Consider the following 72,089-nt stretch of genomic DNA (forward strand, 5'->3'; position numbering starts at 1 on the left):
ACAGAAGAATTATATATTGAGAAATTATAGGAATAATTCTAAATACAAGGAACAGCATATGCAATATCTTGTTGATAGATATTTAAAGGATCCTATTTTTAGGCAAAGACAAATAGACCATTATACAAACCGATGCAAAAATGATCCTAAATTCTATGAAAAAAGGAAGAACATTTTTAAACAACGGTATCATTGTGATGCACATTTTAGGGCTCGTCAAAAAGAATATAACTTATTCAAATCTAAAAAAAATATATCTGCACTCAAGGTACTTCATACAGTACGCTGTGCACAAGACATACAGCACAAATACAAAAACATGAATCTGATGCGCCAGCAGAGAGACGCGTTACAAAATAACCAACCTGACGCAGTACAAGATCCTACTGTGTTAAAAGCCTTAAATGTTTTCAGAGCTGTTATAAAACAGGGGCCAACTTATGTCTGCACATGCTGTGCCAGAGCGCTCTTCTCAAATCAAGTCAAATCGTGTGATCGTGAGCGCTATCAGACGAATCCGACAGTTGCTTCAGTTTGCTTGACTGGAAACTATGTTCACGTGTGCTCCGACTGCCCTGATCAATGTCCCTTGGAGAACAGGAAAACCGAGTGGATCTGTCACTGCTGCCATAACACACTATTGAGAGGTCTGATGCCAGACATTGCTTTAGCCAATAATCTTCAGTTCGCTCCCATTCCTCCAGAACTCTGCGATTTGAATGTTCTTGAAAGACACGTTATTGCAAAGTACATTCCTTTTGCTAAGATTGTTACACTGCCGAAAGGCCAGCAAAGAGCTATAAAAGGTGCCGTGATTTCTGTTGCATCTGAAGTAGAAACAACAGTGAATTCTTTACCCAGACCAAGTAGTGAATCACAACTGCTTACAGTGAAACTGAAAAGACGTCTGTGCTACCAAGGTCACTATCAGTTTCAGACTTTGAACATGCAAAAGGTTTTGTCTGCTTTAAGAAAGCTAAAAGATATCCATTCAGAATATAAAGATATCGTCATTAATGCAGAACTCTCTGAAGAAGAAATGTTTAATGAGCATGAAGAGTGTGAAAATTACATCAATGCTTCTGAAGAAGAAATGTTTAATGAGCATGAAGAGTGTGCAAATGACATCAATACCCCTGATGAGGAAATGGATATTGAGAACACTGAGGAACAGAGCAATGAGAATGAACACACTGATGCAAATGATGACACTAATGCAGAAGAGGAATCGAGAGGCCTTGCCTTGGACACATGTCTTCAGCCCCCAGATCTCGGCCAGCAGCTGTTGTCTTATGATGATGGGATATTTTGCATTGCCCCAGCAGAGAGAAACACTCCTGTAAACACTTTCAAAATTCCTAAACTTGAGTCTATGGCGTTTCCAGTGCAGTTTCCAGATGGCACGAACACATTTGATGAGCCTGGTAGAGCAAAACATGTTTCCCCCAGCAGATACTTTAACTCTAGACTATTCTCTATTGACAATCGCTGTGCGAAGGATACCAACTATATCTTCTTTGCGCAGTTTGTATCTGAAATGAACATGGCGACATCTAGTATGTCTATCCAACTACGGAAAGGAAAACCCATGACCCGTGATGGACGCAGAATAAACTGCTCACTGCTGCAGGACAAACAGGAGTTAGAAAAGCTTATAATAAATAAGGAAGCTACACGATTCATGCAACCATTAAGAGGGACTCCAGCATACTGGGAGAAATCTCTCCGTGATCTGTTTGCCATGTTGAGACAGCTCGGCACTCCTACATTTTTCTGTACGTTTAGTGCTGCTGAGATGAGATGGCCTGATGTGATTACTGCTATTAAAGCACAACAAGGTGAAACTGTGAACTTTGCTGAATTAGACTGGTCCGAAAAATGTGAAATCCTCAGAAGTAACCCTGTGACAGTGATGAGAATTTTTGAGAAACGTGTTGAAGCCTTGATGAGAGATTTGATAAATTCACCTGCTCGACCTATCGGTGAGGTAATTGACTTTTTTTACAGAGTAGAGTTCCAGCTACGTGGCTCTCCACACATTCACTGCTTATTTTGGGTTAAAGATGCTCCAGAGTTTGAAAAAGATCAAGATCAGGATGTGTGTGATTTCGTTGATAAATACATCTCATGCAAATTACCAGACCCAGACAAAGACCCAGAACTACATAAAATTGTAAGTGAAGTACAGATGCACAGTCGTAACCACTCAAAATCCTGTAGAAAGAACAAGAAGCACTGCCGGTTTGGATTTCCTAAACCACCCATTAAAAGAACCATGATATCACGCCCCAGGCCTCCTCCTGCAGAGAATGATGATGAAGGGAATGAAGCAGAGGAAAGAAATTATGCCAGTTTCGCAAAAGAACAGCTACAGAAGGTGTGGGATCTACTGAATGACTCGACTCAGAGTTTTGATAGTGTTACACAGTTACTTCTTAAAGTAAACATGACCTATGAAGAGTACAAGAAACATATCGATACTATTTCTACATCAAGTTCAATATTCATGGAGAGACGACCACAGGACTGCTGGGTGAACGGCTATAATCCAATGTTGTTAAGAGCCTGGGATGCAAACATGGACATACAGTTCATTCTGAACCCCTACAGCTGCATCATGTATATTGTCTCGTACATTTCAAAAGCTGAACATGAGATGAGTGATTATCTTAAAAAAGTGATAAAAGACTCAAGCCATGATAACCTGTCTGAACGTGAGTGCATGAAGCAGGTCATGAATGCATATTCAAAGAACAGAGAAGTCAGTGCTCAGGAGGCAGTCGCTCGCACATGCAGTCTGAAATTAAAATCATCATCACGTGCTGTCATATTCATACCTACTGATGACAACGCTGTAAAGATGAGTTTACCAATGAGGTGCTTGGAGAGCATGGATGACGACATAGAGAATGTGTGGATGACAGGATTGCCAGAAAAGTACAAAGCCAGACCTAACAGACCTGAATTTGAGAACATGTGCATGGCTGAATTTGCAAGTGAATACCGCATTGTTTATGCAGGAAAGACAAAAGGTAAAAATGTTTTGCAACTTCAAAAAAACTTGGGACACATACAGAAAAGAACGAGGGGAAAACCTGCTGTCATCAGATTTGCCCGTTTTTCACAGCAGAAAAACCCAGAAAAATTCTATGGAACTTTTCTAAAGCTTTACTTGCCATATCGTTCAGATGAGCAGCTGAAGTCCACAAGATTTCCGACATATGAATCATTTTTTGCATTTGCTTCTGTAAAACTACCAGGAACTGATGAGCTGCAGCGTGTGCACAATATTGTGAACGAAAACCGTGAGAAATATGAAAAACATAACGAGGCTATAGAAAAGGCTATTGAGGATTTTGAACAGAATGGTCCCGTTGAAGATGCATGGACTACATTGGCTCCAGCAAATGAACTGATCCGTTTGGAGAGCATATCGGAACGTGAACCCACTGATCCTAATGACGTGAACGAGCAGGACGATATTCCTGAATACACAGCATCTACCTCTGTCAGTAACACAGCTATGCCACTCGTGGAAGCTACCCAACAAAATCATGCACAGATTCGCAAAATGTACCAGAGCTTGAATCAAACACAAGCTTCCATATTTTATGCAGTCCGAGACTGGTGCAAAAGATGTGTCTCTGGTGAAAACCCACAACAGTTTCTGTATTTTTTGAATGGAGGAGCAGGAGTTGGTAAATCACACGTTATCAAATCTATTTATGCAGAAGCAACCAAGATTTTGCGCAGGCTTCCATGCATACGAGAGCATACTGACATTTCCAAGCCAACCGTTCTTTTAACAGCATTCACAGGAACCGCAGCCTTTAACATCTCAGGTAAAACACTGCACTGTCTTCTGAAACTCCCGAGAAGCTTGAAGCCTCCATACCAAGGCCTAGGAAACAGCTTGGATGAAATCAGGGCAGACCTTTCTAATGCACACATTTTAATTATTGACGAAATATCAATGGTGTCAAAACAGTTGTTTGCCTATGTGAACTGGAGACTGCAACAGATTAAAGGAAATCAAAAACCTTTTGGTGGCTTATCTGTAGTAGCTGTTGGAGATTATTATCAATTACCACCTGTGGGAAGAGCAAAACCACTCTGTGTGTATGAGGACCATGTGCTGGACTTCTGGGCAGATCATTTTAAAATGATAACTATGACACAGATCATGAGACAGAGAGATGATCTTGCATATGCTGAGCTGCTCAACAGACTGAGAGTAAAAAAGAAGCACGAGAAGCTGACTGATGCAGACAGGTGCATGTTAGAAACTGTCATAAGATCCTCCCCTGAAGAGTGTCCCACTGATGCATTGCACATCTATGCAACCAATAAAGAGGTAGACAATCACAACAGTGAAGCTATATCCTCCCGCTTTTCAAATGTCATTACCATAAATGCACATGATTACAAAAAAGATCCCCGAACAGGAGAAATGAAAAGACAAGCGGCACCATTTAAAGGAGACAATCGTGACCTTATTGACACACTGCAGATTGCTATTGGTGCACGAGTGATGCTAACCAGAAATATTGATGTGGAAGATGGACTGGTAAATGGCACTTTTGGCAAGGTGGCAAAAATAACAACTCAGACCCGAGATGGATTGGTTCAATTAATTGGTCTTCATTTAGATAATGTGACTGCTGGACGAAAATATTGCAACAAAGCACCTGGTGGAGATGACAACATTGTCTATATTGAGAGGTCAGAGGAACCACTGAAAAGAAAAGGAACAATGCGAAGACAATTTCCCATGAAGCTTGCTTTCGCATGCACCATCCATAAAGTGCAAGGAATGACAACTGATTGCGCTGTTGTATCTCTGAAGCACATATTCGAATCAGGCATGGCATACGTTGCACTCAGCAGAACAACATCACTCAGTGGATTGCACATTACTGACTTTGATGAAAAGAAAGTCTTCTGTAATCCAGAAATAAGTGCCTCCTTGGAGAACATGCCAAGAGCGGATTTTCACAGTATCCAGCCCATCCTACATATTGTAGAGAACTCCAACCTGAATTCAGCTCTTAAAATCATCCATCATAACACAGAGGGACTGGAGAGTCATATGGAGGATTTAAAATGCCACCATGAGCTTCTCTTGGCTGATGTTTTGTGCCTCACTGAAACACACCTGTCAGGCTCAGCTGTTCCTGCACATCTACATCTGGATGGATACACCATGTACAAACGCAACAGGCATGCATCCTACACAAACTATGCACATTTGGCAAACAAGAATGGTGGTGGAGTGGCCATTTATGTGAAGAACAACTTTCAAGTTTCTCCTCTGATGTACATACAGAATGTTACTGACTTGGAATATTTGGTTTTGAAGATAGAAGCCCCCAAACAAGCACTTCTCGCTGTAATCTACAGACCACCAAGTTATAATTTGGCAGAGTTTTTGGCACACCTGAACGCCCTCTTGACATCTCTGGAGATATTCTATTTGAGGCCTCTAATCGTCTGTGGCGACTTCAATGAAGATCAGCTTTCTCGTTGCAACAAACCTATTCTGAATTTGTTTGAAGATAAAGGATACACACAGTTAATCAGCACCGGGACAACAGAAAAAAACACTCTTCTAGATCCTGTCTTCATAAGCGGCGCACACTCAAACGTCAGAGCAGGAGTTCTACAGACGTATTACAGTTATCATGATCCGGTCTATTGTGTTTTAGAGTAGAAACATCAAATATATCATCACTAATCTGCATCACACATTCAACCCTGCTGTAAGATAACATCTTTATTTCAAGAAAAAAATGCTAATACAAATAAATGTATACTACAAAACTGTTCACATTGTCTACTTCTTGTGTGCATGTGTGTGTGAATGTGTTACATATAGACTGTGTGTTTGTTTGTTTGTTTGTTTGTTAGATAAGGAATGGATGGAGAGTGAATGTCCTTTCCAAGGATCGCCACCTTGACGTGGTGGAAAGGCTTGAGTGTTCCAGTGATCCCAAGAGTGAGTAATTCTGTTCAGTTTGACTTGCTTAAGGGTGAGGTTCCAGACTAAGTGCGATCCAAATTGGCATTAACTAAATAAAATCATTTTTGAAGCATAATTACTTGATTCTGTCTTTCTTGATCCACACACACATTCAGACACACTCACTCACTTACACACACACACAAACACACACACACACACACACACACAAACACACACACACACACACACACACACACACACACACACACACAGACACACACACACACACACACACACACACACACACAGATACACTCACTAACACACACACACAAGTTTAAATGAAGTAGTAATTAGTATTAGTGTTGCTAGGCAGTTGCTAAGGTATTTTGGGTGGTTGCTAGGCAGTTGCTAGGGTGTTCTGGGTGGATGCTATGGTGTTGCTAGGTGGTTGCTAGGGTGTTCTGGGTGGTTGCTATGGTGTTGCTTGGCGGTTGCTAGGGTATTCTGGGTGGTTGCTAGGGTGTTCTGGGTGGTTGCTTTGGTGTTGCTAGGTGGTTGCTAAGGTATTCTGGGTGGTTGCTAGGCGGTTGCTAAGGTATTCAGGGCGGATGATATGGTGTTACTAGGTGGTTGGTAGTTGTCACAGATGGTTACTATGGAGTTTTTATAGAGTTCTTAGAATGATTTAACACTTAACTAATCGCTATTAGCATGTAGCTATTCACTGCTAGCATGTGTAGCATGTTGGAAGTGCTGTTTGCTAGCATGAGTCAAAAGAGCCAAACCTCATCTCTATACGATGTTCTGATACAGAGATATAGGTCTTGCAAAACGGTTGCTAGGGTACTCAAGTTTGGTTGCTATGGAGTTGCTCGGGAGCTGGGAGCTTTAAACGTAAGAAGTTTAAAGTGGTTTGAAGTTTAAAGTAGTTTACAGTAGTTTGAAGTTTATGACAGATAGATAGATAAGTTAATAGATAGATAAACACACACGCACACACACACTAACTCGCTCACACACTCACTCAGACACTCACACGTACACTCAAGAGTTTATGAGTTTAGAGTTTATAAGTGTATAAATTGATGAGTTTATAAGTGTATGAGTTTTTGAGTTTATAAGTTTAAATGAGTTTAGAGTTTAAGAGTTCAGAGTTTATTAATTTATGAGTTTAAGAGTTCATAAGTCTATGAATTCATGAGTTTATAAGTTAATTAGTTGATAAGTGTATGAGTTTAGAGTTTATTAGTTTAAATGAGTCTCAGTGACTCATAGTATATAGAACGGCAGTTTGGTTTAGTCTTCAAGGTGTTTAGATTTAAATTTTCGACATACACACACACACACACAAGCACAGACTCTCACTCTCTCTCACACACACACTATCTCTCTCACACACAGACTCACTAACACACACACACACACACACACACACACAGACACACACACACACACTCAAGAGTTTATGAGTTTAGAGTTTATAAGTGTATCAATTGATGAGTTTATAAGTGTATGAGTTTTTGAGTTTATAAGTTTAAATGAGTTTAGAGTTTATAAGTTTATGAGTTTAAGAGTTCATAAGTCTATGAATTCATGAGTTTATAAGTTAATTAGTTTATAAGTGTATGAGTTTAGAGTTCATTAGTTTAAATGAGTCTCAATGGCTAATATAGTATATAGAACGGCAGTTTGGTTTAGTCTTCAAGGTATTTAGATTTGAATTTTGGGTGGTTGATAGGTGGTTGCTAGGGTATTTTAGGTGGTTGCTAGGGTCTTTTGGGTGGTTGCTAGGCGGTTGCTAGGGTATTTTGGGTGGTTGCTAGGGTGTTCTGGGTGGTTGCTATGGTGTTCTAAGGTATGTTGGGTGGTTGATAGGGTGTTCTGAGTGGTTGCTATGGTGTTGCTAGGGTGTTCTAAGGTATTTTGGGTGGTTGCTAGGGTGTTCTGGGTGGTTGTTAGGCAGTTGCTAGGGTGTTCTGGGTGGTTGCTATGGTGTTGCTAGGCGGTTGCTAAGGTATTCTGGGTGGTTGCTAGGCAGTTGCTAGGTGTTCTGGGGGGTTGCTAGGCAGTTGCTAGGGTGTTCTGGGTGGTTGCTAGGGTATATTTGGTGGTTACTAGAGCGTTTCTAGATGTTGCTAGGGTGTTCAAGATGGTTGCTAAGGTATTTTTGGTAGTTGCTATGGTGTTACTAGGTGGTTGGTAGTTGTCAAAGATGGTTTATATTGAGTTAATAACGAGTGCCTTCAGTACGGCACTCGGCCTGCGGCCTCGTGCCTATGGCCGAATAGGCACAAGCATGGAGCAATATCGCAAGGCCACGAATGTAATATTGCTTTAAAAAATAAAAAAAAAATAAAAAAAGTTTTTTGGGGGGTTTAGGGTGGTTGCTAGGGAGCTCTTAGTGGTTGCTAGGGTGCTGTAACTGGTTGCTAGGGTGTGGCTATGAAGATTTTAGGCCATTACTTATTGGTTGCTTGATAATATAAATCCTCTGAGGGAGAGAGAGAGGGAGAGACGCAGGGGTGTCAGGCCCTTTGGAGTCTGTGTGTGTGAAAATGGCAGTTTGGATTCAAATATTTTTAGAACTCCCCAATGTAAGTCAATGGGAGTTTTTCCGAGTTTTGATCGTCATTTTTAGGAAAACCGTAAGTCCGATCAGTCTAAAAAGATATAGCAACGCGAGTCAGATCAGTTTGAGTGTCTGAGCCGAGTTTGGAGTATGTAGAGTTAAAGCTCTAGGAGGAGTTTCATATAGAAATTTTAGTCTCGGAATAATAATAATAATAAGTTTAAATAGGATTTCAATATGTTGGCTCTCTCAAGCCAACTTAATAATAATAAGTTTAAATAGGATTTCAATATGTTGGCTCTCTCAAGCCAACTTAATAACTAGATGCTAAAGTTCGTCGAGACAAACTTTAAGTTGGCTTGAGAAAGTTTGGACCAGAAAGTTTTTTGCTAGGCGGTTGCTAGGGTGTTCTGGGTGGTTGCTATGATGTTGCTAGGCGGTTGCTAAGGTATTTTGGGTGGTTGCTAGGCGGTTGCTAGGGTGTTCTGGGTGGTTGCTATGCTGTTGCTAGGTGGTTGCTAGGGTATTTGGGTTGGTTGCTAGGGTGTTCTGGGTGGTTGCTAGGCGGTTGCTAGGGTGTTTTGGGTATTCTGGGTGGTTGCTAGGGTGTTGCTAGGCGGTTGCTAGGGTGTTGCTAGGTGGTTGCTAGGGTGTTGCTAGGCAGTTGCTAAGGTATTTTGGGTGGTTGCTAGGGTGTTGCTAGGCGGTTGCTAGGGTGTTCTGGGTGGTTGCTAGGGTGTTGCTAGGTGGTTGCTAGGGTGTTCTGGGTGGTTGCTAGGGTGTTGCTAGGTGGTTGCTAGGGTGTTCTGGGTGGTTGCTAGGCGGTTGCTAGGGTGTTTTGGGTGGTTGCTAGGCAGTTGCTAGGGTGTTCTGGGTGGTTGCTATGGTGTTGCTAGGTGGTTGCTAGAGTATTCTAGGTGGTTGCTAGGCGGTTGCTAGGGTGTTCTGGGTGGTTGCTATGGTGTTGCTAGGCAGTTGCTAAGGTATTCTGGGTGGTTGCTAGGCGGTTGCTAGGGTGTCCTGGGTGGTTGCTATGGTGTTGCTAAGGTATTCTGGGTGGTTGCTATGATGTTACTACGTGGTTGGTAGTTGTCACAGATGGTTACTATGGAGTCTTTATAGAGTTCTTAGCATGATCTTGGCATGATATAGCACTTAACTCATTACTATTAGCATGTAGCTATTCACTGCTAGCATGTGTAGCATGTTGGAAGTGCTGTTTGCTAGCATGAGTCAAAAGAGCCAAACCTCATCTCTATACGATGTTCTGATACAGAGATATAGGTCTTGCAAAATGGTTGCTAGGGTACTCAAGTTTGGTTGCTATGGAGTTGCTTGGGAGCTGGGAGCTTTAAACGTAAGAAGTTTAAAGTGGTTTGAAGTTTAAAGTAGTTTACAGTAGTTTGAAGTTCATGACAGATAGATAGATAAATAAGTTAGATACACACACACACACACGCGCACACACACACACACACACACACACACACACACACACACACTAACTCGCTCACACACTCACTCAGACACACACGCACACTCAAGAGTTTATGAGTTTAGAGTTTATAAGTGTATCAATTGATGAGTTTATAAGTGTATGAGTTTTTGAGTTTATAAATTTAAATGAGTTTAGAGTTTATAAGTTTAAATGAGTTTAAGAGTTCAGAGTTTATTAATTTATGAGTTTAAGAGTTCATAAGTCTATGAATTCATGAGTTTATAAGTTAATTAGTTTATAAGTGTATGAGTTTAGAGTTCATTAGTTTAAATGAGTCTCATTGGCTAATATAGTATATAGAACGGCAGTTTGGTTTAGTCTTCAAGGTATTTTGATTTGAATTTTCGTCGGTTGGTGAGTTTGAATCTAAATTTGAATTTTTTAGAACTCCCCAATGCAAGTCAATGGGAGTTTTTCCGAGTTTTGATCGTCATTTTTAGGAAAACCGTAAGTCCGATCAGTCTGAAAAGATATAGCAACGCGAGTCAGATCAGTTTGAGTGTCTGAGCCGAGTTTGGAGTATGTAGAGTTAAAGCTCTAGGAGGAGTTTCATATAGAAATTTTAGTCTCGGAATAATAATAATAACTAGATTAAAAAGTTCGTCGAGACAAACTTTAAGTTGGCTTGAGAAAGCCGGACCAGAAAGTTTGAAGAAGTTTGAAGTTTAAATAAGTTTAAAGTTTAAAGTAGTTTGAAGTTTAAAATAGTTTGAAGTTTAAAGTAGTTTAAAGTTTAAATTAGTTTAAAGTTTAAAGTAGTTTGAAGTTTAATTTAGTTTAAAGTTTAAAGTAGTTTGAAGTTTCATTTAGTTTAAATTAATTAGGGTGTTCTGGGTGGTTGCTATGCTGTTGCTAGGTGGTTGCTAGGGTATTCTGGTTGGTTGCTAGGCGGTTGCTAGGGTATTGCTAAGTGGTTGCTAGGGTATTTTGGGTGGTTGCTATGGTGTTGCTAGGCGGTTGCTAAGGTATTTTGGCTGGTTGCTAGGGTGTTCGGGGTGGTTGCTATGGTGTTGCTAGGTGGTTGCTAAGGTATTTTGGGTGGTTGCTAGGGTGTTGCTAGGCGGTTGCTAGGGTGTTCTGGGTGGTTGCTATGGTGTTGCTAGGGTATTCTGGTTGGTTGCTAGGCGGTTGCTAGGGTGTTCTGGGTGGTTGCTATGGTGTTGCTAGGTGGTTGCTAAGGTATTTTGGGTGGTTGCTATGGTGTTGCTAGGCGGTTGCTAGGGTGTTTTGGGTGGTTGCTAGGCGGTTGCTAGGGTGTTCTGGGTGGTTGCTATTGTGTTGCTAGGCGGTTGCTAAGGTATTCTGGGTGGTTGCTAGGCGGTTGCTAGGGTGTTCTGGGTGGTTGCTATGGTGTTGCTAGGCGGTTGCTAGGGTGTTCGGGGTGGTTGCTAGGCGGTTGCTAGGGTGTTCTGGGTGGTTGCTATGGTGTTGCTAGGCAGTTGTTAGGGTGTTCTGGGTTGTTGCTAGGCAGTTGCTAGGTGTTCTGGGTGGTTGCTAGGCAGTTGCTAGGGTGTTCTGGCTGGTTGCTAGGTGTTCTGGGTGGTTGCTAGGCAGTTGCTAGGTGTTTTGGGGGGTTACTAGGCAGTTGCTAGGGTGTTCTGGGTGGTTGCTAGGGTATATTTGATGGTTACTAGAGAGTTTCTAGATGTTGCTAAGGTGTTCAAGATGGTTGCTAAGGTATTTTTGGTAGTTGCTATGGTGTTACTAGGTGGTTGGTAGTTGTCAAAGATGGTTTATATGGAGTTAATAACGAGTGCCTTCAGTACGGCACTCGGCCACAAGCATGGAGCAATATTGCAAGGCCACGAGTGTAATATTGCTTTAAAAAATAAAAAAAAATATAAAAAAAGTTTTTTTTTTGGTTTAGGGTGGTTGCTAGGGAGCTCTTAGTGGTTGCTAGGGTGCTGTAACTGGTTGCTAGGGTGTGGCTATGAAGATTTTAGGCCATTACTTATTGGTTGCTTGATAATATAAATCCTCTGAGGGAGAGAGAAAGGGAGAGACGCAGGGGTGTCAGGCCCTTTGGAGTCTGTGTGTGTGAAAACGGCAGTTTGGATTCAAATGTTTTTAGAACTCCCCAATGCAAGTCAATGGGAGTTTTTCCGAGTTTTGATCGTCATTTTTAGGAAAACCGTAAGTCCGATCAGTCTGAAAAGATATAGCAACGCGAGTCAGATCAGTTTGAGTGTCTGAGCCGAGTTTGGAGTATGTAGAGTTAAAGCTCTAGGAGGAGTTTCATATAGAAATTTTAGTCTCGGAATAATAATAATAATAATAATAATAATAAGTTTAAATAGGATTTCAGTAAGTTGGCTCTCTCAAGCCAACTTAACTAGATGCAAAAGTTCGTCGAGACAAACTTTAAGTTGGCTTGAGAAAGTTTGGACCAGAACGTTTTTTGCTAGGTGGTTGCTAGGGTGTTCTGGGTGGTTGCTATGGTGTTGCTAGGCAGTTGCTAAGGTATTTTGGGTGGTTGCTAGGCGGTTGCTAGGGTGTTCTGGGTGGTTGCTAGGGTGTTGCTGGGCGGTTGCTAGGGTGTTCTGGGTGGTTGCTATGCTGTTGCTAGGTGGTTGCTAGGGTATGCTGGTTGGTTGCTAGGGTTTTCTGGGTGGTTGCTAGGCAGTTGCTAGGGTGTTCTGGGTGGTTGCTATGGTATTGCTAGGTGGTTGCTAGGGTATTCTGGGTGGTTGCTAGGCTGTTGCTAGGGTGTTCTGGGTGGTTGCTATGGTGTTGCTAGGCGGTTGCTAGGGTATTCTGGGTGGTTGCTAGGCGGTTGCTAGGGTGTTCTGGGTGGTTGCTATGCTGTTGCTAGGCAGTTGCTAGGGTATTCTGGGTGGTTGCTAGGCAGTTGCTAGGGTGTTTTGGGTGGTTGCTAGGCGGTTGCTAAGGTGTTCTGGGTGGTTGCTATGGTGTTGCTAGGCGGTTGCTAGGTTGTTCTGGGTGGTTGCTAGGCGGTTGCTAGGGTGTTCTGGGTGGTTGCTATGGTGTTGCTAGGCGGTTGCTAAGGTATTCTGGGTGGTTTCTAGGCGGTTGCTATGGTGTTCTGGGTGGTTGCTATGGTGTTGCTAGGCGGTTGCTAGGGTATTCTGGGTGGTTGCTAGGCGGTTGCTAGGGTGTTCTGGGTGGTTGCTAGGTGGTTGCTAGGGTGTTCTGGGTAGTTGCTATGGTGTTGCTAGGCGGTTGCTAAGGTATTTTGGGTGGTTGCTAGGCGGTTGCTATGGTGTTCTGGGTGGTTGCTATGGTGTTGCTAGGCGGTTGCTAGGGTATTCTGGGTGGTTGCTAGGCGGTTGCTAGGGTGTTCTGGGTGGTTGCTATGCTGTTGCTAGGCGGTTGCTAGGGTATTCTGGGTGGTTGCTAGGCGGTTGCTAGGGTGTTTTGGGTGGTTGCTATGCTGTTGCTAGGGTGTTCTGGGTGGTTGCTATGCTGTTGCTAGGCGGTTGCTAGGGTGTTTTGGTGGTTGCTATGCTGTTGCTAGGTGGTTGCTATGGTATTTTGGTGGTTGCTATGCTGTTGCTAGGGTATTATGGGGGGTTGCTAGGGTGTTGCTAGGCGGTTGCCAGGGTGTTCTAGGTGGTTGCTATGATGTTGCTAGGCGGTTGCTAGGGTGTTTTGGTGGTTGCTATGGTGTTGCTAGGCAGTTGCTAGGGTATTCTGGTTGGTTGCTAGGGTGTTGCTAGGTGTTGCTATGCTGTTGCTAGGCGGTTGCTAGGGTGTTCTAGGTGGTTGCTATGATGTTGCTAGGCGGTTGCTAGGGTGTTCTGGGTGGTTGCTATGGTGTTGCTTGGCAGTTGCTAGGGTATGCTGGGTGGTTGCTAGGGTGTTGCTAGGTGGTTGCTAGGGTATTCTAGGTGGTTGCTAGGGTGTTGCTAGGCGGTTGCTAGGGTGTTTTGGTGGTTGCTATGGTGTTGCTAGGCGGTTACTAAGGTATTCTGGGTGGTTGCTAGGTGGTTTCTAGGGTGTTCTGGGTGGTTGCTATGGTGTTGCAAGGCGGTTGCTAAGGTATTCTGGGTGGTTGCTAGGCGGTTGCTAGGGTGTTCTGGGCTGTTGCTATGGTGTTACTAGGTGGTTGGTAGTTGTCACAGATGGTTACTATGGAGTTTTTATAGAGTTCTTAGCATGATCTTGGCATGATTTAACACTTAACTAATCGCTATTAGCATGTAGCTATTCACTGCTAGCATGTGTAGCATGTTGGAAGTGCTGTTTGCTAGCATGAGTCAAAAGAGCCAAACCTCATCTCTATACGATGTTCTGATGCAGAGATATAGGTCTTGCAAAACGGTTGCTAGGGTACTCAAGTTTGGTTGCTATGGAGTTGCTTGGGAGCTGGGAGCTTTAAACGTAAGAAGTTTAAAGTGGTTTGAAGTTTAAAGTAGTTTACAGTAGTTTGAAGTTCATGACAGATAGATAGATAAATAAGTATAAATACACACACACACGCGCGCACACACACACACACACACACTAACTCGCTCACACACTCACTCAGACACACACGCACACTCAAGAGTTTATGAGTTTAGAGTTTATAAGTGTATCAATTGATGAGTTTATAAGTGTATGAGTTTTTGAGTTTATAAATTTAAATGAGTTTAGAGTTTATAAGTTTAAATGAGTTTAAGAGTTCAGAGTTTATTAATTTATGAGTTTAAGAGTTCATAAGTCTATGAATTCATGAGTTTATAAGTTAATTAGTTTATAAGTGTATGAGTTTAGAGTTCATTAGTTTAAATGAGTCTCATTGGCTGATATAGTATATAGAACGGCAGTTTGGTTTAGTCTTCAAGGTATTTTGATTTGAATTTTCGTCGGTTGGTGAGTTTGAATCTAAATTTGAATTTTTTAGAACTCCCCAATGCAAGTCAATGGGAGTTTTTCCGAGTTTTGATCGTCATTTTTAGGAAAACCGTAAGTCCGATCAGTCTGAAAAGATATAGCAACGCGAGTCAGATCAGTTTGAGTGTCTGAGCCGAGTTTGGAGTATGTAGAGTTAAAGCTCTAGGAGGAGTTTCATATAGAAATTTTAGTCTCGGAATAATAATAATAATAATAATAATAATAATAAGTTTAAATAGGATTTCAATATGTTGGCTCTCTCAAGCCAACTTAATAATAATAAGTTTAAATAGGATTTCAATATGTTGGCTCTCTCAAGCCAACTTAATAATAAGTTTAAATAGGATTTCAATATGTTGGCTCTCTCAAGCCAACTTAATAATAAGTTTAAATAGGATTTCAATATGTTGGCTCTCTCAAGCCAACTTAATAATAAGTTTAAATAGGATTTCAGTAAGTTGGCTCTCTCAAGCCAACTTAATAATAATAAGTTTAAATAGGATTTCAGTAAGTTGGCTTTCTCAAGCCAACTTAATAATAATAAGTTTAAATAGGATTTCAATATGTTGGCTCTCTCAAGCCAACTTAATAATAAGTTTAAGTACAATATCAGTAAGTTGGCTCTCTCAAGCCAACTTAATAATAATAAGTTTAAATAGGATTTCAATATGTTGGCTCTCTCAAGCCAACTTAATAATAAGTTTAAATAGGATTTCAATATGTTGGCTCTCTCAAGCCAACTTAATAATTAAAGCTGCAAGCAGCGATGAAAAGGGCCCTCGCACCCCTGCCACCGCCACCCGGCGCCTTTAGGAAATGCCTTAAGATTACACTCACCAAATTTGAAGAGGATCAGATCAAAACTGTAGGAGGAGTTCGTTAAAGTACAACATCAGGAAATTACGAAAAATGTCCAAAATCTAGGAGGAAGTTCAAAATAGATCACTTCCTGTTGTGTTTAGGGCTATGCTCCAAGAGACTTTTCTGTAGGTACTGGGTCAATACATGCATGTACCAAATTTCATACCTGTACGTGAAACCAGGAGCCGGGGCAAAATGTGGGGGCAATAATTTACCGAATTTGCCCCCCCCCAATTCTGAAAACCATATCACACGTAAATTTTCACCACTTCTGAGGCGTGTGCAAAGTTTCATGATTTTTCGAGCATGTTTTGTATTTGCCACACTTCCTGCTACCAGCAGGTGGCGCTATTGCTATAACCAAATATGAGCATGGTCATGTGTTCAGGACAGGACTCTTATCAAACATGTGAAGTTTGGGACAGATTGGAAATTGTATGGCTGAGTTACTGCAGGCTGTCTGTGGTTGCCTAGCAACATCGGAACTGCATTCAACATTAATATTGAACTTATCTGATCATGCATATATCACCAGAAGGCCGAAATTGGGTGAACGTTTGTCAGGCCGCCGAGGGCACACCCTTCGACGAAAACTCTAGATCTTCGCAATTTAACGTCACAAAGGCCTCAAGATTACACTCACCAAATTTGAAGAGGATCAGATCAAATATGTAGGAGGAGTTCGTTAAAGTACAACATCAGGAAATTACGAAAAATGCCCAAAATCTAGGAGGAAGTTCAAAATAGCTCACTTCCTGTTGTGTTTAGGGCTATGCTCCAAGAGACTTTTCTGTAGGTATTGGGTCATTACATGTATGTACCAAATTTCATACCTGTACGTGAAACCAGGAGCCGGGGCAAAATGTGGGGGCAATAATTTACCGAATTTGCCCCCCCCCAATTCTGAAAACCATATCACACGTAAATTTTCACCACTTCTGAAGCGTGTGCAAAGTTTCATGAGTTTTCGAGCATGTTTAGGCCCTCTAAAAAGCGATTCACTTTGGAGAAGAAGAAGAATAAATATAGCTGCGAGCAGCGATTACGGGCCCAAGCCGGTGGCACCGCAACCCCGGTGCCTTTAGTTACCTAAAGGCACCGGGGTGGTGGTGCCGCCGGCTTGGGCCCGTAATCGCTGCTCGCAGCTATATTTATATATATATATATTTAATGTATTTTTATCATGTTGAAAAAGTTTGGTGTGAATAAAATAAACCACTTAGGAGGAGTAGCTAAAAACTCAGAGTCTGACATATCCAAAAAATCCACATTCAAACCAAAATATCTGACTTCCTGTTGCTCGGAGCTAATGACTGTAAATTAGAAAGTTGTCCGGCTCGATGAGACCAATATGCGTACTGATTTTTGTAACTGTGGGTAAAAGGAACCCCCCCACTTTTGTCAAAAGCATTTTGAAAGTGATACACTTCCTGCTACCAGTTGGTGGCGCTATAACTTTGACTCACAATAGTTACATCCATCTGATCGGCCTCTTACCACGAACACACTGCTGAAGTTTCATCAAGATCAGTTAATGTATGCAGAAGTTATTCCACTTCGTGTTTCTCTTTTCTCGCCATAAATTCGATTCCTCGCCACGGCCAAACCGTTCGAGAAATCAAAAATCCGTCCGCAATTTAGAATCCTCAATGTCTTGACTTCATGCACACCGAGTTTGGTGACAATTTAATTAATTTTCTAGGAGGAGTGTTTCAAATTCCACAGCAAGCGTTCTCCAAACAACCCATAATAGCTGACTTCCTGTTGGGCTGGCGTGAAACTTGACAGAGGGAAAGTTGTTCGGCCCGATGAGATCTATATGTGTACCGAGTTTCATATTAATTCATGCAAGCGTGTTTGATATATGGACCATGTTTTCAGACCCCATTCAAGGGGGTGCTGTTGAGCCCCCCTGCCACGCCCGTTTCTGAAACTTTTCACATGTCTACTGGCTAATAAGTGTTATGTGTCTGTCGAGTTTTATCCAATTTCAAGCATGCTAAGAGTCTCAAACGCATCCGAAAAGAATATTAAAGTTTGATGCGTTGCCACGGCAACAGTATCTAAGATATCAATAATCCTTTCACAGGTCTACATCTGCCGTGTTTCTACATTATACACATAAAGTTTGAAGCAAATCGGGTAAAAATAAGAGAGTGATTTCAAAGCATTTTGAAAGTGACACACTTCCTGCTGCCAGTTGGTGGCGCTATAACTTTGACTCACAATAGTCACATCCTTGTGTTCGGCCTCTTACAACGAATACACTGCTGAAGTTTCATCAAGATCAGATAATGTATGCTGAAGTTATAATACACTTCCTGTATTATTATTCCCTTATTCGCCATAAATTTGTTTCCTCGCCACGGCCAAACCGTTTGAGATATCAAAAATCCGTCCGCAATTTAGCATCCTCAATGTCTTGACTTCATGCTGACCGAGTTTGGTTGCGATTGGACGAATTTTCTAGGAGGAGTATTTCAAATTCCACAGCATGCGTTTCCAAACAACCCATAATAGCCGACTTCCTGTTGGGCTAACGTAAAACTTAGAGGACGAAAGTTGTTCGGCCCGATGAGATCTATATGTGTACTGAGTTTCATATTATTATATGCAAGCATGTTTGATTTATGGACCAAGTTTTCAGACACCATTCCAGGGGGCGCTGTCAAGCACCCCTGCCACGCCCGGGTACCAGCTTCAGTCCGGCCCTGATGGCCGCGGGTTCTAACCCGTGTGCAAAGTTTCAAGAGTTTTCGAGCATGTTAAGGGCCCCAAAAGTGCCCGAAAGTTTGACAAAATAATAATAAATATAGCTGCGAGCAGCGATTACGGGCCCAAGCCGGTGGCACCGCAACCCCGATGCCTTTAGTTACCTAAAGGCACCGGGGTGGCGGTGCCGCCGGCTTTGGCCCTTCATCACTGCTCGCAGCTATATTTATATATATATATATATATATATATATATATATATATATATATATATATATCTTTAATGTATTTTTATCATGTTGAAAAAGTTTGGTGTGAATAAAATAAAACACTTAGGAGGAGTAGCTAAAAACTCAGAGTCTGACATATCCAAAAAATCCACATTCAAACCAAAATATCTGACTTCCTGTTGCTCGGAGCTAATGACTGTAAATTAGAAAGTTGTCCGGCTCGATGAGACCAATATGCGTACTGATTTTTGTAACTGTGGGTAAAAGGAACCCCCCCACTTTTGTCAAAAGCATTTTGAAAGTGATACACTTCCTGCTACCAGTTGGTGGCGCTATAACTTTGACTCACAATAGTTACATCCATCTGATCGGCCTCTTACCACGAACACACTGCTGAAGTTTCATCAAGATCAGTTAATGTATGCAGAAGTTATTCCACTTCGTGTTTCTCTTTTCTCGCCATAAATTCGATTCCTCGCCACGGCCAAACCGTTCGAGAAATCAAAAATCCGTCCGCAATTTAGAATCCTCAATGTCTTGACTTCATGCACACCGAGTTTGGTGACAATTTAATTAATTTTCTAGGAGGAGTGTTTCAAATTCCACAGCAAGCGTTCTCCAAACAACCCATAATAGCTGACTTCCTGTTGGGCTGGCGTGAAACTTGACAGAGGGAAAGTTGTTCGGCCCGATGAGATCTATATGTGTACCGAGTTTCATATTAATTCATGCAAGCGTGTTTGATATATGGACCATGTTTTCAGACCCCATTCAAGGGGGTGCTGTTGAGCCCCCCTGCCACGCCCGTTTCTGAAACTTTTCACATGTCTACTGGCTAATAAGTGTTATGTGTCTGTCGAGTTTTATCCAATTTCAAGCATGCTAAGAGTCTCAAACGCATCCGAAAAGAATATTAAAGTTTGATGCGTTGCCACGGCAACAGTATCTAAGATATCAATAATCCTTTCACAGGTCTACATCTGCCGTGTTTCTACATTATACACATAAAGTTTGAAGCAAATCGGGTAAAAATAAGAGAGTGATTTCAAAGCATTTTGAAAGTGACACACTTCCTGCTGCCAGTTGGTGGCGCTATAACTTTGACTCACAATAGTCACATCCTTGTGTTCGGCCTCTTACAACGAATACACTGCTGAAGTTTCATCAAGATCAGATAATGTATGCTGAAGTTATAATACACTTCCTGTATTATTATTCCCTTATTCGCCATAAATTTGTTTCCTCGCCACGGCCAAACCGTTTGAGATATCAAAAATCCGTCCGCAATTTAGCATCCTCAATGTCTTGACTTCATGCTGACCGAGTTTGGTTGCGATTGGACGAATTTTCTAGGAGGAGTATTTCAAATTCCACAGCATGCGTTTCCAAACAACCCATAATAGCCGACTTCCTGTTGGGCTAACGTAAAACTTAGAGGACGAAAGTTGTTCGGCCCGATGAGATCTATATGTGTACTGAGTTTCATATTATTATATGCAAGCATGTTTGATTTATGGACCAAGTTTTCAGACACCATTCCAGGGGGCGCTGTCAAGCACCCCTGCCACGCCCGGGTACCAGCTTCAGTCCGGCCCTGATGGCCGCGGGTTCTAACCCGTGTGCAAAGTTTCAAGAGTTTTCGAGCATGTTAAGGGCCCCAAAAGTGCCCGAAAGTTTGACAAAATAATAATAAATATAGCTGCGAGCAGCGATTACGGGCCCAAGCCGGTGGCACCGCAACCCCGATGCCTTTAGTTACCTAAAGGCACCGGGGTGGCGGTGCCGCCGGCTTTGGCCCTTCATCACTGCTCGCAGCTATATTATATATATATATATATATATATATATATATATATATATATATATATATATATATATATATCTTTAATGTATTTTTATCATGTTGAAAAAGTTTGGTGTGAATAAAATAAAACACTTAGGAGGAGTAACTAAAAACTCAGAGTCTGACATATCCAAAAAATCCACATTCAAACCAAAATATCAGACTTCCTGTTGCTTGGAGCTAATGACTGTAAATTAGAAAGTTGTCCGGCTCGATGAGACCAATATGCGTACTGATTTTTGTAACTGTGGGTAAAAGTAACCCCCCCACTTTTGTCAAAAGTATTTTGAAAGTGACACACTTCCTGCTACCAATTGGTGGCGCTATAACTTTGACTCACAATAGTTACATCCATCTGACCGGCCTCTTACCATGAACACACTGCTGAAGTTTCATCAAGATCAGTTAATGTATGCAGAAGTTATAACACTTCGTGTTTCTCTTTTCTCGCCATAAATTTGTTTCCTCGCCACGGCCAAACCGTTCGAGATATCAAAAATCCATCCGCAATTTAGAATCCTCAATGTCTTGACTTCATGCTGACCGAGTTTGGAGGCGAGTGGATGAATTCTCTAGGAGGAGTACATCAAATTCCACAGCATGCGTTTTTCAAACAACCCATAATAGCAGACTTCCTGTTGGGCGGAGCTAATAATTTAGAGTGCGGAAGTTGTTCGGCCCGATGAGATCTATATGTGTACCGAGTTTCATATTAATTCATGCAAGAGTTTTTGATATATGGACCAAGTTTTCAGACCGTGTTCAAGGGGGTGCTGTTGAGCCCCCCTGCCACGCCCGGGTACCAGCTTCAGCCCGGCTCTGATGACCGTGGGCTCTGACCTGTGTGCAAAGTTTCAAGAGTTTTTGAGCATGTTAAGGGCCCCAAAAGCCCCTGAAACCTTGAAAAACAAAGATTAAATGGAATAGACAAATCCCCCCCACCCCCTCCACACACACACACACACACAGAGAGACAGAGAGAGAAAATTCTCCAGAAAATCCACATTCAAACTAAAATATCTGACTTTCTGATGGTCTGAGCTAATAACTGTAAATTAGAAAGTTGTCCGGTTTGATGAGAACAATATACATACCAAGTTTTGTGATTCTAGGAAAAACTAAGCCCCCATTTTTGACTAAAGGTGGCGCTACTGAGCCATTCCACCACGCCCGTTTCTGAAACTTTGCACATGTCTACTGGATAATAAATGTGATGTGTCTGTCGAGTTTCATGCATTTTCAAGCATGTGAAGAGTCTCAAAAGCATCTGAAAATAATATTAAAGTTTGATGCGTTGCCACGACAACAGTATCTAAGATATCAATAATCCTTTCACAGGTCTACATCTGCCGTGTGTCTACATTATACACATAAAGTTTGAAGCAAATCGGGTAAATATAAGAGGGGGATTTCAAAGCATTTTGAAAGTGACACACTTCCTGCTGCCAGTTGGTGGCGCTATAACTTTGACTCACAATTGTCACATCCATGTGATCGGCCTTTTACCATGAACACACTGCTGAAGTTTTATCAAGATCAGTCAATGTATGCAGAAGTTATAACACCCTTCCTGTTTCTCTTTTCTCGCCATAAATTCGTTTCCTCGCCACGGCCAAACCGTTTGAGATATCAAAAATCCGTCCGCAATTTAGCATCCTCAATGTCTTGTCTTCATGCACACCGAGTTTGGTTGCGATTGGACGAATTTTCTAGGAGGAGTATTTCAAATTCCAGAGGATGCGTTTTTCAAACAACCCATAATAGTTGACTTCCTGTTGGGCTTTTGTAAAACTTAGAGCATGAAAGTTGTTCGGCCCGATGAGATATATATGTGTACCGAGTTTCATATTATTATATGCAAGCGTGTTTGATTTATGGACCAAGTTTTCGGACACCATTCCAGGGGGCGCTGTCGAGCCCCCCTGCCACGCCCGGGTACCAGCTTCAGTCCGGCCCTGATGGCCGCGGGTTCTGACGTGTGTGCAAAATTTCAAGAGTTTTCGAGCATGTTAAGGACCCCAAAAGTGCCCGAAAGGTTGACAAAATAATAATAAATATAGCTGCGAGCAGCGATTACGGGCCCAAGCCGGTGGCACCGCAACCCCGGTGCCTTTAGTTACCTAAAGGCACCGGGGTGGCGGTACCGCCGGCTTTGGCCCTCCATCGCTGCTCGCAGCTATATTTATATATATATATATATATATATATATATATATATATATATATATATATTATACAAACATATATATATATATATATATATATATATATATATATATATATATATATATATATATATATGTATATGTATATGTATTTATATATGTGTGTATATATATATATATATATATATATATATATATACCGTTCAAAAGTTTGGGGTCAGGAAGATTTTTAATGTTTTTAGGAGAAGTCTCTTCTGCTCACCAAGGCTGCATTTATTTGATTAAAAATACAAACAAAAACAGTAATATTGTGAAATATTATTCCAATTTAAAACAGCTGTTTTCTATTTTAAAATATTTTACACTGTAATTAATTTATGTGATCAAAGCTGAGTTTTCAGCATCATTACTCCCATCTTCAGTGTCACATGATCCTTCAGAAATCATTCTAATATGATGATTGATGGTCAATAAATATTAATTATTATTTTCAATGTTGAAAACAGTTGTGTACAGATTTTTTTTCAAAATGCGTTGATGAATGTTAAGTTCAAAAGAACAGCATTTATTTCAAATATAATTTTTTTTTACATTTTAAATGTCTGTACTGTAACTTTGGATCAGTTTAACTCATTCTCGATTAATAAAAGTATTGATTTATTTTATTTCTTTCCCCCAAAAATAAAATTAAAATTATTACTGACCCCAAACTTCTGAACGGTAGTGTTTAATGTTACAAAAGCTTTAGATTTCAGATAAATGCTGTTCTTTTGAACTTTCTATTCATCAAAGACTGTACACAACTGTTTTCGACATTTAAAATAATAATGAATGTTTCTTGAGCATCAATCATCATATTAGAATAATTTCTGAAGGATCATGTGACGGTGACGACTGGAGTAATGATGCTGAAAACTCAGCTTTGATCACAGGAATAAATAACAGTTTAAAATATATTAAAATAGAAAGCAGCTGTTTTAAATTGGAATACTATTTTACAATATTACTGTTTTTGTTTGTATTTTTAATCAAATAAATGCAGCCTTGGTGAGCAGAAGAAACCTCGCTTAAAAATCTTACTGACCCCAAATTTTTGAACAGTAGTGTATATATATTATATAAAAATGTAATGGATAAGACACAGATAGTTTTACTTGCCTGACCTGATTAGAACAATGAAAAAACTTAAATGAAAAAATAACTTGGGAATCTCTAAAACGAGGGCGCGATTAAACAGTGGACACATAAAAACATACTCTGTCATTTTGTTCAGAACATCATTCAAACTGCAAAGTTTTAACTTATATTTTTGTACAGTAGCAATAAAACACAACATTGTGCTTTTTTTAAATACATTCAAGCAATCCTCCCCGAAAATGAAACTAAAATGCTCACGGCTACACAGGCATTCATAATGGTGCGCGTCCTCAGCGAGGAACGAGCAGAACAGAGTCAACGTTTTTTAGGTCATTCCTCCTTCCATAGGAATTTATTGAAAATGCTCGCTCTGCTCCGCACCATTATCAATGTCCGTGCGGACGAACATATTTTACTTTCGTTTTTAAGTTAGCGATTAAAAAGCCCCCAGCGGTGTCACACGTCAGTTAACCGGTGGTAAAATATTCTTACCGTCACATACCTAGTATATTTTTATATAGATATAATAGGCCTACCTGATTTTGAACACAAGAGGGCAGTATAGCACTATGTTTGACTTTATTTATTTATTGTTTAGACTAAACAACCATTCTGGCAGTTTTTAAACTTAAACTTCATTCTTAAATTGAAAAAAAAAAGAATAAAATGAGTTAAGTTCTGATATTTGTATACTTTTATATAGTAATAAATGGTTTATAATAAAATTTTTAGAATATATGAACCTTTTAGTGTTTCCTTTTTAGACAATACTTTAATCCCTCGCCATAGCAAAACCGTTTGAGATATTTATTATCCGTTCACAATTTAGCATCATTAATATATTTTTATCATGTTGAAAAAGTTTGGTGGGAATAAAATAAACCAATTAGATAAAGGTGGCTAAAAATTCAGAGGCTGATTTTGCAAAAAAATCCACATTCAGACCAAAATATCTGACTTCCTGATGGTCAGAGCTAATGACTTTAAATTAGAAAGTTGTCCGGGTCGATGAGATCAATATATGAACTGAGTTTCCCTTTCGTGGTCACTCCGAGTTACGTCGGATGACGACGATTGGGGTTTCGCTTAGAAGCCTATCACCTTCGAGTATATAAAACGAGCCAATGGCAATGAAATGCCATGGGTCTGCGGAATTTGCATAGCGTAACTCCGCCCGCCGCAGGGGGTATATAAGGAAGTACGCTGCACAAATGCAGATATGTTTTCGCTTCGGAGCCGAGAACTTCTCCACTCCACGTAAGCCGAAATTCTGAGTTATTTCTTCTCATTCCTTCGAGACGAGCGAGCTCTCCGGTGTTGGTGTGACGGCGATTTCAGCGAGTGCACACTTCCCTGCTGATCTTGTCAGTGATCTGACAGTTAGTGTGATTTCTCCCTGTACGCTTCAACATCCGCGGAGTTTTCCTCTCACAAAAAGAGCATTGCATGTGGCACGTCTTTTTAAAGATGTCTCGCCCGTGCACTTCTGGTTGTGGTCGCGATGTATTTTCTCCTGATGGGCACAATCTCTGCTTAGCGTGTTTGGGCGTTGATCACGCTGAAGCAGCGTTTGTGGATGATTCATGTTCTCATTGCGGGAACATGACCATCTCCATGCTGCGGTCGAGACTCAATGAGCTCATCAGAGCGAGAGTCCCCTCATCCACACCCCGATCTACGGTCTCCCCGAGAGGCTGTACTTCGGCTGGTGGCCAGGGTGACCTGAGGGTATCTGTGTGGGACAAACCGCCGACACGTCCACGGTCCACACACCCCTCTTCAGCATTGGTACCCGCGAGCGTGCAAACCGAAACCGCTGGTCCCTCTACGGAGGCCCCGCGCGTTTCGTTTGGCGTTCCACAGGAGGATGCAATGTCGATCACTGCATCACAAGGTGGGCATGAGTCCTCGGGAAGTGAGGATTCGGCTGTGTTGCCGCCCTCGGGCGTGCCGGCATTGCCCGAGTCTGATCCCGAGCTGACTGCCATGCTTTCCCGGGCAGCCGCGGCCATTGGGCTCGAGTGGTCCCCGCCGCCCGATCCGGTGCGCTCGCGGCTGGATGATTGGTTTTTGGGAGCGGCCGCTGACATTCGTCGCCGCCCAACCCCAATACCATTCTTCCCGGAAGTGCATGAGGAAGTCACGCGGTCCTGGAAGGCTCCCATGTCTTCCCGCGATCGTTCGTCGGCTTTCTCCGCCTTTCCTCCCCTCGATAGAGCTGATGCTTGTGGGTACACTGGGATTCCCACGGTTGAGCGTTCTGTCGCGATGCAGCTGTGTCCGGCAGGCGCTTCATCACGTGGTGATCCTAAGCACCCGTCCAAAGCCTGTGGATTCTCGTCCACTCTCGTGGCGAAGTCTTACAGTGCGGCGGGACAGGCAGCTGCCTCTTTGCATGCCATGGCCATCCTGCAGGTCTACCAGGCCCAGATGCTTCGTGACATGCACGAGGGCAGGACAGACCCCGGGCTCATTGATGAGCTGCGCGCCGCCACCGACCTCGCTCTCCGAGCGACGAAGGTGACCGCGCGCTCCCTGGGTTTGGTGATGTCCACAGCTGTGGTCCAGGAGAGACATCTCTGGCTGAACCTGGCTGATATGTGTGAGCCCGAGCGGACTCGTCTGCTTGACGCTCCCATATCCCAGGCCGGCCTTTTCGGCGGTGCGGTCGAGGATTTTGCCCAACAGTCCAACGACGAGCAGTACTCTGATGTGGTTGAAGACAGAATTGAATTCCCCAATCCTGAGCCGACAGAGTCCGAGGGCCGCAGTGTGCGCCACCCTCGGGTCCCGCCACTGCCGCCCTCCTCTGTCCCAGAGGTGCGGGATGACAGCACGCGCCGCCCACGGGCCACGCTCCTCTCATCCCCCTCTGTCGCCAGACCCCTGCCAGAGCACGCCCCCGTGGGACGCGCGCCCTCCCCTGGCCTCCTCTGGCAGGACGCGGTTAATGACCGTGCCCCCGCACAGGGCCGCTATGCCACCCTCGCCGGTGCCGGTCATTCCGCCTCGCTGCCCCACCGACGGTACGTCTGTGGTTCGTATGACCCCGCTGGTGCACTTTCTGGAGGCCTGGCTAGAGCTTCCCAGACTGTCCCGCTGGGTCGCGAGAACCATCAGGCTCGGCTACGCGATTCAGTTCGCGAGATCTCCTCCCCGCTTCAGGGGAGTCCGCTTCACTATGGTCGGTGGCAATGCCCCTGTCATGAGAGCGGAGGTCGCCACCCTACTGGCGAAGGGTGCGATCGAGATTGTCCCTCCAGCCGAGATGAAGTCCGGCTTCTACAGCCCTTACTTCATTGTACCCAAGAAGTCCGGTGGGTTACGGCCAATCCTCGACCTGCGCGTCTTGAACCGCTCCCTTCACAGGCTGCCGTTCAAGATGCTAACGGCCAAACACATCCTCCAGTGTGTGCGGCCGCAGGATTGGTTTGCAGCGATCGACCTGAAGGACGCCTACTTCCATGTCTCCATTTTACCTCGATACAGACCGTTTCTACGGTTTGCTTTCGAGGGGCAGGCATACCAGTACGCGGTTCTCCCTTTCGGGCTAGCCCTGTCTCCTCGCGTCTTCACGAAGGTTGTCGAGGCAGCCCTTGTTCCCCTCCGGGAACACGGGGTTCGCATCCTGAACTATCTCGACGACTGGCTAATCCTAGCTCACTCTCGAGACCAGGTTTGCGAACACAGGGACCTAGTGCTTCAGCACCTAGTTCGTCTGGGCCTTCGGGTCAACTGGGAGAAGAGCAAACTCTGCCCCGTGCAGAGGATCTCTTTTCTCGGTATGGAGATCGACTCGGTCGCCATGTGCGCGCAGCTTACGAGCGAGCGCGCGCAGTCACTGCTGACTTGTCTTCGCCAATTCGAGGGCAAGAGTGCGGTTCCACTGAAACTATTTCAGAGGCTCCTGGGGCATATGGCATCCGCAGCCGCAGTAACGCCGCTGGGATTGCTTCATATGAGACCGCTTCAGCTTTGGCTTCGCGATCGAGTCCCGAGGTGGGCATGGCAACACGGCACGCTCCGAGTCCCAGTGACTCCAGCCTGCCGTCAGACCTTCACCCCGTGGGCGAACCTCAATTTTCTACGGGCCGGAGTGCCCTTAGAACGAGTTTCCCGGCATGTTGTTGTATCAACAGATACAACACGGGCTGGGGCGCCATGTGCAATGGTCATGCTGCCGCGGGCTCCTGGACAGGACCCCAGCGCCTTTGGCATGTCAATTGCCTCGAGTTGCTGGCTGTACGTCTCGCCCTGCACCGCTTCCATGCGCTGCTCAGGGGCCAGCACGTACTAGTCCGATCAGACAATACCGCAACAGTAGCGTACATCAACCACCAGGGTGGTCTACGCTCCCGCCGTATGTCGCAACTCGCTCGCCACCTCCTCATATGGAGTCAGAAGCATCTGAGGTCGCTTCGAGCCATTTATATCCCGGGACACCTGAACCAGGCGGCCGACGAGCTGTCTCGAGTTCGGCCTCTCTTTGGAGAATGGCGACTCCATCCCCAGACGGTCCAGCTGATTTGGGATCAGTTCGGCGACGCACAGGTAGACCTGTTTGCCTCCCACGACTCGTCCCATTGCGACCTGTTTTATTCCCTGACCGAGGGCACGCTCGGCACGGATGCACTGGCGCACAGCTGGCCGCAGGGCCTACGCAAGTATGCGTTTCCCCCAGTGAGCCTTCTTGCGCAGACCTTGCGCAAGATCAGGGAGGACGAGGAGCAGGTCATTTTGGTTGCCCCGTATTGGCCCAACCGGACCTGGTTCTCCGAACTAGTACTCCTCGCGACAGCACCTCCCTGGCCAATTCCTCTGAGGAAGGACCTCCTTTCTCAGGGACGGGGCACCTTATGGCACCCTCGTCCCGATCTTTGGAACCTCCACGTGTGGCTCCTGGACGGGACGAGGCAGGTTTGAGTACCCTACCACCTGCGGTGGTGGCTACCATCACTTCCGCTAGAGCATCGTCCACGAGACATGCCTATGCGTTGAAGTGGAACCTCTTCGTCAACTGGTGTTCTTCCAAACATCAAGAACCCACGAAATGCCCGATCAGTGTCGTGCTTTCCTTCCTGCAAGAAGGGTTGGAGCGAAGGCTGTCTCCCTCCACCCTGAAAGTGTATGTTGCCGCCATTGCCGCACATCACGAAGCAGTTGATGGTAAGTCTCTGGGAAAGCACGACCTGATCGTCAGGTTCCTGAGGGGAGCGAGGAGACTAAATCCTCCTCGTCCTCCCCTCGTACCCTCTTGGGACCTCTCAGTGGTTCTAACTGCCCTGCAGAGTGCTCCATTTGAGCCTTTACAGTCAGTGGAGCTTAAGTTCCTGTCAATGAAGACAGCGCTCCTGGTTGCATTGGCCTCCATCAAGAGGGTAGGGGACCTGCAGGCATTTTCGGTTGACGAAGCGTGCCTGGAATTCGGGCCGGCTAACTCTCACGTGATCCTGAGACCCCGGCTTGGATACGTGCCCAAGGTTCCTACCACACCCTTTCGAGACCAGGTAGTGAACCTGCAAGCGCTGCCCTTGGAGGAGGCAGACCCAGCCTTGGCACTGCTCTGTCCAGTACGCGCCCTCCGTGCTTACGTAGACAGAACGCGGTGTTTCAGGACCTCAGACCAGCTCTTTGTCTGTCATGGTGGGAAGCTGAAGGGAAAGGCTCTCTCAAAGCAAAGGTTATCTCACTGGATAGTGGATACCATTGCTTTGGCGTACCAGCAGCAAGGTCGTCCGTGCCCCCTTGGTGTGAAAGCCCACTCCACACGTAGTGTGGCTTCCTCTTGGGCTCTAGCGCATGGCGCCTCGCTAACAGACATTTGTAGAGCTGCAGGCTGGGCGACACCCAACACATTCGCGAGATTCTATAATCTCCGAGTAGAGCCAGTTTCTTCTCATGTACTCGCTTCAACCAGCCGGTGCTAGATTCTGCTCAGGTGTCTTCGCTTGCTCGCCATTCCTCTCCACGGACGGGATACGTGCGATATTTCTCTCAGGTGAGTCTGATAAGCTCTGAGTTCCTCCAGCACTGGTTACGTCAACGCCTGAGTTATGCCAATTTCCATAACACAGCTTTTGTGCTTGACTAGGTGCCTCCATGTGCATGGTTCCCCCTCTGGGCGACCCCCACATGTGTATTCCACTGTAAGTCTCCTTGTGAGCGTGTGTCTTTCCCTTGGCAAGCCACCTTGCCACCCCTGGGGTTTAAAATTCCACCTGCGGCTGGACACCCCAGTGATTTTCCATATGCAACCCTCTGGGTCATATGTGTATTCTAAGTCCCCCCCATCAATGGCTGGGCATAATTGCATATTTCTCTCTGGAGATATGCTTCCCAGTGTACTTTGGTATCCCTGTGTTAAGTAGGACTCCTTTGTTCGTGCTAGTCTCACAACAGGGAGCTCAGACTTACGCAGGGCACTGGAAGACAGCCGAGGTGGCGTGATTAGACTGGAACCCCAATCGTCGTCATCCGACGTAACTCGGAGTGACCACGAAAGGGAACGTCTCGGTTACGGATGTAACCCTCGTTCCCTGAGTGGGAACGGAGACGTTACGTCTTCCTGCCACTTCCGCTGTACCGCTGAAAAACGCCTGGGGCCAGTCTCGGCTCCTCAGCGAAGACATATCTGCATTTGTGCAGCGTACTTCCTTATATACCCCCTGCGGCGGGCGGAGTTACGCTATGCAAATTCCGCAGACCCATGGCATTTCATTGCCATTGGCTCGTTTTATATACTCGAAGGTGATAGGCTTCTAAGCGAAACCCCAATCGTCGTCATCCGACGTAACGTCTCCGTTCCCACTCAGGGAACGAGGGTTACATCCGTAACCGAGACGTTTTTTTACTGTAGTTAAAACTAACCCCCCCACTTTTGTCAAAAGCATGTTGAAAGTGACACACTTCCTGCTGCCAGTTAGTGGCGCTATAACTTTGAATCACAATAGCTACATACATCTGATCGGCCTCTTACCACGAACACACTGCTGAAGTTTCATCAAGATCAGTTAATGTATGCAGAAGTTATTCCACTTCGTGTTTCTCTTTTCTCGCCATAAATTCGATTCCTCGCCACGGCCAAACCATTCGAGATATCAAAAATCCGTCCGCAATTTAGCATCCTCAAAGTAAAATAATAATAATAATAATTATAAAATATAGCTGCGAGCAGCGATTACGGGCCCAAGCCGGTGGCACCGCAATCCTGGTGCCAGGGTGGCGGTGCCGGCGGCTTTGGCCCTCCATCGCTGCTCGCAGCTATATTTATATTTATATATATATATATATATATATACACACACACACACATACATTGCCTGACCTAATTAGAACAAAGAAAAAAATAAAATAAAATAATAAGTAGGGGATCACTAAATCGAGAGAATTATTCTGATTTTATGATACACTCAAAATATTCCACAACAAATCCTTTAAATGTAATGATATTCAGAACGGAACAAGAATAAAAAATAAAAAATAAACTATAAACAAAGCCAAAACGAAAAAATAAATATAATAAAAAAAATTAATTTCAAGCAGTCCATGGCATGATTTATTTATTTTTTGGACTAAAACATTCTGGCTTTTTTTAAACTCAAACATAATTCTTAAATTGAATAATAATAATAATAAAAGAATAAAATGGGTTTAGTTCTGATTTCGTTGAAATCGCTCGCTCTCCGTACCTAACTTTTCCTGAATACAATCACTATTGAAACTGTGACATTGATTTCATACAACAGGTTATTAACAGTTAAAATGAAGTCATTTACATTTTAGATGCAATATTGACTGTTTTTGTTCTGTTTCAGCAGCGGAAATAGTTAAACAAAGATCACAGAAGAACGCATCTCACAGGAACGTGTTTTCTCATAACTGAATGATTCAGCATTTTGAACGAATTGGTTGACTCAAAGATTGAATGATCAATCCATAAACATCTGTTTATGTTTATGGATTGGATGTTTATGGATCCATGTTTATGGATCTGTATGTTATGGATTACGAATCATTTGAACGAATGAATCAATGACTCGCTCATTAAGACGGTCACTTGGCGACATCTAATTTAGTTTAGTGTTGTTTAAAAGCATAATTCTTTCCAACGTGTGTGTGATTTGTGTGTGCACCATTATAAATGTCCGTGCGGACGTCCGTATTTTTCTTTCACTTTTATATTAGCGATACAAAAGCACCCGCTCGTGTCACACACGTCGATTAACCGGTGGGGAAATATCCTCAGACACATACCTAATAAATTTATATTTAAATACATTATTGGCCTAGCTGGTAAAAAGTTTTATATATTATTTTGATGTCCTTTTGGACACAAGAGGGCAGTATAGCCCTATGTATGACTTGAATTTTTTTTTTACTTTACTGTTTTAAAATTTTGAATAAAATTAGAATAAAATTCTTTTTAAAAACAGAATAAAATGGGTTTAGTTGTGATATTTGTATACTTTTATATAGAAATAAATGGTATAAAATGACATTTTTAGAAGATTTGAGGCTTTTAGTGCCTTTTGGAGGCTGATTTTGCAAAAAATCCACATTCAAACCAAAATATCTGACTTCCTGATGGTCGGAGCTAATGACTTTAAATTAGAAAGTTGTCCGGGTCGATGAGATCAACATACGTACTGAGTTGTGCTACTGTAGGTAAAACAACCCCCCCAACTTTTGTCAAAAGCATTTTGAAAGTGACACATTTCCTGCTGCCAGTTGGTGGCGCTATAACTTTGACACACAATAGTTACATCCATCTGATCGGCCTCTTACCATGAACAAACTGCTGAAGTTTCATCAAGATCAGTTAATGTATGCATTAGTTATAACACTTCGTTTTTCTCTTTTCTCGCCATTAATTCGTTTCCTCGCCACAGCCAAACCGTTCGAGATATCAAAAATCCGTCCGCAATTTAGCATCATCAATGTCTTGACTTCACGCTGACCGACTTTGGAGGCGAATCGATGTATTTCCTAGGAGGAGTACATTAAATTCCACAGCAAGCGTTTCCAAACAACCCCAAATAGCCGACTTCCTGTTGGGCTGGCGTAAAACTTAGAGCACGAAAGTTGTTCGGCCCGATGAGATCTATATGTGTACCGAGTTTCAAATTAATTCATGCAAGCGTGTTTGATATATGGACCAAGTTTTAGAACCCCGTTCAAGGGGGCGCTGTTGAGCCCCCCTGCCACGCCCGGCTACCAGATTCAGCCCCGCCCTGATGGCCGCGGGTTCTGACCTGTGTGCAAAGTTTCAAGAGTTTTCGAGCACGTTTAGGGACCCAAAAGCCCCAGAAACCTTGAAAAACAAATGAAAAAGTAAATCTCACTCAACTGACAAATCACCCCCACCCCTCACACACTCAGAGACAGAGAGAGAGAGAAATTTCTCCCAAAAAATCACATTCAAACCAAAATATCTGACTTTCTGTTGCTTTGAGCTAATAAGTGTAAATTAGAAAGTTGTCCGGCTCGATAAGAACAATATACATACCAAGTTTTGTGATTCTAGGTAAAACTAAGCCCCCATTTTTGACTAAAGGTGGCGCTACTGAGCCCCTCACCACGCCCGTTTCTGAAACTTTGCCCATGTCTACTGGATAATAAGTGTGATGTGTCTGTCGAGTTTCATGCAATTTCAAGTATGTTAAGAGTCTCAAAAGCATCAAAAAAGAATATTAAAGTTTGATGCGTTGCCATGGCAACAGTATCTAAGATATCAATAATCCTTTCACAGGTCTACATCTGCCGTGTGTCTACATCATACACATAAAGTTTGAAGCAAATCAGGTAAAAATAAGAGAGTGATTTCAAAGCATTTTGAAAGTGACACACTTCCTGCTGCCAGTTGGTGGCGCTATAACTTTGACTCACAATAATCACATCCTTGTGTTCGGCCTCTGAAAACGAACACACTGCTGAAGTTTCATCAAGATCAGATAATGTATGCTGAAGTTATAACACACTTCCTGTGTCCCTTATTCGCCATAAATTTGTTTCCTTGCCACGGCCAAACCGTTCGAGATATCAAAAATCCGTCCGCAATTTAGCATCCTCAATGTCTTGACTTCATGCTGACCGAGTTTGGAGGCGATTGGATGAATTCTCTAGGAGGAGTACATTAAATTCCACAGCATGCGTTTCAAAACAACCCATAATAGCCGACTTCCTGTTGGGCTGGCGTAAAAAGTAAAAGTACGAAAGTTGTTCGGCCCGATGAGATCTATATGTGTACCGAGTTTCATATTATTACATGCAAGCGTGTCTGATTTATGGACCAAGTTTTCGGACCCCGTTCAAGGGGGCGCTGTCGAGCCACCCTGCCACGCCCGGGTACCAGCTTCAGCCCAGCCCTGATGGCCACGGGTTCTGACCCGTGTGCAAAGTTTCAAGAGTTTTCGAGCACGTTAAGGGTCTCAAAAGTGCCCGAAAGGTTGACAGAAAAATAATAATAATAATAAATATAGCTGCGAGCAGCGATTACGGGCCCAAGCCGGTGGCACCGCAACCCTAAAGGCACCGGGGTGGCGGTACCGCCGGCTTGGGCCCTCCATCGCTGCTCGCAGCTATATTTATTTATATATATATATATATATATATATATATATATATATATATATATATATATATATATACATACATACATACATACACACACATACATATATATGTATATATATATATATATATATATATATATATATATATATATATATATATATATTATTGTTCAAAAGTTTGGGGTCAGTAAGATTTTTAATGTTTTTAGGAGAAGTCTCTTCTGCTCACCAAGGCTGCATTTATTGATTAAAAATACAAACAAAAACAGTAATATTGTGAAATATTATTCCAATTTAAAACAGCTGTTTTCAATTTTTAAATATTTTACATAGTAATTCATTTCTGTGATCAAAGTTGAGTTTTCAGCATCATTACTCCAGTCTTCAGTGTCACATGATCCTTCAGAAATCATACTAATATGATGATTGATGCTCAATAAATATTCATTATTATTTTCAATGTTGAAAACAGTTGTGTACAGATTTTTTTTTTTTTCAAAATGCTTGGATGAATGTAAAGTTCAAAAGAACAGCATATATTTCAAATATATATATTTTTAACATTATAAATGTCTTTACTGTAACTGTTGATCAGTTTAACTCATCCTTCATAAATAAAAGTACTGATTTATTTTATTTATTTCCCCAAAAAATAAAATTTTAATTATTACTAACCCAAAACTTTTGAGCGGTAGTGTTTAACGTTACAAAAGCTTTAGATTTCAGATAAATGCTGTTCTTTTGAACTTTCTATTCATCAAAGACTGTACACAACTGTTTTCGACATTTAAAATAATAATGAATGTTTCTTGAGTATAAATCATCATATTAGAATAATTTCTGAAGGATCATGTGACAGTGATGACTGGAGTAATGATGCTGAAAACTCAGCTTTGATCACAGGAATAAATAACAGTTTAAAATATATTAAAATAGAAAGCAGCTGTTTTAAATTGGAATAATATTTTACAATATTACTGTTTTTGTTTGTATTTTTAATCAAATAAATGCAGCCTTGGTGAGCAGAAGAAACTTCTCTGTTATGTGGGCGCCACAGACTGCACGCACGTCCGCTTAGAGTTCCGCCTTTTGCCTTCCGTCAATATTACGTTATTAGAAAAATATTTTTTTAGAGAATCGATTTTTTGACATTTGTGAATCGATTCAGAATCGTCCACGTCCGCATCGCGATGCATCTAAGAATAAATTTTTTCTCCCACCCCTAGATTTCATACAACAGGTTAATAAACAGTTACAATTAAGTCACTTACATTTTAGATGCAATGTTGACTGTTTTTGTTCTGTTTCAGCAGCGAAAATAGTTAAACAAAGATCACGGCAGAACCATCACGCATCACGTGTTTTCTCATAACTGAACGATTCAGCATTTTTAACGAATCGGTTGACTCAAAGATTGAATGATCAATCCATAAACATCTGTCTTAATCATGATCGACTCATTCGAACGAATCGTTTGAACGAATGAATCAATGACTCGCTTATTAAGATGGATGCCTGGCGACAACTAATGGCGGTTTAGTGTTGTTTAAAAGCATCATTCTTTCCCACATGTGTGTGATTTGTGTGTGCAACATTATCATTATTTTTCTTTCACTATTATATTAGCGATTTAAAAGCACCCACTCGTGTCACACGTCGATTAACCGGTGGGAAAATATCCTCAGACACATACCTAATAAATGTATATTTAAATACAATATTGGCCTACCTGGTAAAAAGTTTTATATACTATTTTGATGTCCTTTTGGACACTAGAGGGCAGTATAGCCCTATGTTTGCTTTTTTGTTGAACCAAATAGCACTAAATAGCCTGTTTTAACTTTTTCATTCTTCTTGAATTGCAAAAACAGAATAAAATGGGTTTAGTTGTGATATTTGTATTCTTTTATATAGAAATAAATGGTATATAATTACATTTTTAGAAGATTTTTAGTGTTTCCTTTTTGGACATTACTTTAATCCCTCGCCATAGCAAAACCGTTTGAGATATTTATTATCCATTCACAATTTAGCATATTTAATGTAGTTTCATCATGTTGGAAAAGTTTGGTACAAATAAAATAAATAGTTTAAGAGGAGTGGCTAAAAATTCAGAGGCTGATTTTGCAAAAAAAATCACATTCAGACCAAAATATCTGACTTCCTGATGGCCAGAGCTATTGAATGTAAATTAGAAAGTTGTCCGGCTTGATGAGAACAATATACAAACTGTTTTTTCTTTACTGTAGTTAAAACTAACCCCCCCACTTTTGTCAAAAGCATGTTGAAAGTGACACACTTCCTGCTGCCAGTTGGTGGCGCTATAACTTTGACTCACAATAGCTACATCCATCTGATCGGCCTCTTACCACGAACACACTGCTGAAGTTTCATCAAGATCAGTTAATGTATGCAGAAGTTATTCCACTTCCGTGTTTCTCTTTTCTCGCCATAAATTCGATTCCTCGCCACAGCCAAACCGTTCGAGATATCAAAAATCCGTCCGCAATTTAGCATCCTCAAAGTCTTGACTACATGCACACCGAGTTTGAAGGGGACACGGTTAATTTTCTAGGAGGAGTATTTCACATTCCACAGCAAGCGTTTTCCAAACAACCCATAATAGCCGACTTCCTGTTGGGCTGGCGTAAAACTTGACCGGGGTAAAGTTGTTCGGCCCGATGAGATCTATATGTGTACCGAGTTTCATATTAATTCATGCGAGCGTGTTTGATATATGGATCAAGTTTTAGAACCCCGTTCAAGGGGGCGCTGTTGAGCCCCCCAGCCACGCCCGGGTACCAGCTTCAGCCCGGCCCTGATGGCCGTGGGTTCTGACCTGTGTGCAAAGTTTCAAGAGTTTTTGAGCACGTTAAGGACCCCAAAAGCCCCTGAAACCTTGATTAACAATATAAATGCAATAGTCAAATCCCCCCCTCCCCTCACACACACACAGACACAGAGAGAGGGAGAGAAAATTCTTCAGAAAATCCACATTCAAACCAAAATATCTCTCTTCCTGTTGGTCGGAGATGGTTCATGTAAATTAGAAAGTTGTCCGTCTTGATGAGAACAATACACATACCAAGTTTTGTGATTCTAGGAAAAACTAAGCCCCCATTTTTGACTAAAGGTGGCGCTACTGAGCCATTCCACCACGCCCGTTTCTGAAACTTTGCCCATGTCTACTGGATAATAAGTGTGATGTGTCTGTCGAGTTTCATGCAATTTCAAGTATGTTAAGAGTCTCAAAAGCATCAAAAAAGAATATTAAAGTTTGATGCGTTGCCATGGCAACAGTATCTAAGATATCAATAATCCTTTCACAGGTCTACATCTGCCGTGTGTCTACATTATACACATAAAGTTTGAAGCAAATCGGGTAAAAATAAGAGAGTGATTTCAAAGCATTTTGAAAGTAACACACTTCCTGCTGCCAGTTGGTGGCGCTATAACTTTGACTCACAATAGTCACATCCTTGTGTTCGGCCTCTTACAACGAATACACTGCTGAAGTTTCATCAAGATCAGATAATGTATGCAGAAGTTATAACACACTTCCTGTGTCCCTTATTCGCCATAAATTCGTTTCCTTGCCACGGCCAAACCGTTCGAGATATCAAAAATCCGTCCGCAATTTAGCATCCTCAATGTCTTGACTTCATGCTGACCGAGTTTGGAGGCGATTGGATGAATTCTCTAGGAGGAGTACATTAAATTCCACAGCATGCGTTTCAAAACAACCCATAATAGCCGACTTCCTGTTGGGCTGGCGTAAAAAGTAAAAGTACGAAAGTTGTTCGGCCCGATGAGATCTATATGTGTACCGAGTTTCATATTATTACATGCAAGCGTGTCTGATTTATGGACCAAGTTTTCGGACCCCGTTCAAGGGGGCGCTGTCGAGCCCCCCTGCCACGCCTGGGTACCAGCTTCAGCCCGGCCCTGATGGCCACGGGTTCTGACCCGTGTGCAAAGTTTCAAGAGTTTTCGAGCACGTTAAGGGTCTCAAAAGTGCCCGAAAGGTTGACAGAAAAATAAGAATAATAATAAATATAGCTGCGAGCAGCGATTACGGGCCCAAGCCGGTGGCACCGCAACCCCGGCTTTTAGTTACCGTATTTAGTTACCTAAAGGCACCGGGGTGGCGGTACCGCCGGCTTTGGCCCTCCATCGCTGCTCGCAGCTATATTTATATATATATATATATATATTATACAAACATATATATATATATATATATATATATATATATATATATATATATATATATATATATATATACCGTTCAAAAGTTTGGGGTAAGGAAGATTTTTTATGTTTTTAGGAGAAGTCTCTTCTGCTCACTAAGGCTGCATTTATTTGATTAAAAATACAAACAAAAACAGTAATATTATGAAATATTATTCCAATTTAAAACAGCTGTTTTCTATTTTAAAATATTTTACACTGTAATTAATTTATGTGATCAAACCTGAGTTTTCAGCATCATTACTCCCGTCTTCAGTGTCACATGATCCTTCAGAAACCATTCTAATATGATGATTGATGGTCAATAAATATTAATTATTATTTTCAATGTTGAAAACAGTTGTGTACAGATTTTTTTTCAAAATGCGTTGATGAATGTAAAGTTCAAAAGAACAGCATTTATTTCAAATATATATTTTTCAAATATATTAACTCAGCTTTGATCACAGGAATAAATAACAGTTTAAAATATATTAAAATAGAAAGTAGCTGTTTTAAATTGGAATACTATTTTACAATATTACTGTTTTTGTTTATCAAATAAATGCAGCCTTGGTGAGCAGAAGAAACTTAGCTTAAAAATCTTACTGACGCCAAATTTTTGAACAGTAGTGTATTATATATTTATATAATTATATAAAAATGTAAGGGATAAGACACAGATAATTTCACTTGCCTGACCTGATTAGAACAATGAAAAAAACTTAAATGAAAAAATAACTTGGGAATCACTAAAACGAGGGCGCGATTGAACAGTGGACACATAAAAACATACTCTGTCATTTTGTTCAGAACATCATTCAAACTGCAAAGTGTTAACTTATATTTTTGTACAGTAGCAATAAAACACAACATTGTGCTTTTTTTAAATACATTCAAGCAATCCGCCCCGAAAATGAAACTAAAATGCTCACGGCTGCACAGGCATTCATAATGGTGCGCGTCCTCAGCGAGGAACGAGCAGAACAGAGTCAACGTTTCTTAGGTCATTCCTCCTTCCATAGGAATTTATTGAAAACGCTCGCTCTGCTCCGCACCATTATCAATGTCCGTGCGGACGAACATATTTTACTTGCGTTTTGAAGTTAGCGATTAAAAAGCCCCCAGCAGTGTCACACGTCAGTTAACCGGTGGTAAAATATTCTCACCGTCACATACCTAGTATATTTTTATATAGATATAATAGGCCTACCTGATTTTGAACACAAGAGGGCAGTATAGCACTATGTTTGACTTTATTTATTTATTGTTTAGACTAAACAACCATTCTGGCAGTTTTTAAACTTAAACTTCATTCTTAAATTGAAAAAAAAAGAATAAAATGAGTTAAGTTCTGATATTTGTATACTTTCATATAGTAATAAATGGTGTATAATTACATTTTTAGAATATATGAGCCTTTTAGTGGTTCCTTTTTTGACATTACTTTAATCCCTCGCCATAGCAAGACCGTTTGAGATATTTATTATCCGTTCACAATTTAGCATCATTAATATATTTTTATCATGTTGAAAAAGTTTGGTGGGAATAAAATAACCACTTAGATAAAGGTGGCTAAAAATTCAGAGGCTGATTTTGCAAAAAAATCCACATTCAGACCAAAATATCTGACTTCCTGATGGTCAGAGCTAATGACTTTAAATTAGAAAGTTGTCCGGGTCGATGAGATCAATATTTGAACTGAGTTTTTTTTACTGTATTTAAAACTAACCCCCCCACTTTTGTCAAAAGCATGTTGAAAGTGATACACTTCCTGCTGCCAGTTGGTGGCGCTATAACTTTGAATCACAATAGTTACATCCATCTGATCGGCCTCTTACCACGAACACACTGCTGAAGTTTCATCAAGATCAGTTAATGTGTGCAGAAGTTATAACACTTCGTGTTTCTCTTTTCTCGCCATAAATTCGTGTCCTCGCCATGGCCAAACCGTTTGAGATATCAAAAATCCGTCCGCAATTTAGCATCCTCAATGTCTTGACTTCATGCACACCGAGTTTGGTGGCGATTTAATTAATTCTCTAGAAGAAGTGTTTCAAATTCCACAGCAAGCGTTCTCCAAACAACCCATAATTGCCGACTTCCTGTTGGGCTGGCGTAAAACTTAGAGCACGAAAGTTGTTCGGCCCGATGAGATCTATATGTGTACCGAGTTTCATATCATTACATGCAAGTGTGTTTGATTTATGGACAAGTGTTCGGATCCCGTTCCAGGGGGCGCTGTTGAGCCCCCCTGCCACGCCCGGGTACCAGCTTCATCCCGGCCCTGATGGCCGCAGGTTCTGACCTGTGTGCAAAGTTTCAAGAGTTTTCGAGAACGTTAAAGGCCCCAAAAGCCCCTGAAACCTTGAAAAACAGGAATTTTAAACAAATCTCACTCAAAAGACAAATCCCCCCACCCCTCACACACACAGAGGCAGAGAGAGAGAGGGAGAGAATTCTCAAAAAAATCACATTCAAACCAAAATATCTCACTTCCTGTTGGTCACAGCTTATGACTATAAATTAGAAAGTTGTCCGGCTTGATGAGAACAATATACATAACGATTTTTGTGACTCTACTTAAAACTAAGCCCCCATTTTTGACTAAAGGTGGCGCTACTTAGCCCCTCACCACGCCCGTTTCTGAAACTTTGCACATGTCTACTGGCTAATAAAAGTGATGTGTCTGTCGAGTTTCATGCAATTTCAAGCATGCTTAGAGTCTCAAAAGCATCAAAAAAGAATATTAATGTTTGATGCGTTGCCATGGCAACAGTATTAAAGATATCAAAAATCCTTTCACAGGTCTACATCTGCCGTATGTTTACATTATACACATAAAATTTGAAGCAAATCGGGTAAAAATAAGAGGGTGATTTCAAAGCATTTTGAAAGTGACACACTTCCTGCTGCCAGTTGGTGGCGCTATAACTTTGACTCACAATAGTCACATCCATGTGATCGGCCTTTTACCACGAACACACTGCTGAAGTTTCATCAAGATCAGTTAATGTGTGCAGAAGTTATAACACACTTCCTGTTTCCATTATTCGCCATAAATTCGTTTCCTCGCCACGGGCAAACCGTTCGAGATATCAAAAATCCCCTGGCAATTTTTCATCCTCAATGTCTTGTCTTCATGCACACCGAGTTTGGTGGCGATCGGATGAATTCTCTAGGAGGAGTATTTCAAATTCCAGAGCATACGTTTTTCAAACAACCCATACTAGCCGACTTCCTGTTGGGCGGAGCTAATAACATAGAGTGCGGAAGTTGTTCGGCCTGATGAGATCTATATGTGTACCGAGTTTCATACTAATACGTTCTTGTATGTGTCCAAGATTTCAGATTCTGTTCCAGGGGGCGCTGTCGAGCCCCCCTGCCACGCCCGGGTACCAGCTTCAGCGCGGCCCTGATGGCCGCGGGTTCTGACCTGTGTGCAAAGTTTCAAGAGTTTTCGAGCATGTTAAGGGGCCCAAAAGTGCCCGAGAAGTAGAAAAAAAATAATAATAATAACAAATAATCCTACCGAAAACAATAGGGCTCTTCGCCCTTTCAGGGCTTGGGCCCTAATAAATATAGCTGCGAGCAGCGATTACGGGCCCAAGCCGGTGGCACCGCAATCCTGGTGCCAGGGTGGCGGTGCCGGCGGCTTTGGCCCTCCATCGCTGCTCGCAGCTATATTTATATTTATATATATATATATATATATATATATACACACACACACACACATACATACATATATATATATATATATATATATATATATATATATATATATATATATATAAATTTAAGGGACAAGACACAGATAATTTTACTTGCCTGACCTAATTAGAACAAAGAAAAAAATAAAATAAAATAATAAGTAGGGGATCACTAAATCGAGAGAATTATTCTGATTTTATGATACACTCAAAATATTCCACAACAAATCCTTTAAATGTAATGATATTCAGAACGGAACAAGAATAAAAAATTAAAAATAAACTATAAACAAAGCCAAAACGAAAAAATAAATATAATAAAAAAAAATTAATTTCAAGCAATCCATGGCATGATTTATTTATTTTTTGGACTAAAACATTCTGGCTTTTTTTAAACTCAAATATAATTCTTAAATTGAATAATAATAATAATAAAAGAATAAAATGGGTTTAGTTCTGATTTCGTTGAAATCGCTCGCTCTCCGTACCTAACTTTTCCTGAATACAATCACTATTGAAACTGTGACATTGATTTCATACAACAGGTTATTAACAGTTAAAATGAAGTCATTTACATTTTAGATGCAATATTGACTGTTTTTGTTCTGTTTCAGCAGCGGAAATAGTTAAACAAAGATCACAGAAGAACGCATCTCACAGGAACGTGTTTTCTCATAACTGAATGATTCAGCATTTTGAACGAATTGGTTGACTCAAAGATTGAATGATCAATCCATAAACATCTGTTTATGTTTATGGATTGGATGTTTATGGATCCATGTTTATGGATCTGTATGTTATGGATTACGAATCATTTGAACGAATGAATCAATGACTCGCTCATTAAGACGGTCATTTGGCGACATCTAATGGCGGTTTAGTGTTGTTTAAAAGCATAATTCTTTCCAACGTGTGTGTGATTTGTGTGTGCACCATTATAAATGTCCGTGCGGACGTCCGTATTTTTCTTTCACTTTTATATTAGCGATACAAAAGCACCCGCTTGTGTCACACACGTCGATTAACCGGTGGGAAAATATCCTCAGACACATACCTAATAAATGTATATTTAAATACATTATTGGCCTAGCTGGTAAAAAGTTTTATATATTATTTTGATGTCCTTTTGGACACAAGAGGGCAGTATAGCCCTATGTATGACTTGAATTTTTTTTTTACTTTACTGTTTTAAAATTTAGAATAAAATTAGAATAAAATTCTTTTTAAAAACAGAATAAAATGGGTTTAGTTGTGATATTTGTATACTTTTATATAGAAATAAATGGTATAAAATTACATTTTTAGAAGATTTGAGGCTTTTAGTGCCTTTTGGAGGCTGATTTTGCAAAAAATCCACATTCAAACCAAAATATCTGACTTCCTGATGGTCGGAGCTAATGACTTTAAATTAGAAAGTTGTCCGGGTCGATGAGATCAACATACGTACTGAGTTGTGCTACTGTAGGTAAAACAACCCCCCCAACTTTTGTCAAAAGCATTTTGAAAGTGACACATTTCCTGCTGCCAGTTGGTGGCGCTATAACTTTGACACACAATAGTTACATCCATCTGATCGGCCTCTTACCATGAACAAACTGCTGAAGTTTCATCAAGATCAGATAATGTATGCTGAAGTTATAACACACTTCCTGTGTCCCTTATTCGCCATAAATTCGTTTCCTTGCCACGGCCAAACCGTTCGGGATATCAAAAATCCGTCCGCAATTTAGCATCCTCAATGTCTTGACTTCATGCTGACCGAGTTTGGAGGCGATTGGATGAATTCTCTAGGAGGAGTACATTAAATTCCACAGCATGCGTTTCAAAACAACCCATAATAGCCGACTTCCTGTTGGGCTGGCGTAAAAAGTAAAAGTACGAAAGTTGTTCGGCCCGATGAGATCTATATGTGTACCGAGTTTCATATTATTACATGCAAGCGTGTCTGATTTATGGACCAAGTTTTCGGACCCCGTTCAAGGGGGCGCTGTCGAGCCACCCTGCCACGCCCGGGTACCAGCTTCAGCCCAGCCCTGATGGCCACGGGTTCTGACCCGTGTGCAAAGTTTCAAGAGTTTTCGAGCACGTTAAGGGTCTCAAAAGTGCCCGAAAGGTTGACAGAAAAATAAGAATAATAATAATAAATATAGCTGCGAGCAGCGATTACGGGCCCAAGCCGGTGGCACCGCAACCCCGGTGCCTTTAGGGTGGCGGTGCCGCCGGCTTTGGCCCTTTATCGCTGCTCGCAGCTATATATATATATATATATATATATATACACATACATATATATATTTATTTATTTATTCATTCATTCATTCATTTTTTTTTTTTTTAATTATTATTATTATTTTTTTATTCAGATTTTATGATACACTCAAAATATTCCACAACAAATCCTTTAAATTTAATGTAAAAGTAAAAATGAAAGTAAGCAGTGTTGGGCTCACGTAACCCTCTCATCAGAATCAAAATGTTTCAACATTTGCGATGTATTTGGATGCTAAACTATTCTTTATTATAGGCTTTGTTCTTCACTCGTGTTCCAATATTGATGGAAAAAATCATCTTCTTCACATGCGCAAAAATTAGCTTGGAAACATCACAGTGGAGCGAGCGGTGCTTACTGTGAATGTACGAATTGTACTACTGACTATTTAGAGCAGTGTAATTTTTATATGTTAGGTTGACTATTTTATTATTATATTTTATTAAGGCTATAATGAACAGGCTGCGATGTCAAGATTGTAATGCTGGAGTGTGTGTGTGTGTTCATGTTTTTCTATCCCGGTGGGGACTTTAACCTGAATGCACACAGACTCATGGGGACTCGTGTCACAGTGGGGACCTAAATAGAGGTCCCCATGGGTAAACAAGATTATAAATCATACAGAATGAGTTTTTTTGGAAATGTAAAAATGCAGAAAGTTTTATGGGATAGGTAGGTTTAGGGGTAGGGTTAGTGTGAGGAGATAGAATATACAGTTTGTACAGTATAAAAACCATTAAGTCCATGGAGAGTACCCACAAAGATAGTAAACCGTGTGTGTGTGTGTGTGTGTGTGTGTGGCGTGGGCGCGATTGAACAGTAGACACATAAAAACATACTCCATCATTATACAGGACGACATTCAAACTGCAAAGTGTTAACTTATATTTGTGTACAGTTGCAATAAAACACAAAATTGTGCTTTTGTAAAATAATTTCAAGCAATCCACCCCCCGAAAGGCGCTAATTTTAAAATGAAACTAAAATGCTCATGGCTGCACGGGCATTCATAACGGTGCACGTCCACGGCGAGGAACGAGCAGAACAGAGTGAACATTTTTCAGTTAATTCCTACTTCCATAGGAATTCATTTGAAACGCTCGCTCAACCAATATAAATGTCAGTGCGGACGAACATATTTTACTTTAGTTTTTAAGTTAGCGATTAAAAAGCCCCCAGCGGTGTCACACGTCAGTTAACCGGTGGTAAAATATTCTCACCGTCACATACCTAGTATATTTATATATAGATATAATAGGCCTACCTGATTTTGAACACAAGAGGGCAGTATAGCACTATGTTTGACTTTATTTATGTATTGTTTAGACTAAACAACCATTCTGGCAGTTTTTAAACTTAAAATTCATTCTTAAATTGAAAAAAAAGAATAAAATGTTTAGTTGTGATGTTTGTATACTTTTATATAGAAATAAATGGTATATAATTACATTTTTAGAAAATTTGAGGCTTTTAGTTTTTCCTTTTTGGACATTACTTTAATCCCTCGCCATAGCAAAACCGTTTGAGATATTTATTATCCGTTCACAATTTAGCATATTTAATGTATTTTCATCATGTTGAAAAAGTTTGGTGGGAATAAAATAAATAGTTTAAGAGGAGTGGCTAAAAATTTATAGGCTGATTTTGCAAAAAAAATCCACATTCAGACCAAAATATCTGACTTCCTTTTGCTCTGAGCTAATGAATGTAAATTAGAAAGTCGTCCGGCTTGATGAGAACAATATAAAAACATTTTTTTTTTACTGTATTTAAAACTAACCCCCCCACTTTTGTCAAAAGCATGTTGAAAGTGACACACTTCCTGCTGCCAGTTGGTGGCGCTATAACTTTGACTCACAATAGTCACATCCATCTGATCGGCCTCTTACCACGAACACACTGCTGAAGTTTCATCAAGATCAGTTGATGTATGCAGAAGTTATAACACTTCGTGTCTCTCTTTTCTCGCCATAAATTCGTTTCCTCACCACGGCCAAACCGTTCAAGATATCAAAAATCCGTCCGCAATTTAGCATCCTCAATGTCTTTACTTCATGCTGACTGAGTTTGGAGGTGATTGAATGAATTCTCTAGGAGGAGTACATCACATTCCACAGCAAGCGTTTTCCAAACAACCCATAATAGCTGACTTCCTGTTGGGCTGGCGTGAAACTTGTCAGAGGGAAAGTTGTTCGGCCCGACGAAATCTATATGTGTACCGAGTTTCATATTATTTCATGCAAGCGTGTTTGATATATGGACCAAGTTTTCAGACCCTGTTCAAGAGGGCGCTGTTGAGCCCCCCTGCCACGCCCGTTTCTGAAACTTTTCACATGTCTACTGGCTAATAAGTGTTATGTGTCTGTCGAGTTTCATCCAATTTCAAGCATGTTAAGAGTCTCAAACGCATCCGAAAAGAATATTAAAACTTGATGCGTTGCCACGGCAACAGTATCTAAGATATCAATAATCCTTTCACAGGTCTACATCTGCCCTGTGTTTACATTATACACATAAAGTTTGAAGCAAATCGGGTAAAATTAAGAGGGTGACTTCAAAGCATTTTGAAAGTGACACACTTCCTGCTGCCAGTTGGTGGCGCTATAACTTTGACTCACAATAGTCACATCCATGTGATCGGCCTCTTACAACGAACACACTGCTGAAGTTTCATCAAGATCAGTTAATGTATGCAGAAGTTATAACACACTTCCTGTGTCCCATTATTCGCCATAAATTCGTTTCCTCGCCACGGCCAAACCGTTCGAGATATCAAAAATCCGTTCGCAAGAATTCATCCTCAATGTCTTGACTTTATTCTCACCAAGTTTGGTGGCGATCGGATGAAATCCCTAGGAGGAGTATTTCACATTCCATTGTATGCGTTTTCCAAACAACGTATAATAACCGACTTCCTGTTGGGCTTTTGTAAAACTTAGAGCACGAAAGTTGTTCGGCCCGATGAGATCTATATGTGTACTGAGTTTCATATTATTACATGCAAGCGTGTTTGATTTATGGACCAAGTTTTCGGACCCCATTCCAGGGGGCGCTGTCGAGCCCCCCTGCCACGCCCCAGTACCAGCTTCAGCCTGGCCCTGATGGCCGCAGGTTCTGACGTGTGTGCAAAATTTCAAGAGTTTTTGAGCATATTAAGGGCCCCAAAAGTGGCAAAAAGGCAAAAAAAAAAATAATGAAAAAAAAAAAAAAAAAAATCCTTACGGAAACAATAGGGCCTTCGCCCTTTCAGGGCTTGGGCCCTAAATATAGCTGCGAGCAGCGATTACGGGCCCAAGCCATATAATACATACATACATACACACACATACATATATATGTATATATATATATATATATATATATATATATATATATATTATTGTTCAAAAGTTTGGGGTCAGTAAGATTTTTAATGTTTTTAGGAGAAGTCTCTTCTGCTCACCAAGGCTGCATTTATTGATTAAAAATACAAACAAAAACAGTAATATTGTGAAATATTATTCCAATTTAAAACAGCTGTTTTCAATTTTTAAATATTTTGCATAGTAATTCATTTCTGTGATCAAAGTTGAGTTTTCAGCATCATTACTCCAGTCTTCAGTGTCACATGATCCTTCAGAAATCATACTAATATGATGATTGACGCTCAATAAATATTCATTATTATTTTCAATGTTGAAAACAGTTGTGTACAGATTTTTTTTTTTCAAAATGCTTTGATGAATGTAAAGTTCAAAAGAACAGCATATATTTCAAATATATATATTTTTAACATTATAAATGTCTTTACTGTAACTGTTGATCAGTTTAACTCATCCTTCATAAATAAAAGTACTGATTTATTTTATTTATTTCCCCAAAAAATAAAATTTTAATTATCACTAACCCAAAACTTTTGAGCGGTAGTGTTTAACGTTACAAAAGCTTTAGATTTCAGATAAATGCTGTTCTTTTGAACTTTCTATTCATCAAAGACTGTACACAACTGTTTTCGACATTTAAAATAATAATGAATGTTTCTTGAGTATCAATCATCATATTAGAATAATTTCTGAAGGATCATGTGACAGTGACGACTGGAGTAATGATGCTGAAAACTCAGCTTTGATCACAGGAATAAATAACAGTTTAAAAAATATTAAAATAGAAAGCAGCTGTTTTAAATTGGAATAACATTTTACAATATTACTGTTTTTGTTTGTATTTTTAATCAAATAAATGCAGCCTTGGTGAGCAGAAGAAACTTCTCTGTTATGTGCGCACCACAGACTGCACGCATGTCCGCTTAGAGTTCCGCCTTTTGCCTTCCGTCAATATTACGTTATTAGAAAAATATTTTTTTAGAGAATCGATTTTTTGACATTTGTGAATCGATTCAGAATCGTCCACGTCCGCATCGCGATGCATCTAAGAATAAATTTTTTCTCCCACCCCTAGATTTCATACAACAGGTTAATAAACAGTTACAATTAAGTCACTTACATTTTAGATGCAATGTTGACTGTTTTTGTTCTGTTTCAGCAGCGAAAATAGTTAAACAAAGATCACGGCAGAACCATCACGCATCACGTGTTTTCTCATAACTGAACGATTCAGCATTTTTAACGAATCGGTTGACTCAAAGATTGAATGATCAATCCATAAACATCTGTCTTAATCATGATCGACTCATTCGAACAAATCGTTTGAACGAATGAATCAATGACTCGCTTATTAAGATGGATGCCTGGCGACACCTAATGGCGGTTTAAGTGTTGTTTAAAAGCATCATTCTTTCCCACATGTGTGTGATTTGTGTGTGCAACATTATCATTATTTTTCTTACACTATTATATTAGCGATTTAAAAGCACCCACTCGTGTCACACGTCGATTAACCGGTGGGAAAATATCCTCAGACACATACCTAATACATGTATATTTAAATACAATATTGGCCTACCTGGTAAAAAGTTTTATATACTATTTTGATGTCCTTTTGGACACAAGAGGGCAGTATAGCCCTATGTTTGCTTTTTTGTTGAACCAAATAGCACTAAATAGCCTGTTTTAACTTTTTCATTCTTCTTGAATTGCAAAAACAGAATAAAATGGGTTTAGTTGTGATATTTGTATACTTTTATATAGAAATAAATGGTATATAATTACATTTTTAGAAGATTTTTAGTGTTTCCTTTTTGGACATTATTTAATCCCTCGCCATAGCAAAACCGTTTGAGATATTTATTATCCATTCACAATTTAGCATATTTAATGTAGTTTCATCATGTTGAAAAAGTTTGGTACGAATAAAATAAATAGTTTAAGAGGAGTGGCTAAAAATTCAGAGGCTGATTTTGCAAAAAAAAATCACATTCAGACCAAAATATCTGACTTCCTGATGGCCAGAGCTATTGAATGTAAATTAGAAAGTTGTCCGGCTTGATGAGAACAATATACAAACTATTTTTTCTTTACTGTAGTTAAAACTAACCCCCCCACTTTTGTCAAAAGCATGTTGAAAGTGACACACTTCCTGCTGCCAGTTGGTGGCGCTATAACTTTGACTCACAATAGCTACATCCATCTGATCGGCCTCTTACCACGAACACACTGCTGAAGTTTCATCAAGATCAGTTAATGTATGCAGAAGTTATTCCACTTCCGTGTTTCTCTTTTCTCGCCATAAATTCGATTCCTCGCCACAGCCAAACCGTTCGAGATATCAAAAATCCGTCCGCAATTTAGCATCCTCAAAGTCTTGACTACATGCACACCGAGTTTGGAGGGGACACGGTGAATTTTCTAGGAGGAGTATTTCACATTCCACAGCAAGCGTTTTCCAAACAACCCATAATAGCCGACTTCCTGTTGGGCTGGCGTAAAACTTGACCGGGGTAAAGTTGTTCGGCCCGATGAGATCTATATGTGTACCGAGTTTCATATTAATTCATGCGAGCGTGTTTGATATATGGATCAAGTTTTAGAACCCCGTTCAAGGGGGCGCTGTTGAGCCCCCCAGCCACGCCCGGGTACCAGCTTCAGCCCGGCCCTGATGGCCGTGGGTTCTGACCTGTGTGCAAAGTTTCAAGAGTTTTTGAGCACGTTAAGGACCCCAAAAGCCCCTGAAACCTTGATTAACAATATAAAAGCAATAGTCAAATCCCCCCCTCCCCTCACACACACACAGACACAGAGAGAGGGAGAGAAAATTCTTCAGAAAATCCACATTCAAACCAAAATATCTCTCTTCCTGTTGGTCGGAGATGGTTCATGTAAATTAGAAAGTTGTCCGTCTTGATGAGAACAATACACATACCAAGTTTTGTTGCTGTTGATAAAACTAACCCCCCCACTTATGACTAAAGGTGGCGCTACTGAGCCCCTCACCACGCCCGTTTCTGAAACTTTGCACATGTCTACTGGATAATAAATGTGATGTGTCTGTCGAGTTTCATGCAATTTCAAGTATGTTAAGAGTCTCAAAAGCATAAAAAAAGAATATTAAAGTTTGATGCGTTGCCACGGCAACAGTATCTAAGATATCAATAATCCTTTCACAGGTTTACATCTGCCGTGTGTCTACATTGTACACATAAAGTTTGAAGCAAATCTGGTAAAAATAAGACAGTGATTTCAAAGCATTTTAATAGTGATGTACTTCCTGCTGCCTGTTGGTGGCGCTATAACTTTGACTCACAATAGTCACATCTGTGCGATCGGCCTCTTACAACGAACACACTGCTGAAGTTTCATCAAGATCAGTTAATGTATGCAGAAGTTATAACACACTTCCTGTTTCATTTTTTCGCCATAAATTCGTTTCCTCGCCACGGCCAAACCGTTCGAGATATCAAAAATCCGTCCGCAATTTAGCATCCTTAATGTCTTGACTTCATGCACACCGAGTTTGGAGGCGAATCGATGAATTCCCTAGGAGGAGTACATTAAATTCCACAGCATGCGTTTCCAAACAACCCTAAATAGCCGACTTCCTGTTGGGCTGGCGTAAAACTTAGAGCACGAAAGTTGTTCGGCCCGATGAGATCTATATGTGTACCGAGTTTCATATTATTACAAGCAAGCGTGTCTGATTTATGGACAAGTGTTCGGATCCCGTTCCAGGGGGCGCTGTCGAGCCCCCCTGCCACGCCCGGGTACCAGCTTCAGTCCAGCCCTGATGGCCGCGGGTTCTGACCTGTGTGCAAAATTTCAAGAGTTTTCGAGCATGTTAAGGGCCCCAAAAGTGGCCGAAAGGTTGACAAAATAATAATAATAATAATAAATATAGCTGCGAGCAGCGATTACGGGCCCAAGCCGGTGGCACCGCAATCCTGGTGCCAGGGTGGCGGTACCGCCGGCTTTGGCCCTCCATCGATGCTCGCAGCTATATTTATATTTATATATATATATACACACACACACACACACACACATACATACATACATACATACATATATATATATATATATATATATATATATATATATATATATACATATATATATATATATATATATATATACACACACACACACATACATATATATATATAAATAAATTTAAGGGACAAGACACAGATAATTTTACTTGCCTGACCTGATTAGAACAAAGAAAAAAATAAAATAAAATAATAAGTAGGGGATCACTAAATCGAGAGAATATTCTGATTTTATTATACACTCAAAATATTCCACAACAAATCCTTTAAATGTAATGATATTCAGAACGGAACAAGAATAAAAAATAAAAAATAAACTATAAACAAAGCCAAAACGAAAAAATAAATATAATAAAAAAATTTAATTTCAAGCAATCCATGGCATGATTTATTTATTTTTGGGACTAAAACATTCTGGCTTTTTTTAAACTCAAACATAATTCTTAAATTGAATAATAATAATAATAAAAGAATAAAATGGGTTTAGTTCTGATTTCGTTGAAATCGCTCGCTCTCCGTACCTAACTTTTCCTGAATACAATCACAATTGAAACTGTGACATTGATTTCATACAACAGGATATTAACAGTTAAAATGAAGTCATTTACATTTTAGATACAATATTGACTGTTTTTGTTCTGTTTCAGCAGCGAAAATAGTTAAACAAAGATCACAGAAGAACGCATCTCACAGGAACGTGTTTTCTCATAACTGAATGATTCAGCATTTTGAACGAATTGGTTGACTCAAAGATTGAATGATCAATCCATAAACATCTGTTTATGTTTATGGATTGGATGTTTATGGATCCATGTTTATGGATCTGTATATGTTTATGGATTACGAATCGTTTGAACGAATGAATCAATGACTCGCTCATTAAGACGGTCACTTGGCGACATCTAATGGCGGTTTAGTGTTGTTTAAAAGCATAATTCTTTCCAACGTGTGTGTGATTTGTGTGTGCACCATTATAAATGTCCGTGCGGACGTCCGTATTTTTCTTTCACTTTTATATTAGCGATTTAAAAGCACCCGCTCGTGTCACACACGTCGATTAACCGGTGGGAAAATCCTCAGACACATACCTAATAAATGTATATTTAAATACATTATTGGCCTAGCTGGTAAAAAGTTTTATATATTATTTTGATGTCCTTTTGGACACAAGAGGGCAGTATAGCCCTATGTATGACTTGAATTTTTTTTTTACTTTACTGTTTTAAAATTTAGAATAAAATTAGAATAAAATTCTTTTTAAAATCAGAATAAAATGGGTTTAGTTGTGATATTTGTATACTTTTATATAGAAATAAATGGTATAAAATTACATTTTTAGAAGATTTGAGGCTTTTAGTGCCTTTTGGAGGCTGATTTTGCAAAAAATCCACATTCAAACCAAAATATCTGACTTCCTGATGGTCGGAGCTAATGACTTTAAATTAGAAAGTTGTCCGGGTCGATGAGATCAACATACGTACTGAGTTGTGCTACTGTAGGTAAAACGACCCCCCCCACTTTTGTCAAAAGCATTTTGAAAGTGACACATTTCCTGCTGCCAGTTGGTGGCGCTTTAACTTTGACACACAATAGTTACATCCATCTGATCGGCCTCTTACCATGAACAAACTGCTGAAGTTTCATCAAGATCAGTTAATGTATGCATTAGTTATAACACTTCGTGTTTCTCTTTTCTCGCCATTAATTCGTTTCCTCGCCACAGCCAAACCGTTCGAGATATCAAAAATCCGTCCGCAATTTAGCATCCTCAATGTCTTGACTTCACGCTGACCGAGTTTGGAGGCGAATCGATGTATTTCCTAGGAGGAGTACATTAAATTCCACAGCAAGCGTTTCAAAACAACCCTAAATAGCCGACTTCCTGTTGGGCTGGCGTAAAACTTAGAGCACGAAAGTTGTTCGGCCCGATGAGATCTATATGTGTACCGAGTTTCAAATTAATTCATGCAAGCGTGTTTGATATAATATGGACCAAGTTTTAGAACCCCGTTCAAGGGGGCGCTGTTGAGCCCCCCTGCCACGCCCGGCTACCAGATTCAGCCCCGCCCTGATGGCCGCGGGTTCTGACCTGTGTGCAAAGTTTCAAGAGTTTTCGAGCACGTTTAGGGACCCAAAAGCCCCAGAAACCTTGAAATAAAAATGAAAAAGAAAATCTCACTCAACTGACAAATCACCCCCACCCCTCACACACTCAGAGACAGAGAGAGAGAGAAAATTCTCAAAAAAATCACATTCAAACCAAAATATCTGACTTTCTGTTGCTTTGAGCTAATAAGTGTAAATTAGAAAGTTGTCCGGCTCGATAAGAACAATATACATACCAAGTTTTGTGATTCTAGGTAAAACTAAGCCCCCATTTTTGACTAAAGGTGGCGCTACTGAGCCCCTCACCACGCCCGTTTCTGAAACTTTGCCCATGTCTACTGGATAATAAGTGTGATGTGTCTGTCGAGTTTCATGCAATTTCAAGTATGTTAAGAGTCTCAAAAGCATCAAAAAAGAATATTAAAGTTTGATGCGTTGCCATGGCAACAGTATCTAAGATATCAATAATCCTTTCACAGGTCTACATCTGCCGTGTGTCTACATCATACACATAAAGTTTGAAGCAAATCAGGTAAAAATAAGAGAGTGATTTCAAAGCATTTTGAAAGTGACACACTTCCTGCTGCCAGTTGGTGGCGCTATAACTTTGACTCACAATAGTCACATCCTTGTGTTCGGCCTCTTACAACAGACACACTGCTGAAGTTTCATCAAGATCAGATAATGTATGCTGAAGTTATAACACACTTCCTGTGTCCCTTATTCGCCATAAATTCGTTTCCTTGCCACGGCCAAACTGTTCGAGATATCAAAAATCCGTCCGCAATTTAGCATCCTCAATGTCTTGACTTCATGCTGACCGAGTTTGGAGGCGATTGGATGAATTCTCTAGGAGGAGTACATTAAATTCCACAGCATGCGTTTCAAAACAACCCATAATAGCTGACTTCCTGTTGGGCTGGCGTAAAAAGTAAAAGTACGAAAGTTGTTCGGCCCGATGAGATCTATATGTGTACCGAGTTTCATATTATTACATGCAAGCGTGTCTGATTTATGGACCAAGTTTTCGGACCCCGTTCAAGGGGGCGCTGTCGAGCCCCCCTGCCACGCCCGGGTACCAGCTTCAGCCCGGCCCTGATGGCCGCGGGTTCTGACCCGTGTGCAAAGTTTCAAGAGTTTTCGAGCATGTTAAGGGTCTCAAAAGTGCCCGAAAGATTGACAGAAAAATAAGAATAATAATAAATATAAATATAGCTGCGAGCAGCGATTACGGGCCCAAGCCGGTGGCACCGCAACCCCGGTGCCTTTAGTTACCTAAAGGCACCGGGGTGGCGGTACCGCCGGCTTTGGCCCTCCATCGCTGCTCGCAGCTATATTTATATAAATATATATATATATATATATATATATATATATATATATATATATATATATATATATATATATATATATACATATATATATATATATATATACATACATACATACACACACATACATATATATATATATATATATATATATATATATATATATATATATATATATATTATATATATATATTATTGTTCAAAAGTTTGGGGTCAGTAAGATTTTTAATGTTTTTAGGAGAAGTCTCTTCTGCTCACCAAGGCTGCATTTATTGTTTAAAAATACAAACAAAAACAGTAATATTGTGAAATATTATTCCAATTTAAAACAGCTGTTTTCAATTTTTAAATATTTTACATAGTAATTCATTTCTGTGATCAAAGTTGAGTTTTCAGCATCATTACTCCAGTCTTCAGTGTCACATGATCCTTCAGAAATCATACTAATATGATGATTGATGCTCAATAAATATTCATTATTATTTTCAATGTTGAAAACAGTTGTGTACAGATTTTTTTTTTTCAAAATGCTTTGATGAATGTAAAGTTCAAAAGAACAGCATATATTTCAAATATATATATTTTTAACATTATAAATGTCTTTACTGTAACTGTTGATCAGTTTAACTCATCCTTCATAAATAAAAGTACTGATTTATTTTATTTATTTCCCCAAAAAATAAAATTTTAATTATTACTAACCCAAAACTTTTGAGCGGTAGTGTTTAACGTTACAAAAGCTTTAGATTTCAGATAAATGCTGTTCTTTTGAACTTTCTATTCATCAAAGACTGTACACAACTGTTTTCGACATTTAAAATAATAATGAATGTTTCTTGAGTATCAATCATCATATTAGAATAATTTCTGAAGGATCATGTGACAGTGACGACTGGAGTAATGATGCTGAAAACTCAGCTTTGATCACAGGAATAAATAACAGTTTAAAATATATTAAAATAGAAAGCAGCTGTTTTAAATTGGAATAATATTTTACAATCTTACTGTTTTTGTTTGTATTTTTAATCAAATAAATGCAGCCTTGGTGAGCAGAAGAAACTTCTCTGTTATGTGCGCGCCACAGACTGCACGCACGTCCGCTTAGAGTTCCGCCTTTTGCCTTCCGTCAATATTACGTTATTAGAAAATATTTTTTTAGAGAATCGATTTTTTGACATTTGTGAATCGATTCAGAATCGTCCACGTCCGCATCGCGATGCATCTAAGAATAAATTTTTTCTCCCACCCCTAGATTTCATACAACAGGTTAATAAACAGTTACAATTAAGTCACTTACATTTTAGATGCAATGTTGACTGTTTTTGTTCTGTTTCAGCAGCGAAAATAGTTAAACAAAGATCACGGCAGAACCATCACGCATCACGTGTTTTCTCATAACTGAACGATTCAGCATTTTTAACGAATCGGTTGACTCAAAGATTGAATGATCAATCCATAAACATCTGTCTTAATCGACTCATTCGAACGAATCGTTTGAACGAATGAATCAATGACTCGCTTATTAAGATGGATGCCTGGCGACACCTAATGGCGGTTTAGTGTTGTTTAAAAGCATCATTCTTTCCCACATGTGTGTGATTTGTGTGTGCAACATTATCATTATTTTTCTTACACTATTGTATTAGCGATTTAAAAGCACCCACTCGTGTCACACGTCGATTAACCGGTGGGAAAATATCCTCAGACACATCCCTAATACATGTATATTTAAATACAATATTGGCCTACCTGGTAAAAAGTTTTATATACTATTTTGATGTCCTTTTGGACACAAGAGGGCAGTATAGCCCTATGTTTGCTTTTTTGTTGAACCAAATAGCACTAAATAGCCTGTTTTAACTTTTTCATTCTTCTTGAATTGCAAAAACAGAATAAAATGGGTTTAGTTGTGATATTTGTATACTTTTATATAGAAATAAATGGTATATAATTACATTTTTAGAAGATTTTTAGTGTTTCCTTTTTGGACATTATTTAATCCCTCGCCATAGCAAAACCGTTTGAGATATTTATTATCCGTTCACAATTTAGCATATTTAATGTAGTTTCATCATGTTGAAAAAGTTTGGTACGAATAAAATAAATAGTTTAAGAGGAGTGGCTAAAAATTCAGAGGCTGATTTTGCAAAAAAATCCACATTCAGACCAAAATATCTGACTTCCTGATGGCCAGAGCTATTGAATGTAAATTAGAAAGTTGTCCGGCTTGATGAGAACAATATACAAACTATTTTTTCTTTACTGTAGTTAAAACTAACCCCCCCACTTTTGTCAAAAGCATGTTGAAAGTGACACACTTCCTGCTGCCAGTTGGTGGCGCTATAACTTTGACTCACAATAGCTACATCCATCTGATCGGCCTCTTACCACGAACACACTGCTGAAGTTTCATCAAGATCAGTTAATGTATGCAGAAGTTATTCCACTTCCGTGTTTCTCTTTTCTCGCCATAAATTCGATTCCTCGCCACAGCCAAACCGTTCGAGATATCAAAAATCCGTCCGCAATTTAGCATCCTCAAAGTCTTGACTACATGCACACCGAGTTTGAAGGGGACACGGTGAATTTTCTAGGAGGAGTATTTCACATTCCACAGCAAGCGTTTTCCAAACAACCCATAATAGCCGACTTCCTGTTGGGCTGGCGTAAAACTTGACCGGGGTAAAGTTGTTCGGCCCGATGAGATCTATATGTGTACCGAGTTTCATATTAATTCATGCGAGCGTGTTTGATATATGGATCAAGTTTTAGAACCCCGTTCAAGGGGGCGCTGTTGAGCCCCCCAGCCACGCCCGGGTACCAGCTTCAGCCCGGCCCTGATGGCCGTGGGTTCTGACCTGTGTGCAAAATTTCAAGAGTTTTCGAGCATGTTAAGGGCCCCAAAAGTGGCCGAAAGTTTGACAAAATAATAATAATAATAATAATAATAATCCTACCGAAAACAATAGGGCCTTCGCCCTTTCAGGGCTTGGGCCCTAATAATAATAATAAATAATCCTACCGAAAACAATAGGGCCTTCGCCCTTTCAGGGCTTGGGCCCTAATAATAATAATCCTACCGAAAACAATAGGGCCTTCGCCCTTTCAGGGCTTGGGCCCTAATAATAATAATAATAATAATAAATATAGCTGCGAGCAGCGATTACGGGCCCAAGCCGGTGGCACCGCAACCCCGGTGCCTTTAGTTACCTAAAGGCACCGGGGATGGCGGTGCCACCGGCTTTGGCCCTCCATCGCTGCTCGCAGCTATATTTATATATATATATATATATATATATATATATATATATATATATATATATCAGTGGCGATTTCTTTAAGACTGCAAGGGAAGCTCGGCTTCCCCTATAATGTCAAAAAATGAATGGTCAAATATGTACTATTGTATTAACATTTTATTGACTAAAAATGCGTTAGAAAACGTTCATCTCAAAGACGAGTTCGTTCAGAATCAGTTACATACAGCAGGTCGGCTGACTCGATTTCCTTCTCATACACTCCCGTAGCGTCAGTGCATTTCCCTGTTGAAGCCCAGCTTCCATTGACTTCAATGGGGCTGCTTCGAACAGTTTTTTTCAGCGCTTCGAAACTAGACGGTCATTGGATAAATGCTGCGATTATGTCCCGCCCATGGAAGCTCAGCTTCTCTGGGGGTGAACGGGGAGTGGGCTGGCCCGGACTCCGGGCTTCCCCGTGATGATTGGAGGGTCTGTCGAAAGACTGCATCTCCTTTTGATTGACAGCGATTTCATACAATAAAAAGTCGCTGATGTTGAAGCTGTTCGAGCTCAGTCCCATCGCGGATTTTTCAAAGACAAACTGCTGCAACCTATTTCCTATAACCTATTGGTATTTGCTTGTCGAAATTGCTAGCCAATTTTTATAATACATTTCACACAATTATACATTTATACCTTTATTATATTATCACTTATTATATATTTTTATATTATTATTATTAGTAATAATTCAAAAATAATTAGTAAAATAATTAAAAACAAATCTTATTATTAGTAGCATTATTATTATACTTTATTAAATTATTATTTATACCTTTATTATATTATTACATTCATTTTTCACAGAGCATTTTCTTGAAAAGGAACGTAGAATTTACGTATAAATAAATGAATAATTTTTATGATGTAGGCCGAAAATGAGCTTCCCCTCTTTGAAAGACCAGCAGCCGCCACTGATATATATATATATATCTATCTATATCTATCTATATATATATATATATATATACACACACACACACACACATATATATATATATATATATATATTTATTTATTTATAAGACAGAAAATATTACTTGTCTTACCTTATTCTGATTTTATGATACACTCAAAATATTCCACAACAAATCCTTTAAATTTAATGTAAAAATAAAAACGAAAGTAAGCAGTGTTGGTCTCACGTAACCCTCTCATTAGAATCAAAATGTTTCAATATTTGAGATGTATTTGGATGCTAAACTATTCTTTATTATAGGCTTTGTACTTCACTCGTGTTCCAATATCGATGGAAAAAATCATCCTCTTCACACGCGCAAAAATGTGCTTGGAAACATCACAGTGGAGCTCTGCTTACTGTGAATGGTACAGATTGTACTACTGACTATTTAAACAGAGCAGTGTAATTCGTTTATGTTAGGTTGACTATTTTTATTATTATATTGTATTAGGGCTATAATGAACAGGCTGCGATGTTAAGATTGCAATTCTGGAATGTGTGTGTGTGTGTGTGACGCGGTTGCGGTTGAACAGTGGACACAAAACATAAATAAAATGTTTTAGTTAATTCCTACATCCATAGGAATACATTGAAAATGCTCGCTCTACTCCGCACCATTATCAATGTCTGTGCGGACGTCTGTATTTTACTAGTATATAGTATACTATAGTTAGCGATTTAAAAGCCCTCAGCGGTGTCACATGTCGATTAACCGGTGGAAAAATTTTATCACAGTCACATCCCTAATATATTTATATATAAATACAATAGGCCTACCTGAAAGAGAATTTTACTTGCCCGACCAGAGCATAGCCTGTTTAGAACGTCAATAACAAAAAAATAACTTGGGAATCACTAAAACGAGAGATTATTCTAATTTTATTACATTCATTTTAAGTTGCAATCAGCAGTTAATAATAAATGTATTACTGATCAATGGTAACAAGGTTGCACTGCTGAGGCTCATGCTGCTTCTCCAGGAGAATTGTAAACAAATGAGCGCAGCACACAAAAAAGCAACACAGTTAACAACATACTGACTATAAAAATTACAAATATGGAGTTTTTATATATTTTATAACATATGATAGAGTTAAGCAACCTCACTTGACGAGTAGGCAACTATTTCCTGAATACAATCACGATTGAAACTGTGACATTGATTTCATACAACAGGTTAATAAACAGTTACAATTAAGTCACTTACATTTTAGATGCAATATTGACTGTTTTTGTTCTGTTTCAGCAGCAAAAATAGTTAAACAAAGATCACAGCAGAACCATCGCGCATCTAGGGATGGCTCGATACCACAATTTTGGTTTCGGTACGGTACCAGAACCTAATACCTCGGTATCGATACTAAATCGATACCACAGGTGACAAATAACCAGCCTCAAAATTTAAGTGAATTGAAACAGTTTTATTAAAAAACACTGCTTGAAACTCTGCTGCACCGAATGTGCAAACAAAAAGTTATCAAAATGTAAAAAAATAAAATTTAATAAATAAAAAACAGTCAGGGAACTTACAGTAGGTTAAATTTTGATTTAAAAAAAAAAAGAAAAAAAAGAAAAGGACACCTGAAATGATACAATTAAAATAGGTTAATATCTATTATCTATAATAATTGATTAATATAGAATAATAATAGAATAATGAAATGAAATGTAAACCATTAGCTGTCATGCATCAACAGAATTATCAACATTTATAGCATTTATTCATCTTGGTTTGATTACTGTTTGGTTTGGGTTCATATTAGTTTAATGCATAAAGTAATGTTAACATGCTAAACATGTATTAGTATATTTAAATAATAATTACGGATTGATCTATTCTAGATTAATAAATGCTATAATACTGTCAGGTCAGGTTACCTAATGAATGTTGACAAATGTAGCTTAAATGTAAAGTGTTACTCTAACATTCATATTAGTAATATCCATATTACTACTATTACTCTCTCTCAGCTGATTCCTCAGTCGGTCGCCACAGCAGCAGTGATAGATATGCCTTTCATTTTACTATCACCAATACTAAAATTAATATCACTTATCTCTTTATTCATTCAAATTCAATTAATATATGATTGTTTGAAAGGGCAAAAAAATTATGAGAACTAAACTTCATTGGTTCTAGCGTGTCATGAAAGCACATTTGAGCTTTCGTGTTTACCGTGTCATATTTAATTGATAAGCTCTATGTGCGCTGTGAATAAAAGTCTAAATTAAATCAGTTGAATGATGGACTCACGTGTCGATCTCTGAACTCTTTGAACAAGTCAGGATGATCAAGTGACAAGTGGTCAACGTTAGCCAGATTTGATGTGTTGCCTCCCGTGGCAAATTTAAAGCAGCGTTTGTACAGTGGTGCATTGAGGTCTGTTGCTTCACCTTTCTCATTACTTTTGTAGGCAAAGTAATGCCATATTTCACTCCTATTGCTCTCTTTATTTATTAATTTCGGGCGTGTAGAATGAGCTTCATCTGTTTGATCCATCGTGTTCCTCCGTTGTCACCGTTTGCCGGTTTTGCGTGACCCGCGTCAGTTTGGGTAGCGCACTGCCGCCGAGCGGTGAACTTCGAAACAGCAGCGCATCAAATACCGAAGTGAGCAAAATTATGATATTGTACCGTTTGAAATATAATATATACCGGTATTTTTGCAGTACCGGTATACCGCGCATCCCTACGCGCATCTCACCGCAACTTGTTTTCTCATTACTGAATGATTCAGCATTTTGAAACGAATCGCTTGACTCAAAGATTCAAGGGTCAATCCATAAACATCTGTCTCAATCATGAATGACTCAGTCATTGGAACGAATCGTTTGAACGAATGAATCAATGACTCGCTCATTAAGATGGTCGCCTGGCGACACCTAATGGCGGTTTAGTGTTATGTTTAAAAGTATCATTTTTTCCAACGTGCACCATTATCAATGTCCGTGCGGACGTCCGTTTTTTTACTTTCACTTTTATATTAGCGATTTAAAAGCACCCGCTTGTGTCACACGTCGCTTAACCGATGGGAAAATATCCTCACAGTCATATACCTAATAAATTTATATTTAAATACAATAGGCCTACCTAGTAAAACGTTTTATATACTATTTTGATATCCTTTTGGACACAAGAGGGCAGTATAGCCCTATGTTTGCTTTTTTGTTGAACCAAATAGCACTAAATAGCCTGTTTTTTTACTTTTTCATACTTCTTGAATTGCAAAAACAGAATAAAATAGGTTTAGTTCTAATATTTGTATAATTTTATATAAAAATAAATGGTGTATAATTAATTTTTTTAAAGATATGAGATGTTTTCTGATTCCTTTTTTGACATTATTTTAATCCCTCGCCATATCAAAACCGTTTGAGATATTCAATATCCGTTCACAATTTAGCATCTTTAATGTATTTTCATCATGTTGAAAAAGTTTGGTGTGAATAAAAAAAAAAACACTTAGCAGGAGTGGGTAAAAAGCAGAGGCTGAATTTGCAAATAAATCCACATTCAAACCAAAATATCTGACTTCCTATTGGTCGAAGCTAATAACTGTATATTAGAAAGTTGTCCGGCTCGATGAGACCAATGTACATACTGATTTTTAAAACTGTGGGTAAAACTAACCCCCCCACTTTTGTCAAAAGCATTTTGAAAGTGACACACTTCCTGCTGCCAGTTGGTGGCGCTATAACTTTGACTCACAATAGTTACATCCATCTGATCGGCCTCTTACCACGAACACACTGGTGAAGTTTCATCAAGATCCGTTAATGTATGCAGAAGTTATACCACTTCGTGTTTCTCTTTTCTCGCCATAAATTCGTTTCCTCGCCACGGCCAAACCGTTCGAGATATCAAAAATCCGTCCGCAATTTAGAATCCTCAATGTCTTGACTTCATGCACACCGAGTTTGGTGGGGATTGGATGAATTATCTAGGAGGAGTACTTCGCATTCCACAGCAAACGTTCTCCAAACAACCCATAATTGCCGACTTCCTGTTGGGCTGGCGTAAAACTTCGAGCACGAAAGTTGTTCAGCCCGATGTGATCTATATGTGTACCGAGTTTCATATCATTACATGCAAGTGTGTTTGATTTATGGACAAGTGTTCGGATCCCGTTCCAGGGGGCGCTGTTGAGCCCCCCTGCCACGCCCGGGTACCAGATTCAGCCCGGCCCTGATGGCCGCGGGTTCTGACCTGTGTGCAAAGTTTCAAGAGTTTTCGAGCACATTAAAGGCCCCAAAAGCCCCTGAAACCTTGAAAAACAGGAATTTTAAACAAATCTCACTCAAAAGACAAATCCCCCCACCCCTCACACACACAGAGACGCAGAGGCAGAGAGAGAGAGGGAGAGAATTCTACAAAAAATCACATTCAAACCAAAATATCTCACTTCCTGTTGGTCACAGCTTATGACTATAAATTAGAAAGTTGTCCGGCTTGATGAGAACAATATACATAACGATTTTTGTGACTCTACTTAAAACTAAGCCCCCATTTTTGACTAAAGGTGGCGCTACTGAGCCCCTCACCACGCCCGTTTCTGAAATTTTGCACATGTCTACCGGCTAATAAATGTGATGTGTCTGTCGAGTTTCATCCAATTTCAAGTATGTTAAGAGTCTCAAAAGCATCTGAAAAGAATATTAAAGTTTGATGCGTTGCCACGGCAACAGTATTTAAGATATCAATAAACCTTTCACAGGTCTACATCTGCCGTGTGTCTACATTATACACATAACGTTTGAAGCAAATCGGGTAAAAATAAGAGGGTGATTTCAAAGCATTTTGAAAGTGACACACTTCCTGCTGCCAGTTGGTGGCGCTATAACTTTCACTCACAATAGTCACATCCATGTGATCGGCATCTTACATCGAACACACTGCGGAAGTTTCATCAAGATCAGTCAATGTATGCAGAAGTTATAACACACTTCCTGTTTCTCTTTTCTCGCCATAAATTTGTTTCCTCGCCACGGCCAAACCGTTCGAGATATCAAAAATCCCCTGGCAATTTTTCATCCTCAATGTCTTGACTTCATGCACACCGAGTTTGGTGGTTATCGGGTGAATTCTCTAGGAGTATTTCAAATTCCAGAGGATGCATTTTTCAAACAACCCATAATAGCTGACTTCCTGTTGGGCGGAGCTAATAACATAGAGTGTGGAAGTTGTTCAGCCCGATGAGATCTATATGTGTACCGAGTTTCATATTATTTCATATAAGCGTGTTTGATATATGGACCAAGTTTTCGGACCCCGTTCCAGGGGGCGCTGTTGAGCCCCCCTGCCACGCCCGGGTACCAGCTTCAGCCCGGCCCTGATGGCCGCGGGTTCTGACCTGTGTGCAAAGTTTCAAGAGTTTTTGAGCATGTTAAGGGCCCCAAAAGTGCCCGAGAAGTAGGAAAAAATAATAATAATAATAATAACAAAATATAGCTGCGAGCAGCGATGGCGGGCCCAAGCCGGTGGCACCGCCATCCTGGTGCCTTTAGTTACACTAAAGCCACCGGGGTGGCGGTGTCACCGGCTTGGGCCCTCCATCGCTGCTCGCAGCTATATTTATATATATATATATATATATATATATATATATATATATATATATAACAAAAAAATATATAATATATACATTATATATATGTAACAAAAAATAAATAAATAAATAAATAAATAAATAAATATATATATATATATATATATATATATATATATATATATATATATATATATGGCGAGGCGAGGAACGGGCAGAGAAGAGCGAACGTTTTTGGACATTCATCATATTGCATTGGTTTTCATTTCTTGTCCTCAAACCGAGCACTAATCTGTTTATTTTTAAGTCACACATTCTCCATTGATTAAAAAAGACAATCAAATGTATTTTTTAATGGTAGTATTATTTTATACAGAAATAAATTATTTATAATTCAGATGAGAATAAAGTTAGTGTTAATTAAAATTGTAAGGAAAACAAATATATTGATCTAAAATATACTATAATTTGCTGCAAATAGGTTGACTATTTATATTTATTATTATATTTTATTACGGCTGTAATGAACCAGCTGCAATGCTGCAATGCACAGTGTGTGTGTGTGTGTGTGTGTGTGTGTGTGTGTGTGAGGCGTGGGCGCGATCGAACAGTGGAAACATAAAAACATAGGCTACTCCGTCGGTTTGTTCATACAGGACATCATTTAAACTGCACTGTGTTTACTTATATTTATGTACACTCACAATAAAACACAACATTGTGCTTTTGTAAAAAAACATTCAAGCAATCCCACCCCCGAAATGGCGCTATTTTTTAAATGAAACTAAAATGCTCACGGCTGCATGGGCAATAACACGTCTACAGCGAGGAATGAGCAAAACAGAGTGAATGTTTTTTAGTTAATTCCTACTGGACGTCCGTATTTCACTTTCGCTCATCATATACTCACCCTCATGTTGTTTTAATCCTTTATGAATTTCTTTCTTCTGCTGAACAGAAAGGAAGATATTTAGGAGAATGTCAGTAACCAGACAGTTTCTGATCCCATTGACTTCCATAGTAGGAAAAAAATGTATACTATGGAAGTCAATGAGACCAGAAACTGTCTGGTTACTGACATTCTTCTAAATATCTTCATTTCTGTTCAGCAGAAGAAAGAAATTAATAAAGGATTGAAACAACATGAGGGTGAGTATATGATGACAGAATTTTCAATTTAAAGTGGAGTATCCCTTTAACCCTTTAAGTGTCACCCCCCTTTTTTTAAATATACATGAAAATGCACATTTCGACTTTAAATGGTTGTAATTAAAGAATGCTTTGGAGTATAGACGTAAAATTGGTCTTGTTTTAAAGAAGACATTTGGCAGATTTTTGTTGAAGTGAAATAAATTGAGAAAGTGAAACAAAAAAAAAGTTATATAAGTTTGTGTTTATGAAAATGTACAATTTAAAAAATTTAATTATTCATATTTTATATAAAATATATATTTTTAAAACCTGGCCGACTCTAAAACTGCTAGAAAATCAAAGCCAAAAATCTGAATAAGTTGTGTTTCAAATTTTAGGTTGATATCTCAAAAAATGAGCTTTCAGTGAGATTTTGTTTGGGCGCAGTACCAAACATTTTCACTAGGTGACAACCAGACTCCATTACTGCCCATATAAGGGCGCCTTCATTTCCATATGTGTTATTAAAAACATATTAATATATTTTTTTCTAAAATAATTGAATGGATGATATCTTTTGAACTCTTGGCATGAAAACAAACTGAGGTTTCATCCATTCTTTCATGATTTTTCATGTTCATTGCTATTTCAAAATAAAGGTCTGAATACGCCTTAGGAATATGAAAATATTCTTGTTGCAAATTGATAAATTATAGCTCCTCTCTAATTTATTTTGGAAATCATTCACCAAATATGAAAACTAGAGTTTGTAAGCTTTCAAATGATATATAGTTTGTCAAGATTAGTTTATGTTTATTATAGGATATTACTGTTTTAAATATGTAATGATTTTGGGCCCACCGGTGGGCCGGTGACACTTAAGAGGTTAAGTTAGCGATTTAAAAGCCCCCGCCGCGGTGTCACACATCGATTAACCAGTGGGAAAAAAATTCTCAGTCACATCGCTATTATATTAATATACAAATACAATATGCAATGGGCCTACCTGATTTTGAACACAAGAGGGCAGTATAGCCCTATGTATGACTTTTTTTTTTACTAAATAGCGCATTCTGGCTGATTTTAAAATTGTACATATTTCTTGAATTGAAAAAAACTGAATAAACCCAAAACTAGTTCTGTTTCGGTTTAGTTCTGATATTTGTATAATTTTATATAAAAATAAATGGTGTATAATTACATTTTAAGAAGATATGAGATGTTTTCTGATTCCTTTTTTGACATTATTTTAATCCCTCGCCATGTCAAAACCGTTTGAAATATTTAATATCCGTTCACAATTTAGCATCTTTAATGTATTTTCATCGTGTTAAAAAAGTTTGGTGTGAATAAAAAAAAAAACACTTAGCAGGAGTGGGTAAAAAGCAGAGGCTGAATTTGCAAATAAATCCACATTCAAACCAAAATATCTGACTTCCTATTGGTCGAAGCTAATAATGGTATATTAGAAAGTTGTCCGGCTCGATGAGACCAATGTACGTACTGATTTTTGTAACTGTGGGTAAAACTAACCCCCCCACTTTTGTCAAAAGCATTTTGAAAGTGACACACTTCCTGCTGCCAGTTGGTGGCGCTATAACTTTGACTCACAATAGTTACATCCATCTGATCGGCCTCTTACCACGAACACACTGGTGAAGTTTCATCAAGATCAGTTAATGTATGCAGAAGTTATACCACTTCGTGATTCTCTTTTCTCGCCATAAATTCGTTTCCTCGCCACGGCCAAACCGTTCGAGATATCAAAAATCCGTCCGCAATTTAGAATCCTCAATGTCTTGACTTCATGCACACCGAGTTTGGTGGGGATTGGATGAATTCTCTAGGAGGAGTACTTCGCATTCCACAGCAAGCGTTTTCCAAACAACCCATAATAGCCGACTTCCTGTTGGGCTGGCGTAAAACTTGACCGGGGGAAAGTTGTTCGGCCCGATGAGATCTATATGTGTACCGAGTTTCATATTAATTAATGCAAGCGTGTTTGATCTATGGACCAAGTTTTGGGACCCCGTTCAAGGGGGCTCTGTTGAGCCCCCCTGCCACGCCCGGGTACCAGCTTCAGCCCGTCCCTGATGGCAGGGGGTTCTGACTTGGGTGCAAAGTTTCAAGAGTTTTTGAGCACGTTAAGGACCCCAAAAGCCCCTGAAACCTTGATTAACTATATAAAAGCAATAGTCAAATCCCCCCCTCCCCTCACACACACAGAGACACAGAGAGAGGGAGAGAAAATTCTTCAGAAAATCCACATTCAAACCAAAATATCTCTCTTCCTGTTGGTCAGAGATCGTTCATGTAAATTAGAAAGTTGTCCGTCCTGATGAGAACAATACACATACCAAGTTTTGTTGCTGTTGATAAAACTAACCCCCCCACTTATGACTAAAGGTGGCGCTACTGAGCCCCTCACCACGCCCGTTTCTGAAACTTTGCACATGTCTACGGGCTAATAAATGTAATGTGTCTGTCGAGTTTCATCCAATTTCAAGTATGTTAAGAGTCTCAAAAGCATCAAAAAAGAATATTAAAGTTTGAAGCGTTGCCATGGCAACAGTATTAAAGATATCAAAAATCCTTTCACAGGTCTACATCTGCCGTGTGTTTACATTATACACATAAAGTTTGAAGCAAATCGGGTAAAAATAAGAGGGTGATTTCAAAGCATTTTGAAAGGGACACACTTCCTGCTGCCAGTTGGTGGCGCTATAACTTTGACTCACAATAGTCACATCCATGTGATCGGCCTCTTACAACGAACACACTGCTGAAGTTTAATCAAGATCAGTTAATGTATGCAGAAGTTATAACACACTTCCTGTTTCCATTATTCGCCATAAATTCGTGTCCTCGCCACAGCCAAACCGTTCGAGATATCAAAAATCCGTCCGCAATTTAGCATCCTCAATGTCTTGACTTCATGCACACCGAGTTTGGAGGCGAATCGATGAATTCCCTTGGAGGAGTACATTAAATTCCACAGCATGCGTTTCCAAACAACCCTAAATAGCCGACTTCCTGTTGGGCTGGCGTAAAACTTAGAGCACGAAAGTTGTTCGGCCCGATGAGATCTATATGTGTACCGAGTTTCATATTATTACATGCAAGCGTGTTTGATTTATGGACACGTGTTCGGATCCCGTTCCAGGGGGCGCTGTCGAGCCCCCCTGCCACGCCCGGGTACCAGCTTCAGCCCGGCCCTGATGGCCGCGGGTTCTGACCTGCGTGCAAAGTTTCATGAGTTTTTGAGCACGTTAAAGGCCCCAAAAGCCCCCGAACCCTTGAAGAACAATAATAATAATAATAATAATAATCCTAACGAAAACAATAGGGCCTTCGCCCTTTGGGCTTGGGCCCTAATAATCCTACCGAAAACAATAGGGCCTTCGCCCTTTCAGGGCTTGGGCCCTAATAATAAATAATCCTACCGAAAACAATAGGGCCTTCGCCCTTTCAGGGCTTGGGCCCTAATAAATAATCCTACCGAAAACAATAGGGCCTTCGCCCTTTCAGGGCTTGGGCCCTAATAATCCTACCGAAAACAATAGGGCCTTCGCCCTTTCAGGGCTTGGGCCCTAATAATAAACGGAGCAAAAACAATAGGGTCCTCTCACCATCGGTGCTCGGGCCCTAATAAGTTTAAATAGGATTTCAGTAAGTTGGCTCTCTCAAGCCAACTTAATAATAAGTTTAAGTACAATATCAGTAAGTTGGCTCTCTCAAGCCAACTTAATTAATATTCGACAGGAACGGTGGCCATCTTTAAAAATGGCGGCCATCTTGAATTTTTGAGGGACAAGCATCTTTTTATATTAACTTTTCTATTAACTTTCATCTTTTTCTATGTCCTTTAGAGAGTATTTGTATCAAATTTTATGCTTGGATCACTGTTTGAATAATTTATATAATAAGCATTGAATAGCAATGGCCGCCATATTGAATTTTTGAGTGGCCAACGCCTTTTTCCAAAATAGTGGCCCTTAGAGAGTATCTGTGCCAAATTTCATGCTTCTATTCCAAAGTGAACGATTTTTTTACTAATCTGCTGCACTATTACATGCTTGTGTTATACATCAATCGATCCTGTTAAGTGTGTATTATTTTTGTGTATACTCACAATAAAAACAATGTGTTGTGCTTTTTGCCAAATAAAAAAAAATAAACATGATGCGAGTTCTGCTTTCTCGCTGTCAGTGAAGTCCATTCTGAAACACGTCCGAAAATGAACTATAACTCAGCGAATACTCAGTCAAACAGGCATACATACCTGTGTCTTATCACCTTGTTTCACTCACACCATAAATACCTGGTTTTCACATTCACTCAGTGCGAAGTCTTGTTGTACTGTTACTGCATTTCTGAGCGTTATTTACCCGTGTTTGATTCTTGTATTGCTGACCTTGGACTGTTTCACCGTTTCCTGATTGTTTCTCTGCCTGGCCTGGCCTGACTTGGATTGTATATTGGACTCTGATTATTGCTGCCTGCCCTGACCTCTGCCTGTTATTCGGATGTTCTCTGTGTTTCCTCCATTGATCTGTTCGCTGTTGTTGACCCTGCCTGTACGACTACTCTGTAATAAAGTTGCATTTGGATCTTCACCTTCGAGTCTCGGAGCAGTTCATAACATTGTCTTAGCGGCCCCTAATTTAATAACAAATGATCGTTGCGACCGCAGCGAATCAATCAAAACTAACTTTAGCTGGAAAATAACTTTATTAAAGAACCGCTATATGTTGTGTTTGCCAAGAGCCGAGACAGCGATCACACAGCTTAGCAGGTACATAACTGAACTTTATTGAACACTCGCAGAGTACAAAAACCCCGCTTAGGGCGTGGCTCACCCAGTAGCGATCCCACCCATCATATATATCACTACATCTCCCCTTCCCCAAACAATGAACTTAATGAATCAAGGGAATGTTTTGTTCTGGCATATTAAACAACTGGTACTCTAAACTTTCAACCAGTACTATACCATACTTCTATAACATAAAAGAAAATTATTGCTTTAATAAACATCCTTTATCATACATGTAGTTTTTCTTTCTTTTTTTTTTTTCAACAACTTTGTGTGTACTCCTTTTCTTTTCTAAGGAGGTCAGGGTGGACTACCTGAGCACTCCTGGCACAGTGAGAGGATTATTCTGCCTCTGTGGTCACCGGCCATGAATTAAAGGTTCATTCGTCTTGGTGGAACAGACAAACGTCCCGACCTTGTGTAAATTCCTTGTCGGGTAGGTATGGCAGACTGCGGACTTGGAGCTGGAGCTGGTTGAGGAACTGTTGTTGCTTGACAGTCAGGTACCTGATCATCCTCACATAAGTCAGGCAAATCAACTGTTTGTTCTTTTTCACTTTCAGGGTGGTGGAGTCGCACCAACACCCGTCTGTTGCGTCGAATATTTCCGTGTGAGGTTTTCAAAACAAACGACCTTGGGGCCTGCTGTCGGATCACTTTCGCAGTGATGGCTTGGTCCTTAACCCTCTGAGGTCGACAAACGCGCCGGCGCGTTTTGCTGGATTTTCTCCACATTGTAGCACTATAAACTTAAATTACTCAGTCATTTATAGTCATACAGAAAAAAGAAATATAAAAAAAGAATCTGTGATATTTCTCCTTTTGTATGTGTCCACTTACAATCAAACCAAAACATTGTGCTTTTGTAAAATAAAGAAAAT

Source organism: Squalius cephalus, assembly GCF_949319135.1.
Source record: "Squalius cephalus genome assembly, chromosome: 6".
NCBI lineage: Eukaryota > Metazoa > Chordata > Actinopteri > Cypriniformes > Leuciscidae > Squalius > Squalius cephalus.